Consider the following 72,089-nt stretch of genomic DNA (forward strand, 5'->3'; position numbering starts at 1 on the left):
ATCGATAACAAGAATCTTCAATATTCTTTATAGAGCTTCCTTCAACATTATGATTTGTGGGATTGTATGGTGGTTGAAATTTATAATTTTGTGGATTATTATTTCTTTGTCCACGACCACGACCACTGTAACCATTACGACCACGACCACCACCACGACCAGTACCATAAGGATGATTTCGAACATAGTTATGATTTTTATTATTGTTATGGTAATTTCCATGATGATGGTTTTGGCCAATATGACCACGACCTCGCCCACGTCCTCGTCCAGGTGCATTTCTTTTTATTATTATTATTATTATTGTTAATAGCATTAGCTTCAGGGAATGCTAGCGCACCCGTAGGACGAGATTCTTGATTCTTCATCAGTAATTCTTTATTCACTTCTGCAACTAAGAGATAAGTTTGAAGTTTGGAAAAAGTTTTGTAATTCTGCAATCTTAAATTTTCTTGTATAATAATGTTTGCAGAATGCATTGTGGAGAAAGTTTTCTCCATCATATCAGCATCACTTATTTCTTGACCACAGAATTGAAGCTTTGAACGGATCTTGAATATGGCCGAGCTGTATTCACTTACCTTTTTAAAGTCTTGGAACCTTAGATTTCTCCATTCTTCCCTCGCAGCTGGGAGTAATATTTCTTTTTGATTATCGAATCTACTCTTGATACTTTCCCATAAAACATGTGGATCTTTGATAGTGAGATACATATGTTTTAAGGTGATATCAATATGTTTGCGAATAAAAGCAATTGATTTTAATTTATCTTGATCAGAACAAGTATTGTTTTCTTTTAAAGTTTCTAGAATACCCAATGATCCAAGATTTATTTCTACATCCATGACCCATGATGTTTAGTTTGTTCCCGATACGTCTAGGGCATCAAACTCAAGCTTTGATAAGTTTGACATTTTCTTGATTAGTGACTTGTGCTTGCTTAGATAAACCTTGATTATACGGAGCACTTCGTGCTGATAACGTGTTATAATTCAGTAGACTTATAACTACCTTTAGTGGTTTAGTTCGTGTTATAATTAAGTAGGCTTATAACTACCTTTAGTGGTTTGGTTCGTGTTATAATTCTTTGTAGTATGAAGAATTAATAGTAGAGAGAAAAAGAATATATATTTCTTATTCTTGTAAGAAATTGGTGTGTATTCTTTCTTACATTCATCATCTATTTATACATAAGAATAATAACTGTATAGAATCAATCACGAGATATGAATTGTAAATTTGTCTCCTAAAATTGAATTATTGTGGATGGAGATATAAATTGTCAAATATCCGTTTTGGCTTTTTATAATTATAACAAAATACATTTTCAAACAATTATCACATTCTAAAAACTTAAAAAATTACTTAACAGACCCTTAGTTTGGTTAAAAACCAGGGTCTTGTATCCATCCACAACCTGCTGAAAAAATGACGATTCTACCCAACTGCCGGAGCTTCGTTGTCAACACTCCTGTTACAACGATACTACTCCATACATTATTCGCCACTAACATCCCCATCAACAAAACTACGTCGTTTTGCTTCTCTTCAATTTCGCATTCGGACTTCAAAATTCACCACAAAAAAAGCAGCAGAAACAGAGCTTTCGCATCTAATTCAACTGCCGTTGTTACATCATCAACTCCAAATCCTAATCATAATTCTAATCGGTACACTTCAAAATTCACACTAATAACACTAATAATTTTCATATATTAATATTATTATGTTAAATGTTACGTTATGTTATGTTATAAACTATTAGTAGGATTTTTTTAATTTAGAAGAATTTAGGGTTTACCTAAGATTTTACATCTTTATTGTCTATTGTTGATTGATTGGTAGATTTCAGAATTTAATGTATTTATTTTAGGTAAAATTAGGAAATTTGCATTTTGGATGATACTCAAATTATTGTTGTAACGAGTGATTGAGGTTGAGGATAATAAGAATGTAACTGGCACTTGATAAACCAATGTGATTTGTTAAATGGTCTTTTTTTTTTTAATTCTTTAAAGAAGAGTAAAATAAACCACGCATGCTTGCCTAAGTGGCCACTGAGTTGCCCAATGAAGCACACCACCCGGGTTCGATTCCTAGCTATGCCAAATCGTTCAGTAAGGGAGTAAGGTAGTGTGACCAGAGGGTGCGCATAACGCGCAATTCACCCGGTACCAGGTCTCGCGCTCGGGGGATTGATTACCCGAGGTTTGCCCTCTGTGGGGAAGCCAATGTGCTCGTTCCTAGGGGGTTTCCCCGTTAATAAAATAAGAAAAAGAGTAAAATAGAAAAGGGGGTCTTTAGTAAACCAGATTGATGTATTGCTATGTATGAATCTAAAAGGATGATATGCATGATGATCATAAATTCGAAAATTACACTATAGTAAGGTAAGATACCAAAAATGTGTACAATTCTGATATCATGGAAAAAGTGTACTGTTTTCACCCTTAGAGGCGTAGCAAAGTTAACGAACTTTTGTGTATCTTTTTTTCTATATGAAGCTAGTTTCCTGGAGTTGATATTTGTTATTATGAAGTATGAACCTTGACTTTTCATGATGCTTCATTCTGTTGTCACATTTTGTAATTAAAATGAAGTGATTTTTTATTACTCATATGGTCATGTTTTCTTATGAGTAGAAAGTTTGTATACCTGCATAATGGTTTTCTGATGCAGAAACTTTTTTTTATTTAGGTATTCGGAATACGGTCGCTTGCTTCCGTGCCCAGCTGAAAACCTTCAACCAAGAATCGAGCATTTAATTGTTAAAGAAGGAGGACCCATTCTTGATTTCATCACTAAATCTTTGGATCTTCCTCCTTTGTGAGTTGCTATGTACTTTTACCTTTTCACCTTTGTGCTAATTTATATTACTTAAATTCTAATCTTCTGTAAATATGAATTACAGCTTTTAAAAAACCAACAAAGCAAACATACATTGATACTTAAGTAGTAAAGTGTTCAGCATGCAACTCAAAACTCAACATGTGAAACAAATATCCAAAGATATATAAGTTCAAACATAAAATACTTGAATGCAATTAATAACAATCAAAATATTTTTTAAATCTTCATCTAGGTTCTCTCATTGATTGTCTTCTAATCTTGAAGTTGATCATTTTAAGTTTTCACTTTTAGAATTCAAGTCCCACTTTTTATACGACACCTCATTGTAAGATTCTTCAAATCGTGATTGTACTCGATATTTACAAGCAGAGACTTATTAGCGCTTTTAGTGACCTAATCTTTTTCATTAAAGTATACAGGTCATGCTCTTAAGGCACAAATAGTTAAACATCGTTTAAAAGATAGATAAAAAGATATAATTGACTACTTCGTACATTTAAACTGTTCGGATATTCGTTTAAAGTTAGATTTAGTTAAGAAGTCAAATTTTAGTTCTTAGGTATAGTGATTCCTAGAAAATATGAAACAACCCAACCCGTACTCCGTACGATAATTTTTTTTTATTTATATATATATACACATTTATGCGCCAATTAAATATGTAGACCAAATCACAAGTTCCATTAAAACGTACAACCATTTCCAATGTTTACAAAAGGCACAAAGGCCATTAATTAAGTTAATACAAGTTTGACCGAATACAATGATAGTTTATAAACCAAACGACCCAACGAGCATGGTTTGGGACTAAACTACCCAAAAGGTGGTCAACTTCCAAAAGCTCCTACAAGCACATCGTCAAGGACATCTAGTGTCCAACAATCCCCTTCCCTTTATCCTCACCTGCAACTAAAAAGATAAACAACGCGAGGGGTAAGCTAACGCTTAGTGAATGCAATAATTATACATGATCATATATAATCTACTTACTTGCATACAATTACACAATACCACATACAAGCTAGCAATTCAACAACATGCAATCGATCATGCATAAACTACTACCCACGTTCCACATTAAGCTAGCAACACTAATAGCATATAGTTCACAATATAATATGCTAAGCACAATTCGCACAACCATGGTTAACCAAGTATACAAGAGAACGGTACATGATAGTCCGTTGGAGTTCATAACATCCACTAGTGTTACTTACACACCGCGTAATCACTAGTCCCCCGGGTGATGTCTTAAACACCGCGACTAACTCACCCTTACAACAATGTGGCGTCTTAAACACCGCGACGGATCCACACTTCATTCAATACAATGAGTGGTGTCTTGAACACCGCGACACTTCCACTCTCATGACCTTGTGGTGTCTTAAACACCGCGACAATACCACAAGTCAATCACACAATGAGTAGTGTCTTAAACACCGCGACAATACTACTCGTTACCTAGAATGTGGTGTCTTGAACACCGCGACACTTCCACATTCACACCACACAAATAAATACATTATATACGTTCACGCATAATTATTCCACTCACCTTGACGCAAGGATGATGAATATTCGCTTCCAACTCAAAGCCAAGTACCTATTACATTAAGTACCAATTCAATACATAAACTAGTGGAATTAACCACATTACATTTACTTGGGCATTTAATGACTCAATTCGCATTGAATGACCCAACTACACCACAACCGCCCCCTTAAAGGCCAAGAGTCGACTTTAATTACCAACATTAGTGCATTAAAGTCTACTAGCCTCAAATGACATCCACCTAGGGTAATTTACACCCATTTTACCCAAACTAGGTCAACTAGTACATTCTTGACCCAATTGACATCTCTTTCAATTCTAACAAGTGTTTAATGCTTACAAAACCATTAACACTTTCAAACTCACAATTACAAGACCAAAATCCTAGATTATGGCCATTAGGGTTTCATTACAACAACCTAACCCAAATTCACCCATTTTACTCCCAAATGGGTCATACAAGTTTCTATTAACCAAAACCCTAGCCATAATCAATTAAAACGCGAAACTTAGAGTTAGAACTTACCGAGACTATCACCACGTAGCTAGAGTCACAAGGATCAACTTTAATACTAGCTCCAAAGATCAACCCTCACTTCTTCCTCTCTCAATCTCACTTTGAATTAAATTGGGTGTTAGAGTTTTGGGAGAGAAATTGAAGAAAAAGGAAAAAGGAAAATGAAATAAATGATCTAGTGGACCAGATTTAATGCACCCATCTGATCTATACGTCTATTTACCATTTTGCCCCTCAAAATCCCTTAATTTGAACTAAATCCGAAATCTGGCCAGCAGGCCTGCCGCGGCGCGGCATTAATCGTCGCGGCGCGACGATACACTAAAAAGGTTTATTCAGTTTAGGCTGGTTCCTGTTCTAAAATCCTTTGGTGGGCCGCGGCGCGGACCCCCTTGTCGCGGCGCGACAATTGACTGCAACAGACCCCTTCGACTATTTTACACAATTCCAAGGTTTCCTCGACTAATTACTTCATCCTCGTTTCCCCAATACGCGTCCAAGCCTCAATCTAAGTCTCACGAGACCGAACACTACCCAAACTCATCTACATACATATATATACATTTATATACACATTCACACACAACTAACAAGTTAGCTATTCTAGCCGCATATCGAGCAAGTTATAGACGTACAATTGATTAGGTGTGTACCTTTAAGCGTGTACGGAATAACGGGGTGTTACAACTCTCCCCCACTTAGATCGGAGCGCGTCCTCGCGATCCAAGCCGCGTGACAAGCCGGAAGGTAAACCAAAACAAACTCTTCGGATTCCCATGTAAACTCGGAACCCTTTCGATGCCGCCATTGTACCTTGAAGGTTCTAACTTCCTTGTTCCGCAACATCTTAACCTTTTCATCAAGGATTGCGACCGGTTCTTCCGCATACTCTAACTTGTTATTCAAGGTAATCTCATCCAACGGCACCCAAGACGAGTCATCCACAAGACACTTGCGAAGATGGGAAACATGGAACGTATTATGAATTCCCGCAAGTTCTTCGGGTAACTCTAATCGATAAGCAACCTCACCAACACGTGCCACTACCTTGAAAGGACCAATAAACCGAGGAGCTAACTTTCCTCGCTTTCGAAACCGAATCACACCCTTCCATGGAGAAACCTTAAGCATCACCATATCACCTTCTTGAAACTCAATCGTTCTTCTACCTTTATCGGCATAAGACTTTTGTCTATCTTGCGCCGCTTTAAGTCGAGCCCGAATCATTTCAATTTTACTATTCGTCTCCAATACCAAATCGGAACTTCCGATTTCTCGTTGACCCACTTCTCCCCAACAAATGGGAGTTCGACACCTTCGGCCATAAAGCATCTCGTAAGGTGGCATCCCGATACTAGTATGAAAACTATTATTGTATGAGAATTCCACCAAAGGTAAATGCTCATCCCAACTACCACCAAAATCAATGATGCACGCCCGTAGCATATCTTCCAAAGTTTGATTCGTACGCTCGGTTTGACCGTCCGTTTGAGGATGATACGCCGTGCTCAACTTTAATTGTGTACCCATATCTTCATGAAACTTTTCCCAAAATCGAGATGTAAAACGGGTATCTCGATCCGAAATAATAGATATAGGAACGCCATGTCGCGAGACCACTTCCTTGATAAACAACTTAGCCAAGGCCTCCGACGATATTGCTTCTTTAATGGGAAGAAACAAAGCGCTTTTCGTCAACCGGTCCACGATCACCCAAATCGAATCATATTGAGTTCTCGCCGTCTTAGGTAACTTAGTGATAAAATCCATGGTAATGTGCTCCCATTTCCACTTCGGGATTTCTAACGGTTGCAACTTACCATACGGCTTTTGATGCTCGGCTTTAACTTGCAAACAAGTAACACATCGTTCAACGTATTTTACAACATTGCGTTTCATGCCCGGCCACCAATAATCTTTCTTCAAGTCATGATACATTTTCGTCGCGCCCGGATGAATGGAATATTTCGACTTATGTGCTTCATCGAGTAGCACCCGTCGGTAATCACCCGTCTTAGGCACCCACACCCTTCCTTGAAAGGACAACAAACCCCGCGGACCCATAGTAATAAACTCCGATTGGCCCACAATTCGTTCCGCGTGCTTATCGTGAACATAAGCCTCTATTTGGTCTTCACCCATCTTTTCAAGAAAGTCGTTAGTGATAATCAAACGTAACGATGTTATACGTATCGCCGGATGTTGAGCCTTTCGACTTAACGCATCCGCGACCACATTCGCCTTACCCGGATGGTAAAGTATCTCACAATCATAATCTTTCACCACATCCATCCATCTACGTTGACGATAATTCAAATCCTTTTGAGTAAAAAGGTGTTTCAAATTCTTATGATCCGAATATATCGTACACTTGACACCATATAAGTAGTGGCGCCAAATTTTCAACGCATGCACAACCGCCGCCATTTCAAGATCATGAGTCGGGTACCTCGTTTCGTGTTCCTTTAATTGTCGAGAGGCATAAGCAATGACTTTACCCCTTTGCATAAGGACGCACCCGAGCCCATTTAAAGAAACATCACAATAAACCACCATGTCTTCGACACCTTCCGGTAACACTAACACCGGAGCTTGACACAACTTCTCTTTCAATAATTGAAAAGCAATTTCTTGCTCGTTTTCCCAATTGAACTTAGCACTCTTCCTTGTCAACTTCGTTAATGGAGAAGCAATCTTAGAAAAGTCTTGGATAAACCGACGATAATAACCGGCCAATCCGAGAAAACTTCGGATCTCCGTGGGCGTAGTCGGTCGTCCCCAACTCTTCACCGTCTCAATCTTCCCCGGATCCACTTGGATACCGCTTTCGTTCACAATGTGACCAAGGAATTGAACCTCCCTTAGCCAAAATTCACATTTAGAGAACTTTGCATACAACTTCTCTTTTCTTAGCGTCTTCAAAACTTCACGCAAGTGACGTTCATGTTCGTGCATACTTTTCGAGTAGACTAGTATGTCGTCAATGAACACAATAACCGACTTGTCCAACATAGGTTGGCACACCCGGTTCATAAGATCCATGAATGCCGCCGGTGCATTCGTAAGACCGAAGGGCATAACTACAAATTCATAATGCCCGTAACGCGTTCGGAAAGCCGTTTTCTCAATATCTTCCTCACGGACCCGCATTTGGTGATAGCCGGACCGTAGGTCGATCTTAGAGAAATACGTTGCGCCTTGAAGTTGATCAAACAAATCGTCGATCCTAGGTAGTGGATAACGATTCTTGATCGTCACTTTATTCAACTCACGGTAATCAATGCACATACGCATACTACCGTCTTTCTTCTTCACAAATAAGACCGGAGCGCCCCATGGCGAAGCACTCGGTCGGATAAAACCCTTCTCGAGCAATTCTTGAATTTGATTCAATAACTCTTGCATCTCCGTTGGTGCTAAACGATAAGGAGTTTTAGCAATGGCGGTAGCCCCCGGAACCAACTCGATGCGAAATTCTACTTGTCTTTCCGCCGGAACACCCGGTAACTCATCCGGAAAGACATCTTCAAACTCATTAACTACCGGAATTTCACGAATAGGTGGTGGCTCATTACGAGTGTCGACAACATGAGCAAGGAAAGCCATACCACCGGTAATAACGTGACGTCGTGCCCGAGCAAAAGTGCATATCGGCACCGATCTCCTTCGTTTGTCACCATGAATAATCATCTCTCCCCCACTTGGGGTCTTTACACGAATAAACTTGTCGTGGCATGCAATATCGGCTCTATAACGATCGAGCCAATCCATACCAACGACTACATCAAAATCACCCAAAGTCATCGGAATAAGATCAATTTCGAAACTTTCGGCGCCAAACACAACATTGCAATTTTTACACACGTCAACCACTAGCGCCGTCTTGCCATCCGCTATTTCAACTTCTACCGGACGACTCAACTTTACTAGCGGTTTATTTAACTTAGGCACAAATCTTGGAGCTACGAAAGACAAATTAGCACCACTATCAAAAAGTATCCGAGCCGGATTAGAATTAACCATGAAAGTACCTGAAACGACTTCATTGGATTGTTTAGCTTCTTCGTTAGACATCAAGTAGTTACGACCCCTAGCCGTACCCGCTGCCTTCTCTATCCGCTTAGCATTATCATTACGCAACTCGGGACACTCGGGTTTCTTGTGTCCCTCCTTCCCACAATTGTAGCAAGTGAATTTTGTAGTAGAAGATGGTTTGGTACAATCACGAGCCATATGCCCCCTTCGCCCACAATTATGACAAGTATAGGGGAAATCCCCCGAGGCACCTTTCTTCACACTCCCCACACTCTCGGTTGGGCCTTTCTTTGACTTCTTGCTTGAAAAATTTGAGTGACTCGAACCTTCATACTTTCTCTTCCTCAACACAATCGCTTCAAACCCTTTCGCCATATTAAACAACTCATCGAAGCTCTTCACCACGTTTACGCTAATCTTTTCTTGATAACTATCATTCAAGGTTCGATAGAAATCTTCTTTCAACATTTTATCATTCCCGACATACTCCGGGCAAAATTGCGTCTTGGACAAGAACACGGATTTGAGAGTGTTCAAGTCCATCGACCCTTGCCTCAAGGTACGTAGCTCATCCTTAAGTCTTGTAAGATCGGCCGAAGTTCGGTACTCATCGAAGAACTCCGCTTTAAATTCCTCCCAAGTGAAGTCCATACATTGTTCTTCACCATAGAGTTGGATCTTAGCATCCCACCACAATTTCGCGTCACCCCTTAACATGCTACAACCATACCTAGTCTTCTTGTCGGGTGGACACTCACAGGTACGGAAGGCCCCCTCCATATCGGAGATGAATCGGGCACTCTTGAGTGGGTCCCGATCGCCCTCAAAAGTAGGAGGTTGAGCATCCCTAAAGTTCTTGAAGAAAAAGTCACGCCTTCCCCCATTTTCTTCTTGAAGAGCAATCTTAATTTGCTCCTTAACCAAAGTGACGACTTGTTCGTCAATCGTCTCGAGAAACATCTTCTTAACATCTTCGCGAAACTCCGCCTTTTGGCGTTGAAAGATGGCCTCAACCTTGGCCGTGAACTCGGGGTCCTCGCTCGTGCCCCCAATATCGGTGTCGTGTCCGTTTCTCATCTTCATTCTATAAAACGGAAAAGATTAAACAACGAAACTAAAGACATGACACATATATACATATACACCATACCACTCCATCTCGCTCGACAATCGTCGTACATCGCTTGTTTGACACGATTTGCACCCGTAGTAAGGGTAGCTAATCATTACTACGCGAGCACGTCGCGTAACTTGCTAGTACAACGTCCGTTCTGCTTGATGATTGCTATATAATACAAACAATAACGCATGATTAGTTCATATAAACCTATGCGCTAACCAAGACCCGGTCCGACCCAAAGTCCTACAAGTCCCGCACAATACGCACACAAAAGTCTAAGTCTAGGCGCCTATCTCAAGTCACCTAAATCCCTTAGACCATGCTCTGATACCACTTGAAACAACCCAACCCGTACTCCGTACGATAAATTTTTTTTTTTTATATATATATACACATTTATGCGCCAATTAAATATGTAGACCAAATCACAAGTTCCATTAAAACGTACAACCATTTCCAATGTTTACAAAAGGCACAAAGGCCATTAATTAAGTTAATACAAGTTTGACCGAATACAATGATAGTTTATAAACCAAACGACCCAACGAGCATGGTTTGGGACTAAACTACCCAAAAGGTGGTCAACTTCCAAAAGCTCCTACAAGCACATCGTCAAGGACATCTAGTGTCCAACAATCCCCTTCCCTTTATCCTCACCTGCAACTAAAAAGATAAACAACGCGAGGGGTAAGCTAACGCTTAGTGAATGCAATAATTATACATGATCATATATAATCTACTTACTTGCATACAATTACACAATACCACATACAAGCTAGCAATTCAACAACATGCAATCGATCATGCATAAACTACTACCCACGTTCCACATTAAGCTAGCAACACTAATAGCATATAGTTCACAATATAATATGCTAAGCACAATTCGCACAACCATGGTTAACCAAGTATACAAGAGAACGGTACATGATAGTCCGTTGGAGTTCATAACATCCACTAGTGTTACTTACACACCGCGTAATCACTAGTCCCCCGGGTGATGTCTTAAACACCGCGACTAACTCACCCTTACAACAATGTGGCGTCTTAAACACCGCGACGGATCCACACTTCATTCAATACAATGAGTGGTGTCTTGAACACCGCGACACTTCCACTCTCATGACCTTGTGGTGTCTTAAACACCGCGACAATACCACAAGTCAATCACACAATGAGTAGTGTCTTAAACACCGCGACAATACTACTCGTTACCTAGAATGTGGTGTCTTGAACACCGCGACACTTCCACATTCACACCACACAAATAAATACATTATATACGTTCACGCATAATTATTCCACTCACCTTGACGCAAGGATGATGAATATTCGCTTCCAACTCAAAGCCAAGTACCTATTACATTAAGTACCAATTCAATACATAAACTAGTGGAATTAACCACATTACATTTACTTGGGCATTTAATGACTCAATTCGCATTGAATGACCCAACTACACCACAACCGCCCCCTTAAAGGCCAAGACTCGACTTTAATTACCAACATTAGTGCATTAAAGTCTACTAGCCTCAAATGACATCCACCTAGGGTAATTTACACCCATTTTACCCAAACTAGGTCAACTAGTACATTCTTGACCCAATTGACATCTCTTTCAATTCTAACAAGTGTTTAATGCTTACAAAACCATTAACACTTTCAAACTCACAATTACAAGACCAAAATCCTAGATTATGGCCATTAGGGTTTCATTACAACAACCTAACCCAAATTCACCCATTTTACTCCCAAATGGGTCATACAAGTTTCTATTAACCAAAACCCTAGCCATAATCAATTAAAACGCGAAACTTAGAGTTAGAACTTACCGAGACTATCACCACGTAGCTAGAGTCACAAGGATCAACTTTAATACTAGCTCCAAAGATCAACCCTCACTTCTTCCTCTCTCAATCTCACTTTGAATTAAATTGGGTGTTAGAGTTTTGGGAGAGAAATTGAAGAAAAAGGAAAAAGGAAAATGAAATAAATGATCTAGTGGACCAGATTTAATGCACCCATCTGATCTATACGTCTATTTACCATTTTGCCCCTCAAAATCCCTTAATTTGAACTAAATCCGAAATCTGGCCAGCAGGCCTGCCGCGGCGCGGCATTAATCGTCGCGGCGCGACGATACACTAAAAAGGTTTATTCAGTTTAGGCTGGTTCCTGTTCTAAAATCCTTTGGTGGGCCGCGGCGCGGACCCCCTTGTCGCGGCGCGACAATTGACTGCAACAGACCCCTTCGACTATTTTACACAATTCCAAGGTTTCCTCGACTAATTACTTCATCCTCGTTTCCCCAATACGCGTCCAAGCCTCAATCTAAGTCTCACGAGACCGAACACTACCCAAACTCATCTACATACATATATATACATTTATATACACATTCACACACAACTAACAAGTTAGCTATTCTAGCCGCATATCGAGCAAGTTATAGTCGTACAATTGATTAGGTGTGTACCTTTAAGCGTGTACGGAATAACGGGGTGTTACAAAATACATATATGCTCGGAATATAAAAAAGATTATGTTTGATGAATAATCAAATATACAAAATCTTGTAGACTCCTAGGCAGTGTTGGAAAAGTCGGCCGACTTGGCCGACGCGTCGTTTTTTAGGCATGGCCGATGCGTCGTTGCTAAAAAGTCGGTCAAAGGTAAAAAGTCGGTCAAACTCGGAAAAAGTCGTCGAAGTCGGAAAAAGTCGGTCAAATTCGGTCAAAGTAAGTCAAAGTCGGTCAATTTTTTTATTTTTATAAATATTGTAAATAATTGTTAATTGTTCATGTTTATTGTAAATAAAGTTTATATTTTAAGATTCGATATATATAATATTATATATAAATATATTTTTAAGAAAACTATTTTAAAAAGTCAACGTTAGTCAACGCCCGTTGCGTCCCCGTTGCGTCACCGTTGCGTCCGACGCGTCGTTTTTAGGCAAGGCCGATGCATCCCCGACTCGCGTCTTTTACGACCTTGCTCCTAGGTGAAGGAATAGTTATCATGAAAATCTCAAGGTGACTTAGGGTTCATTATTACGCAAAGGTATAAGTGATATATTACAACATTGTTTAGAAAAATCTAAATATGATGAACACATAAAAAATACACAAGTGTTTTAAGCAGTAGACGACTTTCCAATGCATAATCTCAACTAATTATCAGAATACTGTATGGTGTTTTGGAAAATATACTATCATGTTGATTAATGTTCTGTACTTTGAAGGTATGTTGCAGATCTTATTCATTTTGGTGCAGTGTTTTATGCCCTTGTATGCCCACAGCCTCCCTTGACTGCTACACCGGAGGAAATCAAATTGTTCAAAAAATTTACTGACCCATCAGTTCTAAAAAATAGACCTTCGATTATAGGAAAAACATTCAGAGAGGCACAAAAAACTTTTAGGATTACTCGTATCGATGAGTTCGTTGAAGAGGGTACATATGTGAGAGTGCATGTACGTCCAAAACGTTTCCCAAGGTACACTGACAAAATAACACCATACTCCGTATCCAAAATTGAGTTTCAAAATATGAAGTTATGATCTTTTAACTCCAAGTCCCAAAACTGATTTTTTAGTCAAACTATTATGACTTACAATGAAGCTATGTCGCCGTCGCTGTAAAGGGTTACTTGTCAAACAATCAGCCTATATTTTGTTAGTTGTCATCTTAGCAACGTAAATGCTTTATAATCGTTTTTAGAAGTTGGTAAATAATTGTTTGTCGTGCTGGCTATTGGAAAGTAGGTTTATTTTTTTGTGGTATCAACCGCGATGATAATTAAAGACTTAAAGTTATAATAAGATAAGAAATTGTTATTATTTTTTATTTTTATGGGGATGTAGGGTCAAACTCTTGAGCAAATTAGGACTCCATTTAGAAATATAATCATAATATCGATGTACTCCGTATCAATTTTTTACCAGATGCTATGATATCGACTGGAGATCGAGAATAATTGCTGTGACGGAATCCTACGTGGTTCTTAACAAGCCAGCTGGCACATCAGTATGTAAATTATTTCATCCCCTTCATCTTAATATATGACTGAATTTGTACCTTTTACTGCAAATGCGTATGGCTGACTTATACCAAGATACCCAAATATACAGTAATCTGAGGCAAGGTTGCAAATCTCGCTACTCACGGAGTACTCGGTCGGGACTTTTTAGGGAGTATTCGGAAACCCGGGGAGTACTCGGATGTTGACCAAATTTGACTTTGACCAACTGTGACCAAGTTTTGACCAATTTTGATGGATTTTGACCGGTTTTAAGAGTAATCTTGACTTTTGGTCGAGTTTTGACGGAGTTTTGACCGATTTTTCGTGTAATCCTGAGTTTTGGTCGAGTTTGATAGAGTTTTGACCGAGTTTGACCGCTTTTGATTACTCGACTCGGAGCTCTTCAAAAACCGAGTACTCATTGAGTGCTCGACCAGAATTGCGAGCTCTATCCGAGGCTAATTTTCTAGTAAAAGTGCAATATGTTAATGGATGATACTATCTATAGCTTCATTTGTGATACAATTTTCTATCATTTTCTGCATCTTATTTAGGTAGGTGGAACTACAGACAACATCGAAGAAACTTGTGTCAATTTTGCCACTCGTGCCTTGGAATTAGCTACCCCGTTAAAGACGACTCATCAGATTGATAATTGCACAGAAGGCTGGTATTATCTGAACTTCAAATCATATCGTTTTCTATTTGTATTGCTAACGAGAAGATGGCTAATCCTATCTTCTTTTGTAGTGTTGTGCTAGCTAGAACTAAGGACTACTGTTCAGTTTTTCATAGAAAGATCAGGGTAAGTTGGTAGATTATGTATTTTATCTGTGAGATTTATTTTGCATATGCTTTTCACATTTGTGAGGACTTTGTCTTTGTCTTCCCAATCAGGAGAAACGAGTGAAGAAGCTATATCTTGCACTTGCTGCTGCTTATGTTCCATGTGGAGTCATGACTCATTATATGCGACCATTTCGTATGGCTCCAAAAGTTGTTTCAGATGGTAAACATTGCTATTTCAGTCTACTTTCTTCTCTTTATTTCTCCAGTGTTGCAGAACTCGGAATTACTCGGTGAGTAATTGGTTTTTTCAACTCGGGGAGTACTCGGCGAGTACTCGGTCAAACTCGGAATTACTTGGTAAATCGGTAAAAAAGCAGTCAAAATTCGGGATTACATGGTAAATCGGTCAAAAATCAGACAAAATCTGTCCAAGTCAAATTTGGTCGACATCCAAGTACTCGGGGCCCCGAGCACTCTCCAAGTTGCCGGGAACTCCCTAAAAAGTCTTGACCGAATACTCCTCGAGTTGCTATTTATGCAACCTTGATTCTTCATGATATTTGTTAATATATGTAATTCAGATAGATTATGGTAATTTGTAGAGGTAATCATTCTAGACCAAATCTATTTGGAACATTGACTGACAATTGACTTTCCATTACAAAGTTGGTGTAAATTTGTTGCTAATCAGCATGGTAGATCCTTAAAAGAACTAACATATGAGAACAATGGTGTGCGTTGGATGTGTTAGGAATTTAGAGAGCCCTAACAAGAATCTCATAAACCAAATTATCACCAACCGACGAACAAACAAATAAATCACAAGAACACGCATAGATAACCATTAGATAAATTACCAGAAACGTAAAACACAGAAATATAACATGGTTATATCCAATATTTCTATTGTTATAATCCACGGCCAAACAGAGATAATTTTCTTAAGAATTTCGTAGGTGTTAGGTTTAGGCCAGGGTTTAATTTATAGAGAGTACAAAATTAAGAAACAAAAACTGTACACTTTCTGTCCATGCAACACGTCGCGTCCCGCACCTGACCTCGCCAAATGCAAGGTTCCTTGATTCTCAAATTTCAATTAGCTCGATCACTTGCGTATTCACACACTTGGTAGCGTCTGGTGACTAACCCTCGCCAGACGCGATGCAACATGCTTTTTCTTCGACTTTTTGTTCACAAATCTACAACCCTCAACAATCTCCCACTTCAAGAATTTTTGACAAGAAACACAACACGCGATCACCATCTTAAATTCATTGAACATATCCATCTATACTGCCAAGAAAGCTTCTTGGGACATGAACATTCCAACCCATTGAGCTCACAACTTTTGATAAAAGCACTTTAACTACACTCGCGAAAATGTAATTAACCATATCAATTGTAAACCTTAACTTCTAGGACTTCCCACATCTACAAAAGATTACCTGACCATACTCCCTTTGAAATACCACCGTACAAGCTACCTGGGACACATTCCGCACTTCCAAACCGTGGGGAGGAAGACTTTCGACATACCAAAAATGTTGAGCTATAATCCAATCACCGTTACTCGCTTGGGAACAATCCAACTCTCTTTGTTTCTGGATTGTGAGATACCGTGTCGGAGCCCGACCCGACTCTAACAACCCATCACCGAAGTGACCCATCTGTACACAATGCCATTTCATCGGTCCATCTCTCACACAAAGAATAGACAACCGGTAGATCAAACCCGTACCATCAAGGTACCGATGAGAGAACACCATCACATCTTTGATTTTCCACCTTATCGCTTTCCCTTTCACCGTTAGAACACCAACCACATACGTGCGCACGAATTCACACGAGCCTAATTTTTCAACCCGAGTCAACTCCGACGGTACGGATGCAATAATACTAGCGGCTCCCACAAGAATAACTTGTTTATTTTCACTAGCCAGATGCAACATATTTTCCATTGGAGGTGATTTAACTGAAGTCTCGAAAACTCTAGTGTTCCCGAATCAAAAAACTGTTTAGTGGCTTTAAAGCTCCCACTCAACTCCGATTCCCCACGAGTTTCGTGTCTTCTCGAGGCTCACTCAATGATCCCTCAGCAAAATTAGAAAGTTCAAGCACACTAGGATCAACACCTAACCTCCAACCTAGCCGTTCCTTAATAGGATCTCAACCATATACATGGTTTCCTTCTTCAACCCGCGAACAATAATCCGACCGCCCCCTAAACCCACCTTCCATTGTTGATCTCCAAACAAAACATGACACTTATCATCATCCAACTTCCCAATAGAGATCAATCTTCTCGTGAGCTTGGGATGAACCTCACGTTCCTCAAGATCCACAAATAATCCAAGTGTCTTATGGCAAGGTCACCAATTCCCGCAACATCAAGTGATTTCTTGTCCGCAACTCGAACACTACTAGCATACCACCTAAAATTTATCATCCCGTTCATGTACGAGGAGGCATGAAACGAGGCACCCGAATCCAAAACCCATGATTCGTCAAGAAACTCCTCATGGAACATCAGAGCAATTTCAATCACCGCCTGTGTTCTCACCCGCCTTCAAACCCGGCCACTGCGATCTAAAGTGACCGACATGCTGACAATTCCAACACAAAGTGTTTCTAACCTGTGATGGTTCTCTGTTAGATCCAAGGTTGTAAAACTCGCGATTCGGGGAGAACTCGGCTGGAGGTTTTTGAGGAGTTCTCGGCGACTCGGGGAGAACTCGGGGGAGAACTCGGATGTTGACTAACGTTGACTTTTAAATTTATACTATATATTTTAATAATATATGTGATAAATTTAATTTTTTTACTTATTTTTGATAAGTTTTCTATAATTTTTATGTAATATATTTTTGAACCAACTCTTTTTTATGTAATATATCTATCTATGGATCCACTCTTTTTATTCATCACAATTACATTTACAGGACCAGTTCTATATGACCCAATGGACTTATAAAACACAGCCCATCATTAAATATGTGCTTGCTTTAAGTAAAGTTCCTAGCTATAGGTACTGTATATGTATGTACTTAAAAGTTAAATAAGGTGTCAGTCTCATCTTTTAATGCTCGCAAGAACCCCACCATCTTTCTCTTTAACCATCATATCCTACCACATCTCTCTTTCTCGTCTTTTCATTCTCTCCATCCAACATCTAAAACACCAACCACCTAAACTTTAAATATTGACGACCACCTAAAACCTAACAAATCCAACAACCACTAGATGCCGCCACCAGGTAAATCCGAGAGTTTCCAAGCTACCACCACACTTCCGGCTACCAAGAAGATAAATAAGGTGTGGAAACAATAGAAAAACAAAAAAAAAGAAAACGAAAAAAATTCCAGATCTGTGTTTGACCGGCGTTGAACGACCTTTGACCGACGTTGACCGGCGTTGACCCGATAAATGAACGAGTTTGCCGCCGATTTCTCGTTGGGATCATTCTGGCGAGTTATCGCCGATTAATCGGCCGATAAGGCCGAGTTTTGCAACCATTTAGATCTTGTCCTGCTTCTACTCTTACCCATACCTCTGCCTGCATGCAGCACTCAAAATCGAACCGATGTCCCAGCCGAATCCTTTCTCCTGATTCCTTCACGGAGAATTAAATATCGGATTCCTTCAAAGGTCAACTTTGTAGTTGCAGATGAACCACTAACTGCTGTAACCGTGCTAGACCAACTCTTGAGCAATGAAGACAAAAGAAATTACTCCTCTAGCTCATCCTCAAACTTAAACCCCAACTGATTTTATCAAAATCAGGTTAAACTCGTTCAGACCTGTAGAAGCTTCTTCCTTCATCCTCGCGTTAACTAGCTGTCCGATCAAGAAGACTTTATTCAAAGCCGAGGGTTTATCTTACATGTTAGATAAAGTAGACAACACATCTTCGGTCGTGGTTTCCCCACGATTTTGTAGGCGACATTCTTGGCTAGAGAAAGAGAAAGCCTGACTACATGAAGTCTCTTCTTATCCAACAAATCCTTATCTTGTGCTTCATCTCTTTCGGTTTATATCAGTTAATGGTTGATACAAACCCTTTTGATAATGCACATATTCGATCTTCATCTTCCACAAGCAAAATCTGAACCATCAAACTTATCGATCTTAATAGTGTTATTATTTGCCATTGTTCCAGGTAAACGCTCGTAACGCAAGTCTGATACCATTTGTTAGGAATTTAGCGAGCCCTAACAAGAATCTGATAACGGTAGTTATCACCCACCGAGTAACAAACAAACAGATAAATTGCAAGAACGCGCAAAGATAACGATCAAATAAAGTGCAAGAAACTTAAAGAACACAAGAATATAACGTGGTTATATCCAATATTTCTATTGGTTTAATCCACGACCAGACAGAGAGAATTTTCTTATTAGTTTTGGAGGTGTTAGGGTTACAAGAGGCCGTTTAATTTATTGGGAGTACAAAATAAGGAAACAAAAATTGCCGACATTTTGTTCACACAACACGTTGCGTCCTGACCTCGCCAAATACGAGGTTTCTTGATCCTTAGATTTCAATCAGCTCTATCAACTTTCTCGCGTCTTGACACACTTGGTCGCGTCTGGTGACTGACCCTCGCTAGACGCGAGGGTCTTCCTGCAGCATGCTTTTCTTCGACTTTTTGTGCACAAAACTACAACCCTCAATAGGATGTATTCAACTTCATAAGTTCTTGACTTTCTTGCTTATATAAAACTTGAATAATTTTTTAAACATTTGTGCGTATCCTTCAAACCTGCAGAGTTTATCAAGGGGTGGAACTTGTGTGAACTTGAGGTCCTAGAATGCAGGAAAGTTCCCTGGCCGAGCGCTTTAGCCGAAGAGAAATATGGAATTGAGGATTCTAATTGGCCTAATAAAGAGTTTGCTTACGAGTGCAGAATTAACCTCTTGACTGGCCGCACTCACCAGGTAAATGTAAATGATACGTTGATAGATATCAGGGGCTTCTTTTGCCTTATTCTGATAATTAAGGATATAGTGGTAAAAACCTTTCTTTGTGAAATATTCTTTCATCAATCTATCATACGTCATTTTTACGATTCCGAGTGTTACATGATAGTCTTTGCACGGTTACTTGAATATTTATAAATTGTGTCAATCAAAAACTGAAATGCTACCGATAAGAATGTCCGTTTGGCTTCATTTTGGAAAACTATCAAGCTAAAGTTGCACGTCTTCTCTACTTTTTACTCCGTTAAACGGTATTGTAGACATTTTATTATGATCAAACACTGTGATTAAACTAAATGCCTAGTCAAAGGTTGCAATTATCGTTTGGTCTGGAAACAAATTGTTAATCTTCATTTTCCATTTGTTTTGGTAACATGCATCATAACCCACTTCCTGAAAAAGACACGGCTCTCTCCCTTTTAATGAATACAACTTTACTTTATGTAGGATTTTTCGTTGCCTATTAGCCTTTGTTTTCTAAGATATAAATATATCCCTCTATATTGTTCATTTACCCTAAGACGATCAATTAGGCGGCAGTTAGTTGAAATTAATAATCCAAATTCAGATAATTAAAACGGTATCTGTTTATCCATTCACTAAAACTAAATCTGATCATATAATCATTCCAAAACGCCAAGTCAAACACCCTGCTTGTTACCTTGTATTTGTCCTCTTCATTTTCTTCCAACAAAAATATTATTTATTTTGTTAATTATCACTCATCGAAAATATAACACAGTATCTTTTTACCATTTGCATGATATACAGATTCGAGCTCAACTGGCAGCATGTGGTGCACCGATAGTGGGTGACTCGATGTATATGCCAGCTGCAATCGAGGAGTTAGCAAATCCCGGGTCAAACCCTTTTGGTAGGTATAAGAAACAGTTTGAAAGTGAAGTTGATAGAGAAAATGACGCTGAAGAATGGGCCAAAAAACATGGGAAGGAACCTGGTGTGGCTATCGGCCTGCAAGCGTGTCAAATTTCATGGGATGAAGGCGAGCATTTCTATAAGGCGGGACCCCCTTGGTGGCGGACTCGGTAGCAACATCTAGGATTTGGGTCCTATTTTTTCTGGGATGATGGTTAGAGTAATGTTGGAAAGATACTTCTTCATGTGAAGTGCAAGGTTCGTCTTTATTCATATTTGTTGTTGTTCCATTTATAATCGTTAGAAGTAGTGAATAGGAGGTGTAGATGTTTAGATTTGATTGAATCCTTATGCAATGGTGAATTGATGACTCGCCGAATTGCAAGTAGGTTTAGAATCAGTCAAAATTGGTCAACATCCGAATTCTCTCTGTGTTTCCGAGTACCCCCTAAAATGTCTCAACTGAGTACTTTCGATTAGCGATTGAGTACTGTCAATTAGCGATTTTTGCAATCTTGGGTTTTAGATTTGAAGTCATCCTCATCTTCATGTTCATCCTCTTCGTTTGCAAATATAATTCATAAATAGTGATGAAAAAAAAATGAAAAAAGATTGATATCTATAAACTTATGAAAAGCTAAACGGATCATGTTTAAGCTATGCGGGGAGGGCGAGTACTTTTAATTAGATGTACACTACCTAACCAAGTTATCCCGTGACCGTTACCGACCCTTTCCCTAGCCACTTCAATATATGTTTCTAGTGAAGTTTGAAATTGCAATCAGGATACGAGGACCCCATCCACTAGGCTACCTTGAGATGGTACGGAATAACACATTCTATAAGCTTATGAGAAATACTTTACGTGAAGAACACATTCAACTACATTAATGGTACGGAATGTTAATGTATGTAGGCTTCTCAATGCTTAGCAGATAAGCTAAGTATACGGCTTGCATATTACTTGGTGACTAAGTTAGGGTTTGGCCAACCCTAATTAGTTTGGGCCGGTTTTTAGGGTTTTACTAAGACTAGGGGTTTATTTGATCCTTGTCTATAAATACTCTCTCATATGTATTTGTAATGTATCACCTCCAAATTAATAATATACTCTCTAGTTCCAAAGTGGATGTAGGTTTCACATCGAAACTGAACCACTATAATTCTCGTGTTGTTCTTTTATTCTTGTGTTTATATTCGGCTATCGTGTGTTAGGTTTATACTCTGATCAGGCAGCTCTAGCCTTAACAACTGGTATCTAGAGCTTAGGTTCTAACCCTAGCCGATTGCAGATGACAAAATCAAGTCTGCTGCTGCTGCTGTTACAGATCAGATCTTGCTGCTATTTTCAATCAAGGTTAAACCCTAGCCGTTAATTATAGCAGCCCTTTGCAGCTAATCCAGACGTGCTGATGTTTTTTCAAAGGTTCTAACAGCTGCTTCTCAGCAACCCTAGCTGATTACAGCTGTTTGCAGGTCAAACCCTAGCCGTCACCAACAGCTGTTGCTGTTACGATTAAGCCCCTGCAGCTGATCACAGCTGCTACCATTTTTTCTGATCATCACAGGCACAGCTGCTACTATTTCACATGTGTGTTTTGCTCCTGTCCATCAGATCTTATAAAGCTTTTACAATGGCAGAAGAAGGAAGAATCAAAATCGACAAGTTTGACGGGCAAGATTTCGGGTGGTGGAAGATGCAGGTTGAAGATTTGTTATGTCAGAAGGATCTGATCGATGCCTTGATTGAGAATAAGCCAGAAAGATTGAAATACGACGAATGGAAGACGCTTGATAGGAAACCCCTAGCTGTTGTCAGGCTCACGCTGACAAAAAGTGTTGCCTTTAACATTGTGAACGAAACCACGACACATGGTTTGATGAAGACCTTAGCAAATATGTATGAGAAGCCGTCTGCTTCTAACAAGGTGTTTTTGATCAGACAGTTGGTAAACACCAGGTTGAAAGAAGGTGCTTCAGTAACAAACCATGTTAATAACTTCAACAATATTATCTCTCGGTTACTGTCAGTTGATATCAAGTTCGATGACGAAGTTAAAGCTCTTCTAGTATTATCTTCGTTACTTGAAAGCTGGTCAGGTTCAGTCACAGCTATCAGTGGATCCACAGAGTCCTCAAAGCTCAAGTTTGAGGGCATTCGTGATTTTATTCTTGGAGAGGACATAAGAAGAAAGAGCTCAGGAGAACCATCAGGAAACTTGCTTAGCACAGAAGAGATGGGTAGGAGAAAAGACAGAAGTAACACCACCATGGGCAGGTCAAAGTCAAGAAGGAGTGTGTCGAGAACGAGGAATGATATTAAATGTTGGAATTGTCAGGAGACTGGGCATTTCCGAAACCAGTGTACTAAGCCAACAACATCATCAAAGGGAAAAGAAGTTTATGTAGCAGCTGCAACAGATGACTATGAGAATGTCCTTGTGTGTTGCATTGAGAACACAATTGATGCTTGGGTTATGGACTCAGGAGCATCGTTTCATGCTATTCCAAGCCCACACTTGATGAAGAATCTACGAACAGGTAATCTTGGTAAAGTCCGTTTGGCTAATGATCATTTGCTTGACATCACAGGGATTGGAGATTTAGAGCTGAAGACATCTTTGGGCACTAACTGTACCTTGGAAAACGTCCGAGTTATTCCTGGCCTAAAGAAGAAACTAATCTCTGTTGGACAGCTTGATGATCAAGGATATAGTGTGCTATTTGGTGAAGGTTGGTGGAAAGTAATAAAGGGGAACTTAGTAATAGCCAAGGGTAAGATGAAAGGCACTCTTTATATGGTAGAAGTTGCAGCTAATGATGTAAATGCAGTTTTCAATGATCGAAGCTTAACCAGAGTGGCACCAACGTTTAGGTCACATGAGTGACAAATGAATAAAAATGCTAGTGTCTAATGGTAAAATTCCTGGTCTAAAGAGAGTTGAATCGGACTTTTGCGAGTCATGTGTTCTAGGAAAGAAGAAGAAGGTCACCTTTGCAAAAGCAGGCAGAACTTTAAAGGCTCAGAAGTTGGAGCTAGTACACACAGATGTGTTCGGGCCTACTCCTGTTTCTTCATTGGGAGGAGCACGCTATTATGTGCTGATCATGATATTCGGATGATCAAGACGGTTCCAGGTACTCCACAACAAAATGGAGTTGTAGAAAGGATGAATCGTACTTTAAATGAGAGAGCACGTAGCATGAGACTTAATTGTGGCTACCAAAGACTCTAAGGCTGATGCAGTAAGCACTGCCGCTTATTTGATTAACCGTTCTCCATCAGATCCACTTGATTTCAAAATACTCGAAGAAGAATGGAGAGGAAAAACAGTTAGTTATGAGCATCTAAAAATCTTTAGGTACAGTGCATACGATATTAATAAAGATGGTGACAAACTCGATGCAAAAGCAAAGAAGTACGTGTTCATTGGTTATGGGGGAAGTGACATGGGTTACAGGTTATGGGATAATAAGGGAAAACATGTTATCAGAAGTAAACATGCCACCTTCAATGAAGCAGAATTGTACAAGGATTTCAACTCAACACCAAAAGAAAAAGAATCAGTTGAATTTGAGGTTGACACAGAGACAACAAGAGAGGATGAAAGAGAAACTCCATAGAATGAAACTGAAGTTCCAGTGGGAGTTCCTAACAGTGAAAGCTCGGATTCTGATCACGAGCAGATTTCTGATAGTGGGAGCTTCGATTCTGATGATGAGCAGCCCCCACCACAACCTGACCAGTCCAATTGGGTCAGGAGATCTATACGAGTCACAAGATAGCCAGATAAGTTTAGTCCAACAGTTAACTATCTTCTTTTAACAGAAAATGGGTAACCAGAAAGTTATTCTGAGGCAATGAAGGTGAAAGATTCGTTCCAGTGGGAGCAGGCTATGAAAAGCAAGATGGAATCTTTATTAAAGAATCAAACTTGGAAGTTAACCAAGTTACCACCAGGAAAGAAAGTCCTACAGAATAAATGGTTTTCAGAGTCAAAGATGAAGCGGATGGTTCTAAACGATACAAAGCAAGATTAGTTGTCAAAGGATTTCAACAAAAGAAAGGAGTCGACTATGCTGAAATCTTTTCTCCAGTAGTGAAGATGACGACTATCAGATTGGTTCTAAGTATGGTGGCAACCGAGAAGTTACACTTAGAACAGTTGGAAGTTAACACAGCCTTTCTACATGGCGACATTGAAGAAGACATTTATATGTCTCAACCAGAGGAGTTTTGTGTCAAAGGAAAGGAAAGTCTTGTGTGTAATCTAAAGAGAAGCTTGTATGGTTTGAAACAAGCTCCCAGACAGTGGTACTTGAAATTTGATGATTTCATAGAGAAGACGGGATTCGTGAGAAGTTCTACATATCATTGTTGTTATTTGAAGAAGTTCAAGAGCTCTTATATTTTATTGCTTCTTTATGTCAATGATATGTTAATTGCAGGTTCTGATATGGTTGAAATACGCAATTTGAAGAAGCAATTATCTAGAGAATTTGAAATGAAGGATCTCGGGCCAGCTAAGCAGATTCTTGGTATGAGTATATGCAAGAATAAAGATGGGTCAGTTTCTTTATCTCAAGAAAAGTATTTTCGCATGGTTCTTGAAAAGTTCAGAATGAATTGTGAGTCTACAAAGCCAAGAAACACACCGTTGGGAAGTCATCTAAAGCTTTCTAAACATTAGTCTCTTAAAACTGAAGTAGAAAAAGCAGAAATGGCTAAGGTTCCTTATGCATCCGCCATGGGTAGTCTAATGTACGCTATGGTGTGTACAAGACCTGATATAGCACATGCAGTTGGGATGGTTAGTCGCTTTATGTCAGCTACGGGGAAAGAACATTGGGAAGCAGTGAAGTGGATACTGCGGTATTTAAAGGGTACTTCCAAAGTTGGGTTATGTTTCAAGGGCTGGGATGCTACTCTCAGGGGTTATTCTGATGCAGATCTGGGTAGATGCAATAATACCTTCAAGAGCACCACCGGGTATGTATTCACTATAAGAGGAACGACAGTGAGTTAGATGTCTAGGCTTCAAAAGGGCGTGGCTCTATCTACTACTGAAGCAGAATACATGACCTTGACTGAAGCCAGTAAAGAACTAGTATGGTTGAAGACATTCATGAAAGAATTGGGTAGCAAACAGACAGAATATGTCTTATATTGTGATAATGAGAGCGCAGTTAAATTAGCGAAGAATCCAGTCTATCATGCTAAGACGAAGCACATTGCATGAATTACTTTATCATAGAACGGGTAAGCAATGGAACATTTAATCTGGAGAGCATTCCAGGTTCAAAGAATCCAACAGATATGTTCACCAAACCACTAACGCTGGATAAGTTAAAGCTGTGCATAGCTTCAACTGGCCTTCAGGAACATTGAAGAGAAGGCAGGAACTAGAGAGAGAAAAGACGAGCAAAGTCTTGCAAAGCAGAAGTACAAGAGTGCAGATCGATGATATTCGTAGCCTCCAAGTGGGAGATTGTTAATGTATGTAGGCTTCTCAATGCTTAGCAGATAAGCTAAGTATACGGCCTGCATATTACTTGGTGACTAAGTTAGGGTTTGGCCAACCCTAATTAGTTTGGGCCGGTTTTTAGGGTTTTACTTAGACTAGGGTTTATTTGATCCTTGTTTATAAATACTCTCTTATATGTACTTGTAATGTATCACCTCCAAATTAATAATATACTCTCTAGTTCCAAAGTGGACGTAGGTTTAACATCGAAACTGAACCACTATAATTCTCGTGTTGTTCTTTTATTCTTGTGTTTATATTCGGCTATCGTGTGTTAGGTTTATACTCTGATTAGGCAGCTCTAGCCTTAACACAGAATACATATTCTCTCTAATCATGATGACCTTGGGGATTTTACCTTGCCATAGAGGAATCAACATTCAACAATTTGCTAAATTGTTTATATAATAATATTTCGTGCAGGCAGCTAATAGTTAGGCTTGATCCAAAGATGAGCAGACCATATCTTTATCTGCTAAAGCATATTGGAGGAACAACTTGGATCATCACATGCCCACATGTGCTAATACGACAATGAATGTTTCAGTTCAAGAACATACAAGTTTCAACCGCATGGTAGGTTGTTAAACTAAGTAAACTGTGAAGTGTTATATTACTAGTACATGAGGATTTTGTTGTTACATGTAATCATTTTTGTTAAATGAATAGAAGACCACCTAGAAACTTAACAAGATTAGGGGTAGATATTTTTGCAATGTTACTCTTTTGGATAGTAATGTAATTCTATACAATGACTGCAATTTTTGAAGTTTTTTCTACACATGTTATTATTATTTTAGGAGTAAAAGTGTAATCTCAAACTATGAATACGCTACATATGCAGTTGATTCGTACAGTATATTTCTTTGGGTATACTTGAGTATCTGAATCGTTGCGAACAGACTAATCCCAGAGTGACTATCTACTTTACGGGTAGCTCGGAGTCATCGGGGGTGAACTTCCGTAGCCACGAGGGGATTAATTTTTCAAACTATATGGTTCGAATACATGTCCTCCACTTTGGAAGGTAGACCTAATTGTTAGAACAAAAGATGCACCTGCCTGTCGAAGTTTTATTAGAACGAGTCAAATGGGCTGAACGTGTTTTTTAATGCGTAAAGCATCTACACCATCTATTATAGAGTGTTATAACTGGAATAATCTAACTTTTGTTATGATATATGCCACTAGTTAAGTACCTATTTAAACAAGATCGCTCGAATCGCCTTAATCATCTCCTCTCCCGTTGGTCAAGTCACTTCGTCCCTTATCAACAAACACACACTCACATATTTGAGGTATGTGGAGGTAAGATGTAGACAAACATTCTTCTACATGAGGATAAAGAGCTCCGTTACTCAACTTTAAGCAGAGAAAGTCATCAAAGAGTCTACTTCGAGGAGATTTATGAATTACAGTATAATTTATAAATTATGATGACCATAAATCAAATACGGAGTATGAAATACAAATAAATGTGTTTGGGCGTACTCGAACATTTCTTTTGTTCTCCAAGTTTTTGTTGAACACTCATGTTCTACACTATACACTATGTTATTATGTTCTACATTCATTTTTTACATTTTAGTGTTTACAATTAGGATTTAAGGTTTAGATTTGGGGTATAGGGTTTAGATTTAGTGTTTAATACGAATGATTTAGAGTTTAGGATTTAGGGTTTAGGGTTTTGGATTTAGGGATCTAAACGCAAAACACTAAACCGTAAACCCTAAACTTTATATCGGGCCCAATTCAAAAATAAAAGGTGAATTCGAACAAAAATAAGCTGAATTGGAACAAAAATGGATGAATTCGAACAATTTGTCCATATTCGAACAAATTTCCGTTCTACAATTTGTTCTACATTTTTATGAATTCGAACAAAAAATGTTGTGGTCGAACAAAAAATGGCCAAAAAAAAAAATGTTTGTAGAACGAAATTTGATTTCTATGCTTCTAAACTTTTTTGTTCGACCAAGCATGAAATTGTTCTACCGTACTATGTTTTTGTTCGACTACGAGTTCCCAGAGTTCTTTCCAATTTGGAGTTTTCATGGGATCCTCACCCTATATATATAGTCGAGCTAGAGGCAAAGAGCTCGGCTCGAGATGTTACCGAAATGGGTTTAACAAAAACTGCTGGTTTAAGCGCCTAAGTTTGTTGATTAACTTGCCCAACGCCAATTTAAACGTGTCAAGTTGTTTAACTTCTAACACTAGCTACACCCATGTGTAACCACCCATTTCATTTACTTTAGAGCAGGGGCGGAGCTTTATAAGGACAGGAGGGGGCCCTCGCCCCTCCATAAGTTTCTCTAAGTAATGCTATTTCGTAGCCCTTTGAGTTACGGACGTATGAGCTTTTGAATCAACTAAATCGGAGTCTTTATGAAGAATATATGACGAAAATGGTGAAGGCTTACAGATTTTATTTTCATCAACAATTTACTTTATTCTTTCATATTTCATGGGCATTTTTAACTAGAAAACAATCTAAAACTAAAGTTTAAGAAGTTAAATTAAATTATGTACAATTATGATCGATATTGTCATCTTAAATGTATATAAAACTTACAAATTTTCCTCCAAACTTTGCGTTTTTTGTTGCTAAAAAACATATCACACATTTCGACAAAGTCTTACCCCTCCAACCATTAGGTTCAAGCTCCGCCACTGCTTTAGAGGATCTATTATTAATGCAACTAGAGAGTTATGAGCAATTAATTTAATGATTTGATAGAGATGGATGAAAGTCCATTTTTGGATGTAATAATTGACCTGTTCAACTCTCAACCAGCCTAACACATTTGACCCATTTAGATATTGGGTTCTATCATTATTAGTTAATACTCATGGCTGCATCAGGACATCTGGTTACATTCTAAATATACAGTTACATCTTTAGTACTCATTAGATTTTTACTTATAGACTTATAGTTCTCAAATATTTAGCATTTCCCTTCTGTTTAAACTTGTAGTATTAACATTTCAATTTTAAGTTCCAACACAATTTATTGATTCACTAAGAAGGGTGATATATAATTTCATGTTCAACTTAATTGTCAAAAATATAAAACAGTTTTTTCGGTTAGATATAATTTTGTAAGTTATTAAATCTACTGTAAACTATGAGCTCCTGAACCTTAAATCTTTGTTCATCCCTGACTCGAATGAATAAATAAACTTCGAGTAAATTATATTGTTGTCCATGTGTGATTTAAGCGAAATCATACCGATAGTTCTTATGGTTTTGAAATTACACAGATCATCCCTTACTTTTTAATAAATGCACGGCACTAGTCTTCAGGCTATCGTCACTTACAATTTCCAGTATAACTAATGAACCTAAAATCAAAGTTAACAGTCCATCTTTACTAAAGACTTTTGCTTTACGATAAGTCAATGAAAGTAAGTGTTTGATGCTACTAATTATGTAATAAGAAACACACTTGAAATGATCAATTATCAAAAGGAAATTGCATGAGATGAAAAGAGGCAAGTTATTTGTTAGGATCAAGTTTCTACATGGCCATCATTCTAACACTAAACTTCAAACTAAAACACATACAATTGCAATCACCTAAACCAAAACCATAAATTTGAAGAAAGTTTTCAAGAGTAAAACTAAAATTCACTCAATAAGGTTTTAGTTTACTCAAAAATCGTCAACAGAACTAGGCAAAGTCAATACCCGAACCTATAATAATAGCCTTCAGTGTATGGTGCAAATTGCATTCTTGATGACACCATACGCTAAAGGATTGTTGTAGGTTCGTTCTTGACTTCTTCCATTACATTCAAATCATACGAGTAAACATCGCCTGCTAGCTTACTTATCCTCCTTCATCTCATCTCATGGATTCGATCATGCTACAAAATACATAAACTAGTTACAACAACAAATTACATAATATGAAAGAAAAGAAAAAACTAAAATTGTCGCTGTAAATAGTTACACCAAGTGACACTTTTCAATTTGTTACTAATACTTGTGTACTAAAATGTGGTACTTCACTGTGGTACATCTTTTAGCCCTGGTTAGACCATTTGTATCGCACCCCTGCCAACCCCGTTGTTGCCGACGTGGAGTGCCCAAAACGCCAACTCGCCGCCGTATCCCGGCGTTGGCAACCGGTGTTTTGCCGGTGTTGGTGAGACTCCAACGGAGCTTCCAACGGATGTTTTGTCCACGTGTTTCGTTTTGGTTGGCCAGCAAAAATAGATCCGTTGAGTTGGGAGCCGTTGGGGATTAAAAAAAATAAAAAAATTTAATTATTTTTACTATTATATATATATATATATATATATATATATATATATATATATATATATATATATATATATATATATATATATATATATATCCCCATTTTACTCAACAAAAATACACACAATTTACTTCAACACTCCCAATTTCATCTTTATTTACAAAAAAATGGCTAACACTCCAAGCAATTCACAACTGCTAGAGCTCAGCATCAAGATGATTATCACGTGGATACTACGGGTGTTGGTGGAACTCAAGGAGACCCGATAAGCCCCAGTCAAGACTTTGATGAGGCCGAGTTGTTTGGGAAAGTTCCGATGCAACGTCCAATGGGACGTGATAGAGCAAAGAAAACCCAAAAACAGTCGGCTTCGTCGGACGCAAGAGCGTCATCTCGTGGTAAAAATAAAATAAAACAAATAAATAAAATAGAAAAATACAAAATTAAATGCCACATCAGCATTCCACTAACACAACACCAACTCACAAAACCACCACTACTCCACTCAACAACACAACACGTCCTAGTAATCAAAAAAGTGCAAAAAGTGCACAACACGAACCCACAACACGAACTACCACTACAAATGGTCTTAGTCACAGTGGGTAATGCTGATGTGGCGCTGATGTGTCTACTAGGAAGTTCAATTATGTTAATCTTGATAGAGAGTGGTCTAAGGAGGCTAACATGCCTTCTATTAACTGTTTTCACTTTTACTTGAGTGTTATATTAACTAATGCTTAATGATGCTTTTTAATGGCCCTTCTCCCCCCTTAATGGACATTCGATGAAAACAAGTGCGATAATAGTGATAGCGTCTTACCATTTAAAACGAAGACAACATAATTATGGATTTTCAGGAGCAACAGCGGCTTTGATCCTTTCAACGGTGCACTTGATAAGACTATTAACGGTTGCAACTGAGCCAAGTGATAGTTTTGCTGTAGGAACCGAATCCACCAGAATCTGAAACGCAACAGTTAGTAACGATCCACCATTTCCAACCTCTAAAATACTTCCTCCTTGATGTTTTCCTGCTCCATCAGGAAGTATAGCAAAACCAGACGGTAGTAACGCAACATAATCAGGATCACCACCACCTAACACCACGTTCATCGCGGCAATATCTACTGGAGCGTAAATAACATATGAACCCGTTGGGTCATTTGAACTCTCTTGAAGTATTAGCATGTTTCCTTGGCTCGAATTTGCACTCTACAATATATAAAAGATCAAAAGTCATTTAAATTAAGTTTTATATTTAGATTTTTCTAACGACTAACCCTAGGGACTGTATCGTTAAGGTGCATAAAGATATTGTACATTTGAATAACTGCCATCAAAAAGTCAATATTAACCGCCATGTACGATACATTTATGCATGTTAACGACAGTCTTAAGGCTTTCGTTAGAAAAAAATCTATATATTTATAATATTTAAATCTTACATTGACACGTAGAAGCGAGACGCAGTTTCCCGGATCACGACCATTAGCAATATGCGCCATTTCTTGAACTAGTCCACCATTCGAAAGAATGTCCCACTATATATATAGCAAAATAGCAATGAAAGATTAGCGAAAATGAAAACATTTGCAACGCTTTGTAAACTAAATAAATAGTACCTCGCTCCTTGAGTTTTCATCGCGGAGAAAGTCAAAAACTTGTTTTGGTGGAACCGGGATCCAAAACGATGTAGCAGCACTAAGGACGATACCAGGAGGCCTTCCTGGATCATCGACACTCTTTCTAGTCATGACACGAACATCATCTGCACCACTACCAGATAACGTCGTCCAAGTATGTGTCGTTGAAGCCCCAACACCACTACAAAAACTCAAAACCATTCTCTCCGAAAGCTTTAACATACTCTTTCTACCATCAAGTGTTGTTATAACTGTTCAAATATAAATGTGCATGGTTAGTTATAGTCACAATCAGGGCTCAATATATATAAGTTATTTTGGGTAGTGTTTGCATTGACCCAACCCAATTAGCCCCTTGCATGGAATGCAATCTGACCCATTACCCGAATCTCTTGACCCATCCAATTAGCCACATATAAACCTCTAACTATTACAAGTATTACCTCCAACATCGCCAGCAGGGATATTGTTTGCCATTGCGCTTGCAAGCCTTTCACACTGTCTCTCTAGCGTTGCTACCCATCGTCTTGCCCCAAATCCTAAACCAGAGTTTACTAGTAACCGGTATATATCATGAACTGATCTATCATCAATTTCAACATGTTCAACCCATGTTACCTAGAAAAAGCGAAATAGTTATTAGTTAATATAGGTTCTTGAAACTTTTATATACAACTATATTATAAGATCAAGATTAAATTAACTTATTGGATTTTTCTAGCGACAGCCCTTAGGTGCATAAATATATTTCACATTTGAATAAAAGTCATCAAAAAGGCAATTTTAACAGCTAATGTACAATACATTTATGCATGTTAAATACAATCCAGAGGGTTGTCGTTAGAAAAATCCTAACTTATATTAATGTAAACTGATAAATAAACTCTAGAAGTTGAACCACGATTGAGTTTCACCTTTGAGTAGCCATTAGGAAGTTCTTGAATTAAACAACCTGATGGCCTTCTTCTAGACCTTGACATCATAGTAGGACGTAAACTGTCCAACGATACATCGACCACAGCCCACATCCCGTCAACATGCTGTTTACAGTACCTAACGAAATAGTATTCTCGGGTTGGGACAAGTGGCGAAGGAACCTGATACTCAGCTGTCATCTGCACAGTACAAACCGATTATACCCTCAACTTGCAGCAATACTATTACTTTATACGTCAATGGCGATTGTAAAATTTTTTATACTTAATCATACATACATATATATATATATATATATATATATATATATATATATATATATATATATATATATATATATATATATATATATATATATATATATCAAAGAATAAAGCTTTTTCTGTCTTTCCATAGCCGAAAGTAATTTTTGCTCTTTTATTTAAATTATATAAACTTGTGATCATGAATGTTTTTCATTAATCTTACCACTTGCAGAGCCCCATTGTAGTTTCCAGCCACACCAGTTGAAAGCACTTCAAGAGTCATTGCTCTTGAAACAATGCCAGAAAACACATTTGACCATTGACCCTGCAATTTTTTTAGTAAAGTTTAGTGTTAATTTCTACCCAATTTCAAATCAATCAATATGTGAACACACAAAAACAAAATGTTTGTTTTGCATACCACATCCATTAGAATCTCAACAAGATTAACATGATTCATGATGACAACAGCAGATTCTCTAGAAGCTTCCGATAGTAATCCCAATTGTTTTGGTCCAATGCCTCTAGGAAACGTTTGCGCGTAGTCTTCTTCATTCAACATCTCAGATGAGTTATCAGGGTTTTGAACCCACAGAGGCTCACCAGACTGAGCCATCCTAACCAGTTCTTCCATGGCTGCAACCGCTAGTTCGATTATAACTGGCTTGTCTGCTTCACTAGGACCTGAAACTGATCGCATAAGGCCGCTGGTTCCAAACATGTCATCAACCATTGCAGGCTGTGAACTGAAACTTGCAATTGGTAGGTCAAGAGAGCGTTGCGGTCCATTGTGTGAGAGATTTGGGTATGTTAACAATGGCTTGCCAACATATTTTGCAGCTATGCCAGATATCCTATCAATCTGTTAAATGCACAAGATATGCTTAAATTAAAAGTTAGCGTAGTATCAACGAGATTGAAAGAAGATTATGTTTGTTTATAGTCCCAAAATGGAGAAAATGCATAAAATAGTTGCATTTTGCATCAAATTCATATCTTTGAAGCTTGTCTTGCATACACCTACACCACTTAAAGTGTTTCAATATAACTAATTATGTTAATTAGTACTAATGTACTACATAATTGTTATTGTTAATGAATGGTTTTAAATGTACCATTTGCGTCTAGCAATAATGTGTTCAAAACTGCTCATTTTTATTAGTTTGATCTATGTATAACAGTTTAATTTGTAGACAATTTATAAGAACCAAGAGTTTTTTTTCAAAAAAGTTGATTACTTGTTATTAAAGAACTAAAAAATAATAAACATATATAGGGATTTGATTGATTTACTTCTTCACGTAGGCGGGCATTTTCAATTCTGAGATGTTGTTCGTCGAACGACATCTCTCCAATGGCTGCAGGACCACCACAGTTGGGACAAGTAGCATTGGTAAGGGCTTCCTTGTATCGTATGTTCTCCATTCGTAGCTTTTCATTATCATTCCTCAATTGCGTGTTCTCACAACGTTCATGTTGGGCCTATAATTGCATGATAATGGTATAGCTTTAATTAGCAGCAATATATATTGTAAGTTCACTTCGTATCGTTTTTGTAGTTTAAAACTTTAAATTGACATATGTAGTTTTTCGAATAAGGTTTTCCCTGTTAAGGGGGCATTTTACTCAGATGTACGCGGGCTAACTAGGTTAACCCGTGACTGTTTATGACCCTTTCAATTCCCTGGCCACCTATAACCTCTTAGCTAGGCTATTTTGGGATGACATATATGGCCTAAAAGTAAACAACATTGCGATTTAACTTGCTTATTCAACTAAAGGGCAACGATCATAAGCAAATGCGGCCAAAGTTAAACCTAAATGTGATGGTACTAGACCTTTACATAAAGCTCAATAGTAAGCCTTCATTTCTCAAGGTTTGTTAGCATCTGGTACACTAATTATTCACTAAAATATTCTTTAACATTAACATCACACTATATTTATGTGTGTGTCTTGCTTGTGTAAAATACCTTCATTTGAGTTCTTTTGTTTTGGAACCAAAACTTGACTTGCAAAGGCTCTAAACTTAATCTTCTTCCAAGTTCTTTCCTTTGTTTATCATCTGGATGTGGGCATTCTTTAAAGAACCTACATTCAAACAATCTTTATATGTATATGTATTTACAAACTAGGAAACATTAAAATCATATGATGATATGATCTAACAAACTTACGACTCGAGTTCTTGAATTTGATGTTGTGTGTGACGATGATAACGCTTCTTTTTGTTGGGAAGTTGATTAGGGTCTTGATCATCACCAGATGGAGCTTCCATAATATCGGTTCCGGATTTGCTCTCATAGTCATCGTCTCTAAGCATATCGAGCTCGTTTTCGGGACTTTTGTTACTCATGTCAAGAAGATGATGGTGATGATGACTTTCAAACATGTTGGGTTGAAACATATTTCTTTATTTCTTCACACTCCTGATCAAAAATAAAGTGTTCTAGTTTATATAAGTATTCACATTCTTCAGAAATAAAGTTGTTTGACGACTAAATTAGAAAAATAAAGAATATGATGCTAAAATCATGAGGAAAAATAGTACAATATTACCCAAGAATTTGCAGTTTGGACTTTAAGTACATTAATAGTCAAAGACTAGCTCTAATTAAACAAACTATTTTAAACCATTTCTTTTACCAAAAATTCACAACTAACGCAATAAAAAGTAACTGAAAAGTTTTTAAATCGGATTGATACGGTTTGACTTTAATTTATTTTGTACTCCATATTATAAATTAGAAATTTATAAATAATTTATAATTATAATTTTGTTTAAAATTAAAAACTAACTAGTGAAAAAGAAGACATAGGAAATGAAGTTGGATTATCGATATTCACAAACATAATAGACATAAATGTATTTTTATTGGAGGTCAACAAATGTCAATCTTCTTTGAAAACAAAAGTCAACTAAAAAGCATGTAAGATTTAATATTATTATAAGAATATTTTTGTGCATTTCCTAATTATTTATTTTTGTATTTTTGTTGCAATATTATATGCAAAGTTTATGGTTAGTGGTTAAAAAAGATTCATAGAAAAACCCTTAAAATTTATAGTTCGCCCCTTGATATTCATGGAAATGAAGAAAATAAATGAAATTTAATTCATCAAATATTACAAACAGTTATATGGGAAGTATTACACTTAGTTTGTTGGAAACCGATCTGGGCTCATTAAAATTTATAATTTTAGACTTCTTTGATGATATTGAAACAACAAAAGAGCTTTATTTAACTTTTAGAAAGATCATAGTTAGCATAAATTTTTTCATTTCTTTCTCTATTTTGAAAGATTTGTTTCTTTCAATATTGTAATAAAATCAAGTTAAATAAGATATACACTTACCTGATCATCAATAAATTTCCACTTTTAAGAAAAATCAAATCAAATCTACATAATAAACATCATAATAGTATATATCCAGAAAGATATATACTCATTCAGAAACCCTAGTACATACATATAAAATTTAACCTCTACAGAAAGAGAGTTTTTTGGAATTTGGTAGTGGTTTCTTATTGGTAAAGAATACTCATCAATGACTCAACTTGAAAAATGAAAAAAAAGGAGTAATCTTTACAACTTTCTTGACTTTATAATTTATAAAATCAGAATAAATACTTAAAAAATTATTTTTTCTCAACCAAATGAAAAACTTGTTCAAGAAATCTTGAAAAGATTGAAACTTTAACTTGTTCAAGAAATCTTTATGGAATAAAACCATCAAGATTTTAGTATTCACATATATAAAAATCCAAACTTTATAAATAAAGCTTACTTACTGGTAATTATTTAGACCAAAAGATGTGTTGAAGCCAGTTTTAAGAGTGAAAGAGTGGTTTTCAGGCTGGTTTTTCAATTGAATTGAAGCAGCAAGTTGTTGTATGTTTCCTGTGAATAGAATTAAAGAAGAATGAAGGGAGAGAAAGAGAAAGGGAGAGAAGGGAAAGGAACAGGTGGGAGAATTGAAGAGATGAGAGGGAAGAGTAAATGCAATGTTTATAGAGAGGATGCAATTGCATTTATGTAGAGAGAGACTGGTTCTTGCAAGCTGGTGTGTATTTACTTCAAACTTTGCATACACACACTTACTGTGTGTAAATGTGTGTGATAAGTTGTATGGTGAAATATCAAAGTAGTGACATTTTTCTAGCAACTTTATGCAAATATATTTACTTTTGGATCGAGTATAGCTAGTAAATAATCGAGTTTCACAGGGACTATCTTTTTATGAGTTAAATATATATTCAATATCAACCAATGCCATAGAAATTCTACATTATTTCTTATTAACCTCGATTACTCTTTGGTGAAGATAATCGGTTTGGATGTCCTACATAAGAATTTGAATGAAACTTATGTATGCATATAAGCATTTAAAAATCTCCCTCATCAGTTAGTTTTAAAGTACTAGAGAATTCATAAGCTTATATGCATGACATGTTGGTGGATTAAAGTCGATCAAACAAGTTGTCTCCTGGGAACCTCCATCTATCACCAATTGGTTTTTGAGTACTTAAGAACCTCTATCACGTTGGTAGACTAAAAACGATCAAACACTCCTCTATGAAAACGGTCGTTCTGACTTTTCAAAATCCGTTTAATCAATCAATCAACATTGATTAATGAGTCAAAATGAGAATTGTTGGTCAAATTCGGTTAAAATCGGAATGGTCAACATTATATGTATGTTTTTAAACAATAATATCAAAGTTTATGTTTGTATATATACGTTTCTTTAATATTTACACATAGTATTGATATTTAATATTTGAATGTATAAAAAGTCCAATTCGATTAATCACGGATTGATCTCTGAATTGACGATTACTCCCTCCAAAATCTCAACTTATTACTCTCTAAATAGCGAGCTTTGCAATCTTGATATTAACTATTGATTTAGATTATGATGTTAAGTTTGTACCTCTCGGATCAACCACTAATTTGTAATTTCAACAATTGATAATTTTAATTTCAATCGTTAATTTGATAACAGATAATACAAATAAAATAAGTTTTTATGTTTATTATGTTATATTTAATATTTATACTTATCATTGTTTATTAATTATTAACTTTATAAAGTTACGGTCTATAAATAATAATCAATCAAATTAAATAACTTATTATCATTAGTGATAAAAGATATTATTAAAAGATATTAATGTATGTATTTTATAACATATGTATCACGTTGTTAACAATCAGTACATTTAAAGATGTGATTAATACTCTATCGTGTCATTAAAATGATGTCCTGTCACCAAATTAAAATCATTTTAGTCTCTCATATACAATCTTTGATATTTTCTATTCTTAATTATTGTTATATATACACGATATAATTGATATTTGTTAAGGAGAGGATATAATTGAAAGTATTTGTTATTGTGTGAAGTGTTTGGAGATAGTTGCATTGTGAGATATGTGTAATTGTGGACAATGTTGTGAAAAGGAATTTTGTTACGGTAGTACTATTTTAAGTGAATGTTGTAGAATGTGATAAATGATATAATAAAATATAATTATTATTAACCACGCAGGCTTGCGTGAGTGGCCACCGAGTTGCCCAATAAAGCACACCATTCGGGTTCAATTCTTGGCTATTCCAAATTGTTCAAAAAGAGAGTGTGACTAGAGGGTGCGCATGATGCGCAATTCACACGGTACCAGGTCTCGCGCTCGGGAGGCTTGATTACCGGAGGTTTTACCTTCAATGGGGGAGCCAATGTGCTCGTTCATAGGAGAGTTTCTTCGCTTACCTAAAAAAAAAATATGATTATTTTTTGATAATAAATAGATAAATATCAACTAATCAAGCATAGTCCACTAATTGTCATTTTGACGCTCATGAGTTTATACCCAGACTTCAAAACAACGCCACAACAAGCACTGTAAGCGTTGTTGAGATAGCATATATGTCACACAAATAGCTGAACTAGACTAGTGTCAATAATAAAATAAGATCTTGTAAATATATGAGGAAATTTAAAAGAAAAATACATTGTTAGCTGTTTTAGTACTAGCTCTGACCTCTCTTCAGTAGTCGGAGTAGAATTCTTTAATTCATCTCTTGCCATAAGAATTGAACGAACCAAGTTCGATCTTGAGGAAGAAATATCAACAAGAAACTTTTCATTTTTGATGTCCTACGATTCTTCTAGAAAAGAACTAACGAGAAGGACATGGGGTGTTAGGCCACGAAAACAAAAACTCTAAATTCTATGTACGTCTTATCAAATGATCTTTTATACAATAGAAGTTAACACACATTGCAATAATTATTTTTTCGAAAAGCAAAGATTTATTAGATTTACTCGAAAGGATCAAACCAATAAAGGAGCTCGATCCTACGGAATACAACATGAATAGGTAACTCGATGTAGGTACAAGAATTATAAACAAGTAGGCATTTAGTTGCAAAGATAGCAACTACAACCTAAAAACCTAATCGAAACTTAAGGACTACGAAGTGAATACAAGCTACATCCTGCTATATCATCGAAGGCAAGTTATACGACTAAGATACTTGGATTAGAAAGTCATTGAGACCACTCGATCTTCACATTTTTCAATCTAGAAGAGATCCATTCGAACGATTTTACTTGAATTTCCATTAGCGCTGTAGGACCATTCTAACACTTATTTATAGATACTTTAAGGTTACGGTTTCTCCAAATTAGATACGCACAAATCCACTCCAATGCTTGCCAAATTGTAGAGCCTTGGGGTGTCATCGTTTGGTTGCTTCTTCCTCGGAGTGCTTCATTTATACTTAGGTACTTAGGTTTGATACCGCGCCGAAGCCCCACCATTTGAAAACTCTATCCCAAACTCCGTAAGAATGCCGCCAAAGAAAAAATGAGTGGTCAATTGATTCTACATCATCGTCGCAAAGCGGGAATCTTACGGAGTTCAGGTCAATTCCACGCTTGTCGAGTTCGATCATTGTTGGTAATCTTCTACGTAGAACTCTCCAAACAAAAATCTTGATCTTCAATGGAACCAAGTTGTTTTTTAGAGTTTCCTCTCTCGATCTATCATCCAAAAGAATAGTGTCGTCGATTAGCCTCGATAGCTTCTTGGTTGTGAATATGCCATTTGTTGATAGATTCCGGTACCAAGCATCCAATGGTCTATCCTGTTTAACATACGAAAAAATTAAATCGGTTAGTGATTGAAGTTCATCTCGAGCTCGTCCAGTAAATTCTCGCGTCCAATTGCACGAACAATACGACATGTTATTTATCCATCGAATCGTGTTTCCAACCGCAACATCTTGATCCGCTTCTAGGTGGTATAAACGATTGAATTTTAATGAACTTAATCTTTTCTATTTAACTTACTATATTAACTTATACTGAAAGGATATAATGAGAACTAAATTATGGATGAGAACTCTGAGAATCATGATGTCGAACAAAAATATACACATGCGAATATTTTTATAGTATGACCGAACAATTTTGAGATGCATATGAAATCACGTTTTCGTTCTACAAAGTTTTGAATTCGAACAATTTTGTGTATGTTTCTACAAGTTATGTTCTACACAATCATGAATTCGAACAATTTTGTGTTCTACACTTTGTTCCACATCTCTTGATTTTGAACAAAAAAAGCTAAGTCGAACAAAAAAATATTCTAGTCGAACAAAATAATCCTTGTTCAACAATTCTTGAAGTCTAACGATTTTGGTTGAATTCGAACAATAAATCAAAATTTTTGTGCACTCTTAGTTTTCAGGGTTTCCTGATATGTTTGGTTCTTATGGGATCTTCATCCTATATATATATATATATATATATATATATATATATATATATATATATATATATATATATATATATATATATTGTTGATTTTGGAATTTAGGTTTTGTATAGTAGTAAAAGAGTTTAGCTCTATTTTATATTTCTACTTACCATATTAATTGGTTGTGTTGTACATATATATGCATATATGTGTCAACCACTTTTACAACCAAGCGTGAGGACGTATTTAATTATTTTTTTTTCATTTTAGAATTTGATAAGCTTTATTTGAAGAATGAAAAATAAAATCAAAGGTCATTGACATGATAGTATGGAAAAACCCTTTTTTTTAAAAAGTTGTGAGCTCAATGAACATTTTTAAAAAATCGTACATGTTTGTAAGTATGGCTTAACAAAAAAAAAAAGTAAAGTGGGAAAATAAATTAGAATGATTTAAGTAATTACCACCAAATCGTTGATTGATATAGAAGGCTGAACTTTGAGGACACTGTCCCATCTTCGAATTCTAGAGGAGGTAAATTTTGAGAATATTATTTCCCGGGTTCAAATTGTTGAAGTACGAAACGAGTTAAACAAAGATTCGAAAAAGAATTCGGTTCAAGAGACAAGGCGCGCCGCGGCCTCTCCTAGGCGCGACGCGGCCTAGAGTGTGAATAGGGGTCAAGACGAAGAAAGTTACTGTTTTGGATTTTGCCTTGGAGGCGCTGCGCTGCCATCCCTGGCGCGGCGCGGCTTCGGTCTGACGTGGAAGTTTCCAAAAACGTGTTTTCTTGTTCCCAAAGCTATTTCCTTGTTGAGTTTTGCCTATTTAAGCATCTTATTTGTGACGACCCGGAAAATTTCGACTAATTTTAAACCAAACTCTCGATACGATTTAATATTTTTGACACGATAAACAAAGTCTGTAATGTGGAGTCTCAAAATTTTTGAACTGTTTACATAAATTCATTTAACCTTTGACTATTCTCGACGATTCACGAACAATTAATTGTAAATAAATATGTATATATGTGTATATAAAGTATATAAGTAATAATTAGAAACACTATATAAAGTATTATATGAACTAATAATTTGAACTAATTTATGATTTACGAAATAATTAAATTATTATTGAAACATAATAAATATAATGTAATTCAAATATAAATGGTTTCGAATTCATTTAGTAAACGATTGTAGCATCCGTTTATCATTCGATGACTACTGTTTCATTTTGATTGTAAAATGTGATGTTAATATAACATTATAATATATACTACTGTTAAACCTAAAACATATATCGACATATTAAACTGTGGCTAATTGAATGATATTAAAACTGTGCCAAATTGATTGGACACTAATTGATTGGATGTTACTGTTTTTAAAGTTTCATTCTATTCTTCCACATGTGATTAAAGATTCGTTAAGTTATTACATTATCAATAAAAATCGTTATTTTAGTTATCATAAAAATAAATACAAGTTATTATCATTAATAATAATAATAATATTATTATTATTATTATTATTATTATTATTATTATTATTATTATTATTATTATTATTATTATTATTATTATTATTATTATGTTATTAGTATTTTTATTAATAATATTAACATTATTATTATTAATATATATATATTTTTAATTATACACATTTAATAAGAAATATAAATAGATATATAACCCGTGAAACCTTCTATCCCTATCATCTTTAATTTTTTTTTCCTCTTTTCCGTTCTTTCCCCCATTAGTGTCCCCAATCATCGCTAGCAAACAACTCAGATATGACCCTAGGAAGCGATTAATAACACTGACGATTTAACTCGATCCATCATAACCACAATATCTCAGACTCATCTTCATACAGTGGCCATTTTTTTTTTTTTGAAGATGAAGATAAAATTTGATTTTGCAATCTGGTTAGTTTTATTGCTCGATTTCTTCATGAAATACTTGTTAAATCTTCCATAGAACCTTCGTCAATTATCAATTTCATCAGAAACATCGAATTAATTGCGAATTTGATTCTTGAACAGACATTTGACTTTTTGTTTTGAAGCTTTGACTCCGAAATTCATCATCAATTCTTCGATTCAGCCTTTCAAAATTTGTGGATAGTTTCACGAATATATTTAGAACACATTTACATTACCAGTTTTCAGTTTTGATTAAACACCACACGCTGCTATAACTGCGGCTCATCTTCTGTTCTATTTTGTTCGTTCCTACTGCAGCTTTACTGTTTGTTTTCTATATACAACCACCGCAAACCACCACACCCGCAGCTTCTGTTTTCTGTTACGATGACCAACTGCTACTTGCTTCTGTCTCTTATTGTTTCTGCCTAAAACATGCGAAGACCCCACCCATTTCTTTTTCCTGTCCAAACTATTTAATTCGCAAATTCTGTTAATTAAACTGACGAGGGACTGAGTAAAAGGTTTGGGCCTGCTATTGGGCTGGGTGCCTTACTACTATTGGACTGCTACATTTCAGTTTTCTAGTCGAGCCGCCGGTTTCTTCTATTGGGTCCATGTCCCAAATTTTATTGGGCCAAAGCCCATCACACACACTTGTTTTAATTTTGATAATGATGAGGAGAATAAATTCGAATCGCGTATGATACAAGATGGGAGTGATGATGCGTGAATCATGATTATGATAATTATGACTCACGATTTATTATGATGATGATATTGGTCACAATGATGATGATTATGTTAGAATGATAAAGGTGATTTCATGGTGATGAACGAGTACGTTTGATAATGTATATTGATAATGATACATGGTGATGAAACAGAAAAGAAGTTATGGTGATAGGATGATTAGGGTATGATGATTCACAGACAAGGGTTAATAGAATTTAAGTACCATTTAAATCAGAAAAACAATAAGCAGATCATTGGTTTAGGTTGTTATCGGGTTAGCGGGAGGTCGCGGGTTCAAACCTGGACTTAGGCATTTTTAAGGGCTACTTCTTTAAGGTAGTATTACTGTAACCATTACTATTATTATTATCATATCATTATTAGTATTAATATAAGTATTATTATTATTCATATTATCAGTTTATGAATTAATAAAACAAGTATCATTATTATTATTATCATTTTTATTATTAGTATTATTATTATTATTAGTATTATTATTACTAGGTATTATGAATATTATTGTTATTATTATTATTATTATTATTATTGTTATTATTATTATTATTATTATTATTATTATTATTATTATTATTATTATTATTATTATTATTATCATCATCATCATCATCATCATTGTTACTTTTAAAATTAAAATTATTATTTTTAACATTATTATTATTATTATTATCATTATTTGTGTTACTAATATTACCATTAGTATTATTATTACTACTATAACAAATATTATTTATGTAAAATATAATTATTACATATAACATAACTATATTAATATTTCTTTTTATTATTTATCTAAACTATATAAAATAAATATAGTTAATTAAATTATTAATGAAACACATAATTAAAATAACAATTAAATCAATAATAATATATAAATTTGTTCGATTACCATTATATGTGTTAATATATATATATATATATATATATATATATATATATATATATATATATATATATATATATATATATATATATATATATATATATATATATATATATATGATATAGGTTCGTGAATCCGAGGCCAACCTTGCATTGTTCAGTTCCGTCGTATGCATATTTTTACTACAAAATATCATATTGTGAGTTTCATTTGCTCCCTTTTTAAATGCTTTTGCAATATATATTTTTGGGACTGAGAATACATGCGCTGTTTTATAAATGTTTGACGAAATAGACACAAGTACTCGAAAATTACATTCTATGGTTGGATTATCGAAATCGAATATCACCCCTTTTAGCTTGGTAGCCTAAGAATTAGGGAACAGACACTCTAATTGACGCGAACCCTAAAGGTAGATCTACGGGCACTAACACCCCTCATACTAGAAAATGGTATGCTTTAGTACTTCGAGTTTATATTACAAATGAGTTTCTGTTTGGGGATATTCTATATACATCCTGTTAGTTCGGTTATCAAGCGTTCACCATATGAATGATTTTTATACACTTGCGAGTGTAAGGTTATTTATAAAAATGAAATCTTGTGGTCTATTAAAATTATGAAAATGATCGATTATGATAAACTAATGAACTCACCAATCTTTTGTTTGACACTTTTAAGCATATTTATTCTCAGGTATTAAAGAAATCTCCCACTGTACATTTGCTCATTTTAAAGATATTACTTGGAGTCATTCATGGCATATTTCAAAAGACGTTGCATTCGAGTCATTGAGTTCAGTAAGATTAGTATTAAGTCATTTATAGTTTGGATATATTATGAAATGGTTTGCATACATATCAACTTTCATTGTAATTAAAGTTTGTCTTTTAAAAATGAATGCATTGTTTGTAAAACTTATCATATAGAGGTCAAATACCTCGCAATGAAACCAATTATTATGTAACGTTTATAATCGATATGAACGGGGCATTGATAATGCTAAAAACAAACATATATTTCATAGCATTATCCCTCAAGAAAGACAAGCTTTTAGTTGCAACTGTTCTATTTACAAGTGATATTCGTTTAAATAATAAAAGGTGAAGACAAAAGACAGATTCGACAAATTGAAGACGCAAACGACCAAAAAGCTCAAAAGTATAAAGTACAATCAAAGTGGTTCCAATTATTGATGAGAAACGTCTCAAAATTACAAGAGTACAAGATTCGAAACGCAAAATACAAGATATTAAATTGTACGCAAGGACGTTCGAAAATCCGGAACCTGGACCAGAGTCAACTCTCAACGCTCGACGCAACGGACTAAAAATTACAAGTCAACTATGCACATGAATATAATATAATATATAATTAATTATTAAAATTAATATATATATTATATTATATTATAAAAACCGTCGGCAGAAAAAACAAAGACATGTGAGCCTCTACAGCTGGCCATGCGATCGCATGGCCTAGAGGGGCAAAGCTCACGCGATCGCATGAGCCCCTGTAGCAGCTGACATGCCTATAAAAATCGCGTTTTTGGTGAACATCAAACACATCTTTTTCTTCTTCCTTCATACGTAAACATATATATATATATATATATATATATATATATATATATATATATATATATATTATAATTTTAATTTTAATTTTAATTTTAATTCTAATAATAAGGGTATGTTAGCGAATGTTGTAAGGGTGTAAGTCGAAATTCTGTCCGTGTAACGCTATGCTATTTTTAATCATTGTAAGTTATGTTCAACCTTTTTAATTTAATGTCTCGTAGCTAAGTTATTATTATGCTTATTTAAAACAAAGTAATCATGATGTTGGGCTAATTACTAAAATTGGATAACTGGGCTTTGTACCATAATTGGGGTTTGGACAAAAGAACGACACTTGTGGAAATTAGACTATGGGCTATTAATGGGCTTTATATTTGTTTAACTAAATGATAGTTTGTTAATTTTAATATAAAGATTTACAATTGGACGTCCCTATAAATAACCATATACACTCGATCGGACACGATGGGCGGGATATTTATATGTACGAATAATCGTTCATTTAACCGGACACGGGAATAGATTAATAGTCTATGGAATTATTAAAACAGGGGTGAAATTATGTACAAGGACACTTGGCATAATTGATAACAAAGTATTAAAACCTTGGGTTACACGCAGTCGATATCCTGGTGTAATTATTAAACAAAGTATTAAGACCTTGTTACAGTTTAAGTCCCCAATTAGTTGGAATATTTGACTTCGGATATAAGAATAATTTGACGAGGACACTCGCACTTTATATTTATGACTGATGGACTGTTATGGACAAAAACCAGATGGACATATTAAATAATCCAGGACAAAGGACAATTAACCCATGGAATAAACTAAAATCAACACGTCAAACATCATGATTATGGAAGTTTAAATAAGCATAATTCCTTTATTTTCATATTTAATTGCACTTCTAATTATCGCACTTTTATTTATTGTCATTGTATTTAATTGCACTTTTAATTATCGTACTATTTAATTAACACAAGTTTATTTTATCGCACTTTTATTTATCGCAATTTCATTATCGTTATTTACTTTACGCTTTAAATTAAGTCTTTTATTTATTTAATATTTTACATTAGGTTTTAACTGCGACTAAAAGTTTTAAAAATCGACAAACCGGTCATTAAACGGTAAAAACCCCCATTTTTATAATAATAATATTACTTATATATATTTGTATTTTTATAAATTAAAACTAATATAGCGTTAAGCTTGTTTAAGTGTATCCCTGTGGAACGAACCGGACTTACTAAAAACTACACTACTGTACAATTAGGTACACTGCCTATAAGTGTTGTAGCAAGGTTTAGGTATGTCCATTCTATAAATAAATAAATATCTTGTGTAAAATTGTATCATATTTAATAGTATTTCATTATAAAATATAAGCTATTTCATATACACCTCTACACACATCAAGTATTTTTGGCGCCGCTGCCGGAGAACAATTCTGCTTAAACGCCGGAAGCGCAACACTATAAAAAAAAAGATTTTTATAAATTTTTAGTGTACTTTTATAAAAAATACGCTTTTATAAAATACGTTTTATATATATTCGAAAATATAAAAAGAAAAACAAAAATTATATATTTTTAATAGTTTGTTATATATATATATATATATATATATATATATATATATATATATATATATATATATATATATATATATATATATATAAGTTTTATAAAGTTTCTTTATTTTTTTTTTAGTTTGTAAAAATATAAGTTTTATTTAATTTATATAAATATATTATAAATATATAATTCAGCAAAACAGAAAAAAAAATATAAAAACTCTCGGCCTGGTACTGTAGTAGCCCAACTCTGGCCCGAAACCCTAGCCCATGCGATCGCATGGCTGGGTAACTTAGAACTCATGCGATCGCATGACCCTGACAGACAGGCCACAGTTGACTTCCCAACAGCAATAATTATGTAATAATTATAATTATTATTAATTCTAAACCCTAATTAGGGTTAATTATAATATTATTTAGTTTAGTTTTTAGATTTAATTTGTATTATTTAGTTTAATTAGTTTAATTAAATTATAAAATTAATAGTTTTATAAAATAAATAATATAAAAATAATATTTTTATAAAAAATTGTACTTTTTACAACTTTAAGATTATTTTTATATTTTATACCCTTTTTAATTGTTTTAGTGTAATATTTGTATTTTTCGCTCGTATTTAGTTTTAAGTTATAGTTTCTGCCATAGTATTTTTATTTCTAGATTTTTAGGTTTTGCCGTAAAATCCCTTAAGTGCTTTTTCTTTAGACTAAGATTTAGATGCTTTAGAATTTTGCGACGCTGTTTTATTAAATATAGTACCTTTTTAAGTTAATGCCGTTTTGAATATAGTTTTTCTTTTAAGCTTTAATATTTTTAGACTCAACTTTTAATTTTTAGTTTTTAGTTCCTTTTTAAGTTTCGACGCGCTACTTTCTTATTTTTATTTTTCGACGCCTATTATTTTTCAATCTTTTATTTTTCGACGTTTTTCGACGCGCTCTTTTTCTTTCTTATTTCTCGCTATTATAGTTTTAGGACTTAGATTTTATTTTCTACTTCTTCTCTAAATTTCTTTAAATTACGAAAATTTATTTTAAGCGGTTAAATTGATAGACATCAAAATTTTCTGGTTCGTAGTAATAGTTGGATTTGTACGTGGACCGGGTTATTGGAGCCAAACAGTACTCAATTATATTGAGACCAAACGAATCCTGCCCCTCTGCTGCATCTTTTGGCTATTCGAAACGTGGGCAAAATCAGAAAAGTCTATTAATTTGATAACTTATATAATTTTCTTCTTTTTTTTTTATAACTAATAGGATATTCAGTGAATGCACCGAGCAAAACGTTCACCACCCTTTGTACGTTCACCACCTGTAACCAGATCAAGACATCTAGCAAATATTGTCGTCGTTGATTTTTCTTTAGAATCGTCATCCAGTCAACCAAGTACTCCAATTCAAATTTCCGATAATCCATTTTTTGAACCCGACCTCACAATTGAGAATCCGAGGAATATTCAGGGACAATTCATAGATCCTGAACCACTAATCTTTCCTCCAGAACCACCAATCATTCAAACAGAGATTGTCGAGGAACGAACCATTAAATCAGAATCCTATAGTGATTCAGATTCAACAAATTCAATTATGGAGAATCTGGAACCTCTAAGTATGGAAGACCGAATGCGAGCTAAACGCACTGGCCAAGGTCACGCAATTACTCAACCTGACATTAATGCGCCAGATTATGAAATCAAAGGACAAATCCTATACATGGTGACTAATCAATGCCAATTTAGTGGTGCACCGAAGGAAGATCCAAATGAACATCTTCGTACCTTTAATAGGATCTGCACTTTATTTAAAATAAGAGAAGTGGAGGATGAACAGATATATCTCATGTTATTTCCCTAGACTTTAAAGGGAGAAGCCAAAGATTGGTTAGAATCGTTACCTGAAGGGACGATTGATACATGGGACGTTTTAGTTGAAAAATTTCTTAAACAATTCTTTCCGGCATCTAAAGCCGTGAGACTTCAAGGAGAAATTGTTACGTTCACACAGAAGCCAAATGAAACTCTATATGAGGGTTGGACAAGATTTGGAAAGTTATTGAGAGGATGTCCGCAACATGGTTTAGACACCTGTCAAATAGTACAAATATTCTACCAAGGATGCGACATCACAACAAGAAAAGACATCAATATAGCAGCTGGTGATTCTATTATGAAGAAAACAGAAACTGATGCTTACAAAATTATTGATAACACTGCTTCCCACTCACATGAGTGGCACCAAGAAAAAGATATCGTTAGATCATCTAAAGCGGCTAGAGCCGATTCTAGCCATGACTTAGATTCCATTTCTGCAAAGATAGATACTGTCGAGAGACGAATGCAAAAGATGACTAAAGATATTCACTCAATACGAATTAGTTGTGAGCAGTGTGGAGGACCACATTTGACAAAAGATTGTCTCAGTATTGAATTAACAATGGAACAAAGAGAGAATGTTTCATACATAAACTAAAGGCCTGGAAATAATTATCAGAATAATTATCAACTTCCAAGACCGATCTACAATCAAAATCAGAACTATAACCGAAATGTTCCATACAACAACCAACAAGGTCCTAGTAATCAACAAGTATCCAATAATACTTACAATCAGTAAAGACCTAATTTTCAAAACAAACCACCACAAACCGATGATAAAAAGCCAAATTTAGAAGACATGATGACGAAGCTAGTTGAATCTCAAACTCAATTTTTCACATCTCAGAAGCAAACCAATGAACAAAATGCTTAAGCATTTAGAAATCAACAAGCTTCTATTCAAAATTTAGAACAAGAAGTGAGCAACCTAGCAAGGTTAATAGGTGAAAGAAAACCTGAAAGTCTACCTAGTGATACAAATGCTAACCCCCGGAATGAAACAGCTAAAGCCATTACCACAAGAAGTGGTATTACACTTAAACCACCTGAAATACCTGTAATTTCTGATGAAGCTATTCCTACTCCACAAGAACCACAACCTGAACAAGATAAGGAAAAAGAACCGGTAGTTTAAAAGGTTAATGAAGATAACACAGTTAAGGCTAAACCTTATGTTAAACCATACCAACCACCACTTCCTTACCCGAGTAAAATGAGAAAAGAGAGACTTGAAACCGAGCAATCCAAATTCTTGGATATGTTTAAACAGATAAATGTAAATCTTCCTTTCATTGATGTAATTTCAGGAATGCCTAGATATGCTAAATTTCTGAAAGAACTAATCACCAATAGAAAGAAAATGGAAGAACTCTCGGCTGTTACTATGAATGCTAATTGTTCTGCAGTGCTGTTGAATAAGATACCAGAAAAACTATCTGATCCAGGAAGTTTCACAATTCCATGTTTTCTGGGTAGTCTTAGTTCTATAGAAGCATTGGCAGACTTAGGTGCTAGTATAAATTTAATGCCGTATTCATTATACGCTAAACTAGACCTTGGAGAATTGAAACCAACACGAATAAGTATACAACTAGCCAATAGATCAGTAAAATATCCTAGAGGGATAATGGAGAACATGCTAGTTAAAGTTGGTACTTTAGTATTCCAGTAGATTTTGTTATTCTGGATATGGAAGAAGATTCTCGAGTACCTCTCATATTAGGAAGACCATTCTTAAACACGGCTAAAGCAGTAATAGACGTGTTTGGTAAGAAACTGACCCTAAGTATAGAGGACGAGAGTGTTACATTTTCAGTTGATAGAGCCATGCAACAACCGCAATCTGCAGATGATACATGTTATTATATTCAAACTATAGAATCACATGCAGAATTGTTAGAAGAATTTCCAGAATTACAAGAAACAGGAGAATGTTCTTTAGGAGAAGGAACTGAACCAATTGATGAAACTGAAATGTTAGCTACACTTATGGCTAATGGATATGAACCGACAACAGAAGAAATTCAAATGCTAAAAGAAGAAGACAGATATCGATATAAATCATCGATAGAAGAACCACCGACATTAGAGTTAAAGCCACTTCCAAACCATTTGGAATATGCTTATTAACATGGTGAATCTGAATTACCTGTAATAATATCGTCTTCTCTTACTGAAAATGAAAAATCTAAACTCATTTCTGTGCTAAAAGCTCATAAACCAGCCATTGCATGGAAGATTCATGACATTAAAGGAATAAGTCCTTCGTATTGCACACATAAAATCCTTATGGAAGAAGGTCATAAAACGTATGTGCAACGCCAACGAAGACTAAATCCTAATATGCAAGATGTTGTTAAGAAAGAAATTATTAAACTGCTAGATACAGGTTTAATTTATCCAATTTCTGATAGTCCATGGATAAGCCCAGTTCAATGCGTGCCTAAGAAGGGTGGCATGACTGTCATCACAAATGAGAAAAATGAGCTTATTCCTACTAGGATTGTAACAGGATGGCGTGTTTGTATTGATTATAGAAAATTAAATGAAGCCACCAGAAAAGATCACTTTCCCTTACCTTTCATTGATCAAATGTTGGAAAGATTAGCCGAAAATAGTTACTATTATTTTCTTGATGGTTTTTTCGGATATTTTCAAATTCTAATAGCACCCGAGGACCAAGAGAAAACCACATTCACGTGCCCTTATGGTACTTTTGCTTACAAACGCATGCCATTTGGACTTTGCAACGCCCCTGCAACCTTTCAAAGGTGCATGATGACGATTTTTCACGACATGATAGAAGAATGCATGGAAGTTTTCATGGATGACTTTTCAGTCTTCGGTGATACATTTGAATCATGTTTAGTTATTCATGGATGACTTTTCAGTCTTCGGTGATACATTTGAATCATGTTTAGTTAATCTTGAACGAATGCTTATTAGATGCGAACAATCAAATCTAGTTCTTAATTGGGAGAAATGCCATTTCATGGTTAAAGAAGGCATCGTTCTTGGTCATAAAATTTCAAAGGAAGGAATTGAAGTGGATAGAGCTAAAGTAGATGTAATTGCTAAACTTCCACATCCCACCAATGTTAGAGGAGTTAGGAGTTTTCTAGGGCATGCCGGTTTTTACCGACGTTTCATAAAAGATTTTTCTAAAATTGCCACTCCTATGAATAAACTCCTAGAAAAGGATGCTCCATTCATCTTTTCAGATGAATGTATCAAATCTTTTAATATTCTTAAAGAAAAACTTACTAATGCGCCGATCATGATAACTCTAAATTGGAATCTACCGTTTGAACTAATGTGCGATGCAAGTGATTTTGCAATGGGAGCCGTTTTAGGACAAAGGATTGAAAAACGATTTCAACCTATTTATTATGCTAGTAAGACATTACAGGGAGCACAAACGAATTACACAACTACTAAAAAAGAACTCCTTGCTATTGTCTTTGCTTTTGACAAATTTCGTTCATATCTAGTTCTAGCTAAAACGGTGGTCTATACCGACCATTCTGCTCTTAGATACCTATTTTCAAAACAAGATGCCAAACCAAGATTAATCCGTTGGATCTTATTCTTACAAGAGTTTGATATTGAAATCCGAGATAAAAAGGGAGTAGAAAATCTCGCCGCTGATCATCTTTCTCGTCTTGAAAATTCCGAATTAGAAGTTCTAAATGAATCAGCCATACAAGACAACTTTCCTGATGAATGTCTAATGAAGATAGATTATAATGAAATTCCATGGTTTGCAGACTATGCAAACTACTTAGTATGTGGATTCCTTGAAAAAGGATTATCGTACCAAAAAACGAAAGAAATTCTTTAGTGATATAAAACACTATTTCTGGGAAGATCCACATTTGTTTAAAAGTTGTCCCGATGGAATAATACACTGATGTGTATTCGGAGATGAAGCTAGTAAAATTTTAAACCATTGTCACACAGGACCAACAGGAGGGCATTATGGGCCTCAACTAACAGCAAGAAAAGTTTACGATACTGGATTCTATTGGCCTACAATTTTTAAAGACGCATACCTTCTTTGCAAATCCTGTGATGCTTGTCAAAGGGCCAGAAAAATAAGTCAACGTGATGAAATGCCACAAAATGTCATTCAATTATGTGAAGTATTTGACATTTGGGGTATTGACTTTATGGATCCATTTCCAAAATCTCATAATAATCTATATATTCTCGTAGCCATTGATTATGTATCTAAATGGGCGGAAGCACAAGCTCTCCCAACTAACGATGCACGAGTTGTAGTCAATTTTTTAAAACGTCTTTTTGCAAGGTTTGGAACACCGAAAGCTTTAATAAGTGATCGGGGTACTCATTTTTGTAATAATCAACTTGAGAAAGTTCTCAAAAGATATGGAGTAACTCATAAAATCTCCACCGCATATCATCCACAAACAAGTGGACAAGTTGAAAGTACCAACCGAGCTTTAAAACGTATTCTAGAGAAAACCGTAGGATCAAATTCGAAGGAATGGTCCATGAAATTGGAGGATGCACTCTGGGCTTTTAGAACAGCCTACAAAACTCCAATTAGAACCACACCTTTTAGACTCATCTACGAAAAAGCATGTCATCTTCCAGTAGAAATTGAACACAAAGCATTTTGGGCTTTGAAGACATGTAATCTTGATTTACATGAAGCTGGACGTCTACGGTTAAGTCAACTAAATGAATTAGAAGAATTAAGACATGAAGCATACGAAAATTCGTTGATCTACAAAGAAAGGACGAAGAAATGGCATGATAAAAGAATCAGAAGTTCAAAAGAATTTAAAGAAGGAGACAGAGTTCTTCTTTTCAATTCACGATTCAAGCTATTTCCTGGAAAATTAAAATCAAGATGGTCTGGACCATTCATAGTCAAAAGAGTTTTCCCATACGGAACAATAGAGTTAATAAATTCAAATGGAATTGAATTTAAGGTTAATGGTCACAGAGTTAAACATTACATAGATAGTCCGATGGAAGTTGACAACGAAGTTAATCACAATTTCAACACCACAGCTAACTAAGTGTGGGGAGGTTCGAATCTTTTTAGGGTAATATGTATTTCTGTTAGAGTTAGATGTTCTGTTTTCGTGTAGTTTCCGAGAATGGAACCCGAATGGTCTTTTCCTAGCAGACCCTAAAGAACTAGTCTTCTCCCCCCATTCTGAATTTTTATTTTTTTTAGGTTTTACGAGATGAAGACTTCCTGTGAATTAAACCATGGTCTAATGCTACACGCTTTGATCACTAAACGTAATAATGACACCCTTCCAAGTGAAATAGTATCATTAATCAGAGGTAAATTGGACGGAGTAAGAAAAGAATCCAGATGCGAAAATAATAAGTTACAATTTGGTAAAGGAAAATCAAAATCCGCAGCGAAAAGAAGAGTACGACACCTTGAAAGATGTCACAAATGCGGAAAATGGTCACACGAAGGAAAATGCTCGACGAATCAGACATATTCCAATACCGAATTTGTTACTCTATGCAGAGATGGACCGTTCATATGTTTAGAAGAAAAAACGTTGAATGCTCGAGGTTACGCCTATGTAGCCATGAAAAACCAATTAGTCCAACTATCTTATGAGTGGGCTAGAGCATATCACTAAGAAATCTATCTCACAGGTAAGTATGTACAGTTTTCATTTTTATTTTTATTTTTATTTTTAACCTTTTGATAATAAACGCTAATTTGTTCGCTATAAAGTATTAAATTGGTATTCGATAAAATTAGGTCTTGCGACCGAAATTATTGATATCATACAAAAATTTATTACATCACTGCAAAATTTACCGTTTATTCTTAAGGTATAAATATCTTTAATCAATCAACCCAAAATATTTCAAAAATTCATCATGAGTTAAATTAGGTCGTTGAACCGAAATTACTTTACCGAAAAGAGGGGCGTATATTTTTGATAATATTTGATTGATTAAAGTGGGATAAAAGACCAAAAAGATTTTTAATTTTATTTTTTACTTTGTTTTTAAAATTAATATATAAATATTAAAATAATATTGTAAACTTTTTAAATCAATATATTTAAAATTGTGAATATTTGAAAAATTAATATTTTTAATATAAGTTTGTATGTATAAAAACAAAAATATAATATAAGTTTGATGTGAATTTTTAATAATAATATGAATTTTTAATTTTATGCATTTTAAATTTAAGTTTGGTGTGAATTTAAAAACAAAAATTTACTTTATTTCGTTAAGTTAAAAATTTGATTTTTAAAATTCGTTGTGAATTGAAGACTAGGTTGTTGAACCGAAATTGCTCTACCCAAGGGAGGGACGAGAACTTTTATTATCATTATTTTTAATCTTATTGAACTAAAGTATGCCAAAAACATTTAAAAAAATCAAAAATCTTTATTTTTAAAACCGCGCTTAAAAAATTGACAAATTTTAAAATTTTGTCGAGGGACGGACTAGGACATCTATCCGAAATGCCCTCATCCTAAAAAGAAACAAAATTTTAAAGTTTTATTAATTATATGTTTTATAAGTTATAAGGTTTTATATATAAAAAAAAGAGCCAAAACACTGTACCCGGACCCCCATGCGATCGTATGGGGTTTACACTCCAACCTCATGCGATTGCATGAGGTTGGAAATCAGGCCTGATACAAGATCAGTCGACTGGTCTGTCTTTCTCCACAATACACACACACATATACAAAATTCTCTCAAAATCTCACCAAATTTCACCAAATTTTCACCGTAATTCGTCAAATTTTTCGCTCTAATCATGAAATTGTTCAGAAGCTTTTCAAAGAAGGTAAAAATTACACCCCTAAACTCATAAATTTTCTAGTTTTTGTGATAATTACTAATATTTTACCTAATGCAATTTTGTTAATTTCTAGTATAATTAGTGTTAAATTATTAGTATTTTATGCATGTATAACCTAGATTGATGCTAATTAACATGATTTGAAGCCAAACACTTCAAAATTTTTAGAAATCTAGGGTTTGTGTTCTTGAGCAATTTGGGGCTTTTTGATATAAACAGGTTATGGCGGATTTTTGTCATGAATTATTGCTAAATTGAGTAGTGTATCATGTTTAGGTAGTTAAATGATCCAAACTTTGATCCTAAACATGATTTTTGGAGATTAAAGTAGACTTTTTAAGTCTAAAATTCATGAACTTGATTAATTTAATATAATTGCCATTTGAGACTTGTTTAATTGCTAGTAATGACTATTTTGACATGTTATTTGAGTTAAATGCTTATGAACTTTGTCTACATTTTCATATGTGCTTATTTGAAAAAGTGTAGAATTGTAAAAATTGTGAAAATGCGTATAAGTTTAAGTTTGATTTAACATGTTATTGTGGTTAATTTAAGTTGTTATTTTGCCAACACTAATGCATATTTGGATGCACAAATTTTGTGTTTAATGTGTTTTGCAGAGAGTCGATACTGGAGGTTCAGGATCATCATCATCTAGACGACCTGCTCCAGCTCCAGAACCAGAACCAGAATATATACATATATATATATATATATATATATATATATATATATATATATATATATATACAATAAGTTGGAATATTAATTATTAAAATTAATTATAAATTTATTAATAATAATGATAACTATAAATATAATAAGGATTTTAATAAATATAATAATAATTTCTAATGATAATGGTAACTATAAAAATAATAATAATAATAATAATAATAATACAAAAATAATGGTAGTTGTATTAATATCCAATAATAATATAACAATTTACATGTACTTAATTTCTTATTTTTGTATATTAATAATACTGATTTTAATATTAATATTAATAATAATAATAAAAATAATAATAATAATTAAGGTAATAATAATATTACCAATACGTCTATATTTACAATTTATAATTTACATTTAATATATTAACATTATATATTATAACTATACAATATATATTATATGATAACATTTGTTGAATATTTAATATTTATACATTTAGATATAAACACATTATATAATATGTGTTTGAGTATTAAGTATGAAAATATAGTCATCTTATATTAAATATCAAGAAAAATTCGCGAAATTCTGAAAACTGGTCAAAGTTTTATTTTTCGATCAAAATGGGACACAAAATTTGAAATCAACACAAAGAAACTGATTAAAAATCGACTTGGACCTTCACTGATGTTGGACATGCAAATGATGTGGTCCAAATTAATTTGGGCCTTGACAGATAGACAGATGGGCTGCTACAGCAGTTATCAACAAAATAATCAAAAAAAAAATGCTGGAAGCAAGAATTGAACTCGTGACTATCTGTTTACACTCCTGAGACTTAACCACCTGACCAATTTAATTTTCTGTTATAACCTGAAACAAAGTATGATGATGATTGAAGAGCACAAGGCCAGGAACCACAACATCAGCCTGATCAACATGTACCTTATTATGATCCGCTACAGCTTGTTAATGAATTCATAGTATTTCCGATGAATCCACTTGTAGAATACCCAACGATTCCTGAACACACGTTGCATCCTAATCTGAGATTCGATAGACGATGGAGAGATTACCCGGCATATCAAAGTAATAAATTTAAATTGGTAACAAAAGAGGTAGAGGTGCCGAGGGTAATTGATTGGAATCCTTTGGAAACGGTCCATCTAGCTGACCGTGTTAGACAACATTTGATTCAAAGGTATGGCAGTTCTTCTTTTACAGATTGGGAACGTCTTTTCACCATTCGTAGACATGTATATAAGGAATGGTGTGTTGAGCTGATGAGTACTATAGCGTTAAATGTAGATGTAGATAGGTTAGATGATAGAAGTTTTCTTAGATTTATCCTTGGCGGTAGGATGTACAGAATGTCCATGATGGACATGGTCAGGGCATTACAGATTTACACTCCTAGTGAATTGCTACTACCCGATTGTATGAATTTGATTTATCGTGGTGAAAGGGTAGATAGGAATTTTGACTGGAACGCCGTTTGGAGGCGTATGTCAAACTATAATGTTTTTACACTGGGAGGAAAACACTCCTACTTACATATTAACAAAGCCGAGCTTCGTGTAATTCATAGATTTTTGGCTAACTCGATTACACAGAGAGGTCACAATAAGAAGAAAATGACCTTACATGATTTATTTTACCTAAAGTGTATTCGAGACCCGAGAAGCTTTGTTAATATCCCTTACTGTGTTGGTTTTTATTTATCTAAAATGGTAGAAGGAATGCAGGACGGGAGTATAATAGGAGGAGGTATTTTTGTTACTCTCATTGGAGAGTATTTAGGTGTTGATAGGAACCAAGGGGGTCCATTACAGGTTTGTAGAGAACAGGATGAGACCATAGGATTGCGGGTTTATGCGGGAGCTAAGGTATTGAAGAGTAGACGCAACCAGGAAGTTCCCTATGAAGGTAATCATCCTCAGGTAGAGAGAGGCTCAGACGAGGAAATAGAGGAAGCGGAAGACATTAGGGATGTCTTTCGAGATGCTATTCTTGACGTCCACGTTCGTATAGATGAGGAAGCAATGACGAACGTGGCCAGACATAGTATGTATGAGCAGTGGAACTCCGAGCGAGTATACGAGGATTATAGGCGACGCCAACACGATAGCTGGTTAGTTCATCAGCACCAAATCATGAGCCAGCTATCATATCAGGTACCAAATAATTACGTGCCTACTCGACCTGCACATTTTCCGCCACACAACCCCGACATCCGACCACCCTTTAACCGGTATGACTATAACCAAGCCTATCAGAACACCTATAACCAACAATGGAACCCACCTGACGAGATGAACTGGAACCCCTATCCAGACTGATTTGGTTCCATTGGTTATTTTTATAATTTTTATGTTTTTATCTTTTTACTTATTCATGTTTAAACTTATGTTATTGGATATATTTGTGTAATTTTTATCATTTTTATTAATATTGTGTACTAATATTTCCCATTTAGGATTTGAAAGTTTAAAAGTGGGATTTTAAGTCCCATTTCAAATTGCCATGCATGTTTATATTTGTATTTTATGTATATTGTCGATTGTACAAAACATGGTAAAACAGCGCATTTTCAAAGACTGGCATTAAGTTCAGCAAAAGCTAGTACTTTTGACGACAAAACGAAAAACAAATGTGATGTAACAACAAGACGGAATGAACAAATGATGGGCACCATTTATCATTCAGCAAACAAACGCCAATATGTTTGGAAACTTTGGTAAAATTTAATTATTTTTCTACGCTAATCACCCTCAATAATTTAAATTGTTACTGATTTCTTGCAAATGAGGGCATTGCAAGATCTTAAGTCTGGGAAGGGGTTAAATTCTTTAAGATTTTTAAAATTTTTAACTTATACACTTGGTTACCATTAAAAATACTAGTAATGCAGTAGTTGTATTAGAATCTAGTGCTCTCTGATAATAAAGAACAGCCCTAGTCGTATATATTGACTACCCAATTCTAGTAAAATTTTTCAAAATTTTCAATTAAATGAACTCAAAATCATGTTTATACATATTTATGAACGATAAAACTAGGTGTTAACACCGAAATTATTGTTACCTCGGAAAGGACATAAATTGAGAAACAAACCAAAATGTTAGAATTCATTTAAAATGGAATAGAGGACAATAAAAAGGCAAAAAAAGAAAATAAAAGCCAAGTGTGGGAAAAATTTACCAAGATATTTTAAACATATATCACATATTTCTGTAACAAATAATTGAAGATACTTTTGCTTTGGACTAAACTAAATAGTTTTACCCAATTTACTATAAGAAAGATGGATCTACACGATGAATCAATTCCATCATTAAAAGGAAGTAAAGTCTTCCGAAAAAGACACGCGCTTCTTGATTTAGGTCATGAAGTTGTCGTCCAGACCAGCTGTAGGTTGACGAAAAATCTAGAAAAGTCATCATTAAAATCAGCAGAATAATCCACGGACCTCAGCATCAAACAGGGTCGCCAAGTGGTCAGACTTATCCTAACCATTAGAGGATGTGTCTCGTAAAATGGGGAGGACGCCGTGCAAATTAGCTGGATAAGACTAATGAATCAGATCCCTAGAAAGGATAATCTCCTTAAAGATCAAAAATCAGCTTTTAAGACTGATATTACTCAATCCTAGAGATTGATCTTAAAGATTGAGAATTACAAACTCATGGAATTCGATGATATCTAAACTCGAGCTTGAACGAGAAAATATTTTGATCAAAATTACAAACCGATTTATTTTCTGAAAACCCATTTTTAATACGTTCATTACCATTGAACGTAAAATCCTAGGAATTCACCTGGAATTCATTAGGTCACCTGAACCAAATCGGGTGTCAACCGTAAGAACGGTGGTTGCATAGCATGGTCAAAGACAGGACCTTGTGCCAGATCGGAAAATTATGAGGGTGAGCTTTACTATTGCTCCTACCAAGGATAGTAATTGCATCCGACACATTATAGACCATAATTAAAAGCATGTCAGGGAACATTGCCTTAACAGTTGCTTGTTCAACGCTTTTCTTTACAACCGGACGGTAGTTTACCAAAAGGTAATATACGGAGCAAGTATACTGGACGTGTTGCTTTCCCAATACAAGGTTAGCAAGTGGGGACACAAAACCATAAGTTTTGAGCTAAAATTTTCAAATATGAAACTCACCAAACCCACAAAAACAATTTGCAAACACCGGTGAAGGGTTATTCCGGAAAACTTATCTAGGGTAAAAGCTAGATTTAATTTTCAAAAGATCAAATGTTTTCATAAAGATCCAATTTCCTTAAAGGATCTAAATTTTTATAGTCATGTGGGACTGTAAACCACATCGTTACTACCATTGTTTATACCGCCGTAAAGAAATCACTGATGTACAAAGTGTGAAGAATAAAGAAGTGATTCTAGTATATTTCAAGACTATATTGCTTGAGGACAAGAAACGCTCAAGTGTGGGAATATTTAATAATGCTAAAAACAAACATATATTTCATAGCATTATCCCTCAAGAAAGACAAGCTTTTAGTTGCAACTGTTCTATTTACAAGTGATATTCGTTTAAATAATAAAAGGTGAAGACAAAAGATAGATTCGACAAATTGAAGACGCAAACGACCAAAAAGCTCAAAAGTACAAAGTACAATCAAAGTGGTTCCAATTATTGATGAGAAACGTCTCAGAATTATAAGAGTACAAGATTCAAAACGCAAAATACAAGATATTAAATTGTACGCAAGGACGTTCGAAAATCCGGAACCGGGACCAGAGTCAACTCTCAACGCTCGACGCAATGGACTAAAAATTACAAGTCAACTATGCACATGAATATAATATAATATATAATTAATTCTTAAAATTAATATATATATTATATTATATTATAAAAACCGTCGGCAGAAAAAACAAAGACATGTGAGCCTCTCCAGCTGGCCATGCGATCGCATGGCCTAGAGGAGCAAAGCTCATGCGATCGCATGAGCCCCTGTAGCAGCTGACATGCCTATAAAAATCGCGTTTTTGGTGAACATCAAACACATCTTTTTCTTCTTCATTCATACGTAAACATATATATATATATATATATATATATATATATATATATATATTATAATTTTAATTGTAATTTTAATTTTAATTCTAATAATAAGGGTATGTTAGCGGATATTGTAAGGGTGTAAGTCGAAATTCTGTCCGTGTAACGCTACGCTATTTTTAATCATTGTAAGTTATGTTCAACCTTTTTAATTTAATGTCTCGTAGCTAAATTATTATTATGCTTATTTAAAATAAAGTAATCATGATGTTGGGCTAATTACTAAAATTGGGTAATTGGGCTTTGTACCATAATTGGGGTTTGGACAAAAGAACGACACTTGTGGAAATTAGACTATGGGCTATTAATGGGCTTTATATTTGTTTAACTAAATGATAGTTTGTTAATTTTAATATAAATATTTACAATGTTGTAAGGGTGTAAGTCGAAATTCTGTCCGTGTAACGCTACGCTATTTTTAATCATTGTAAGTTATGTTCAACCTTTTTAATTTAATGTCTCGTAGCTAAGTTATTATTATGCTTATTTAAAACAAAGTAATCATGATATTGGGCTAATTACTAAAATTGGGTAATTGGGCTTTGTACCATAATTGGGGTTTGGACAAAAGAACGACACTTGTGGAAATTAGACTATGGGCTATTAATGGGCTTTATATTTGTTTAACTAAATGATAGTTTGTTAATTTTAATATAAAGATTTACAATTGGACGTCCTATAAATAACCATATACACTCGATTGGACACGATGGGCGGGATATTTATATGTACGAATAATCGTTCATTTAACGGGACACGGGAATGGATTAATAGTCTATGGAATTATTAAAACAGGGGTGAAATTATGTACAAGGGCACTTGGCATAATTGATAACAAAGTATTAAAACCTTGGGTTACACACAGTTGATATCCTGGTGTAATTATTAAACAAAGTATTAAGACCTTGTTACAGTTTAAGTCCCCAATTAGTTGGAATATTTGACTTCGGATATAAGGATAATTTGACGAGGACACTCGCACTTTATATTTATGACTGATGGACTGTTATGGACAAAAACCAGACGGACATATTAAATAATCTAGGACAAAGGACAATTAACCCATGGGAATAAACTAAAATCAACACGTCAAACATCATGATTATGGAAGTTTAAATAAGCATAATTCCTTTATTTTCATATTTAATTGCACTTCTAATTATCGTACTTTTATTTATTGTCATTGTATTTAATTGCACTTTTAATTATCGTACTATTTAATTATCGCAAGTTTATTTTATCGCACTTTTATTTATCGCAATTTCATTATCGTTATTTACTTTACGCTTTAAATTAAGTCTTTTATTTATTTAATATTTTACATTAGGTTTTAACTGCGACTAAAAGTTTTAAAAATCGACAAACCGATCATTAAACGGTAAAAACCCCCTTTTTATAATAATAATATTACTTATATATATTTGTATTTTTATAAATTAAAACTAATATAGCGTTAAGCTTGTTTAAGTGTATCCCTGTGGAACGAACCAGACTTACTAAAAATTACACTACTGTACGATTAGGTACACTGCCTATAAGTGTTGTAGCAAGGTTTAGGTATATCCATTCTATAAATAAATAAATATCTTGTGTAAAATTTTATCATATTTAATAGTATTTCGTTATAAAATATAAGCTATTTCATATACACCTCTACGCACATCAGGCATTTTAGTTGGTATCAGAGCGGTGGTCTTAGCGAACCTGGTCTTGCATTAGTGTGTCTAACTGATAGTTGATAAGATGCATTAGTAAGTCTGGACTTCGACCTTAGCTGCATGTCAAAAAGTTTTGCTTATCATTTCTTGTCGGAAATTACCTGCTTATCATTTTTAGTCTAGACACGTCTTACTGCATTGATTGCATGAATAGTGTATAGACAAAATTCATATCATAGCGTATCTGCTAATTCATATCTTAGCGTATCTGTTACTGTAAATTTTGCTTGACATATTCTGTAAATTCCTCCGTAATCTACGAAATATTTTGTTCTATATATTAGAATACCATCCGATAGCCAAAAATCATTTTATATCAAAAAATCCTTTATTCAATCGTACGAAATGGAACTCGCCACTAGTTCAAGTCCCTCGGATTCCGATATGGAGTTTCACTCGAGCTCCGAAAGCAGTGTGACCGAAATGGATCAACCAATTAGCCATCATCTATTCTGAATGAATTAGGAATGGGTACGTAGCCTACTTAATCATTGGAGATAAGAAGAAGGTGATCCCTTCCATCCACCACATTTCCCTCTTGGCGAAGAACCTGAAGCACTTATCGGCAAACCTGTTCGTAATGCCATTTTCTCTCTCATTTCCAGAGTAGCTCGTCATGATTATATACTATCTCAAATTCTAGATCTTATTCACCCGCTCGTTCGAACCAACAATCATCCTGGTGTACTAAAAGAAGTCAACGAGCTTCGCGCTCGAGTAGTGACTTTGGAGAATAAGGTGCAAAGATTACAAGCACCATCAACAACACCAGTAGCACCAACAACATCCACATCGCAAGCCTCAATACCATAAGCACCAGCAGCATCATTGGCATCAACGGTACCACCATCATCAACCTCAACGGTACCATTACCACCACTAACAACAACATCCACATCACAAATTGTCCCACGAGCATCAACGTCATAAGCACCATAGATACCAAGGAGTACCAACAACAACAAATGATGAAGTATTGATTCATAACTTCATTGGAGAAATATTCGGCAGAGAATATATAGCTTCTAAAATTTTTAGAGATTATTTATTCTAATCAAAACCGTAAATCAAGATAGAGAGGATAGAGGGGAGAATAGAAACCTTGACAGGAATGGTACGTGTGTTACAAAATAGAATTGTTATACAAGCAGCACCAGTAGTACTTTCAGCATCACCAGCACCAGCAGTACTGTCAGCATCACCAGCACCAGCAACACCTACAACATCACAAGTTCCGCCAGTTCCATAATCATAGACATCATTACAAATCAACAACGAGCATATTGTATCAACGAGTTATGAAGTATTAACTCATTTCCTCGAAAAAATTTATATGTATATCTTATATATATAAATTTTGAAACCATAATAAATCTTTTCGTACTAAGCTATTACGTGTGAATCTTAACTGATAGATACTACTCGGTTAATTCATGTTACTAATATGCTATGATGTACATCCTTCGTTAATAACTTAACAACCGTTAACTATAATCTCTGCTTTAACTCAATAGATTCCATTTCATAATAAACCAAGTGTATTGTGCGAGTACCTGCTTGATTTTACACTTTTATTTTCGATATACTCGAAACTTTATAGAAATCATCATTTGTGTTTTGCGAAGTTCACAAGAATTATACGAACACCAACCTCATTCATCGACAAATAATGAAGTATTGATTTAAAATTTCATTTACGTTGAAGAATTACTCAGCAAAGATTACGTAATTTCTAAAGTTTTAGGAATTATTTAAATCTAGTTCCAACCAAATGAGTTTAATTTAACTCATTAAATCTATATTACATCTGAAGAAAATATGCATATATATATTTTCATAAAGACTGTAATAAAATTCATTTGTACAAAATATTACTTGTGAAACTTTTAACAGATAGGTAATACCCGAGAGATAAATTCACAATTAATATGTTACATTCTTCGATTCTAATTCAGCAAATCATCAACTATACTCACTACTTTCACAGTAATATACATTCTTTCATAGAAATCAAAACAACCATTCGCATCCAAATTTGATTACATATTCTGATTTTGACAAATCAGAATCCAAGTCAAGATTTAACAGAAAACATCACTCTTAGATTCTTACATCTTGATAATGCTAAAAACGAACATATATTTCATAGCATTATCCCTCAAGAAAGACAAGATTTTAGTTGCAATTGTTCTATTTACAAGTGATATTCGTTTAAATAATAAAAGGTGAAGACAAAAGATAGATTCGATGAATTGAAGACGTAAACGACCAAAAAGCTCAAAAGTACAAAGTACAATCCAAGAGGTTCAAATTATTGATGAGAAACGTCTAAAAGTTACAAGAGTACAAGTCGCAAAACGTAAAGTACAAGATATTAAATAGTACGAAAGGACGTTCAAAAATCCGGAACCGGGACCAGAGTCAACTCTCAACGCTCGACGCAACGGACTAAAAATTACAAGTCAACTATGCACATAAATATAATATAATATATAAATAATTCTTAAAATTATATATATATATATATATATATATATATACATATATATATATATATATATTATATTATATATATTAACTGTCGGCAAATAAACAAACAAAAGCGTGTGAGCTGTAAAAGAAGGCCATGCGATCGCATGATCAGAAGGCACAAATGCCATGCGATCGCATGGTGAATAGTATCAGGCCACATCCTATAAAAAGCAACGAATTCAGTCGAATGTGATATACCTTTTCTCTCTATCTCTCACGTAATATATATATATATATATATATATATATATATATATACACATATATATATATATATATATATTATAATTTTAATTTTAATTTTAATTTTAATTTAATAATAAGGGTATGTTAGCGAATGTTGTAAGTGTGTAAGTCGAAATTCTGTCCGTGTAACGCTACGCTATTATTAATCATTGTAAGTTATGTTCAACCTTTTTAAATTAATGTCTCGTAGCTAAGTTATTATTATGCTTATTTAAATTGAAGTAATCGTGATGTTGGGCTAAAATATTAAAGACGGTGTAATTGAGCTTTGTACCATAATTGTGGTTTGGACAAAAGAACGACACTTTTGGAAATTAGACTATGGGCTATTAATGGGCTTTATATTTGTTTAATTGAATGATAGTTCATTAATTTAATATAAAGATTTAAAATTGGACGTACCTATAAATAACCACATACACTCGATCGGACACGATGGGCGGGATATTTATAAGTACTAATAATAGTTCATTTAACCGGACACGGGAATGGATTAATAGTTAATGGACTTATTAAAACAAGGGTGAATTACATACAAGGAAAATTGGTGTAATTATAGTTTAAGTCCCCAATTAGTTGGAATATTTGACTTCGGATATAAGGATAATTTGACGAGGATACTCGAACTTTATATTTATGACTGATGGACTGTTATGGACAAAAACTAGATGGACATATCGAATAATCCAGGACAAAGGACAATTAACCCATGGTAATAAACTAAAATCAACACGTCGAACATCATGATTACGGAAGTTTAAATGAGTATAATTCCTTTATTTCATATTTCATCGCACTTTTATTTTCTGTCTTTTTATTTAATTGCACTTTTAATTATCGCAATTTTATTTATTGTCATTTTATTTATCGCACTTTAATTTATCGCACTTTAATTATTGTCATTTACTTTACGCTTTAAATTAAGTATTTTTTTAATATTTTACATTAGGTTTTAACTACGACTAAAGTTTTAAAATCGACAAACCGGTCATTAAACGGTAAAACCCCCTTTTATAATAATAATACTACTTATATATTTATATTTATTTATTAAAATATAGTTTTAAAAATATAGCGTTAAACTTGGCTAGCTCCCTGTGGAACGAACCGGACTTACTAAAAACTACACTACTGTACGATTAGGTACACTGCCTATAAGTGTTGTAGCAAGGTTTAGGTATATCCACTCTATAAATAAATAAATAACTTGTGTAATATTGTATCGTTTTTAATAGTATTTCGTAACAAAAATATAACTATTTCGTATACATCTCTACGCACATCAAGTATTTTTGGCGCCGCTGCCGGGGACTGCTTAAACGCCTGAAGCGAAACGCTATATATAAAAAAAAGATTTTTATTAAGTTTTAATTTCTTTTTGTAAAAATACGTTTTAAATATTAAAAATACAAAAATATAGAAAAAAAAAACAAAATATATATATTTTTAAGAGTTTGTTAAATATATATATATATAAAATTATAAAGTTTCTTTATTTTTATTTTAGTTTTTAAAATATAAGTTTTTATTTGTTTATATAAATATTTTATAAAAACAGAAAAAAAAATATAAAAATCACTCGGCCTGGTACTGTAGCAGCCCATAATCTGGCCTGGAACCCTAACCCATGCGATCGCATGAAAATATAACAGGATATCCATGCGATCGCATGGCCTGATCTGACACGTCAGGTTTGACCTACTTCTGCATTAATTACGGTGTATTATTATTAATTATTAATTAACCCTAATTAGGGTATAGATATTTTATTATTTAGTTCTATTTTGTATTTTTAGTTTTAAATTAAGTTTATTAATTATAAATTGATATTTTTATAAAATAAATAATATAAAAATAATATTTTTATAAAATTTGTATTTTTATAAATTTAAGTTTCTTTTTATATTTATATCTTTTTAATCATTTATTCGTAATATTTATATTTATCGTTCGTAATTAGTTTTTAAAATAGTATTTTGCCGTAGTTATTTTTATTTCTAGATTTTTAGGCTTTGCCGTAAAATCCCTTAAGTACTTTTTCTTTAGACTAAGATTTAGGTGCTTTAGAATTTTACGACATTGTTTATCGCTTTAGTTTTTAAGATTTTAGTAATTTTTAAGTTATTGTCGTTTTGGATATAGAATTCCGTTTAAGCTTTAATATCTTTAGACGTAACTTTTAATTCTTAGTTTTTAGACTTTTAAGTTTCGACGCGCTACATTCTTCTTATTATTTTTCGACCTTTTATTTTTCGACGTTTTTCGACGCACTCTTTTTCTTTCTTATTTCTCGACGCTCTAGTTTTTAGGACATAGATTTTTTTTCTTCAAAACTTCGACAAAAAATTATTTTAAGTGGTTAAATTAATAGACATCCAAAATTTTCTGGTTCGTAGTAATAGTTGAATTTGTTAGTGGCGAGTTGTGGGCTTCCGATTTAAAGGGTCCTGGCTACCTGCTGCATCTATTGGCTATTCGAAACGTGGGCAAAATCAGAAAAGTCTATTAATTTGATAACTTATATAATTTTTATTTTTATAACTAATAGGATATTCAGTGAATGCACCGAGCAAAACGTTCACCACCTTTTATACGTTCACCACCTGTAACTCGATCAAGACATCTAGCCAATATTATCGCCATTGATTTTTCTTTAGAATCGTCATCTAGTCGACCAAGTACTCCAATTCAAATTTCCGATAATCTATTTTTTGAACCCGACCTCACAATTGAGAATCCGGAGGATATTCAGGGACAATTCAGAGATCCTGAACCACTAATCATTCCACCACAAATCATTCAAACAGAGATTGTCGAGGAACAAACTATTAAATCAGAATCCTCTAGTGATTCAGATTCAACAAATTCAATCATGGAAAATCTGGAACCTCTAAGTATGGAAGACCGAATGAGAGCTAAACGCACTGGCCAAGGTCACGCAATTACTCAACCAGACATTAATGCGCCAGATTATGAAATCAAAGGACAAATCCTACACATGGTAACTAATCAATTCCAATTTAGTGGTGCGCCGAAGGAAGATCCAAATGAACATCTTCGTACCTTTAATAGGATCTGTACACTATTTAAAATAAGAGAAGTTGAGGATGAATAGATATATCTCATGTTATTTCCATGAACTTTAAAGGGAGAAGCCAAAGATTGGTTAGAATCGTTACCTGAAGGGGCGATTGATACATGGGACGTTTTAGTTGAAAATTTTCTTAAACAATTCTTTCCGGCATCTAAAGCCGTGAGACTTCAAGGAGAAATTGTTACGTTTACACAAAAGTCAAATGAAACTCTATATGAGGCGTGGACAAGATTTGGAAAGTTATTTAGAGGATGTCCGCAACATGGTTTAGACACTTATCAAATAGTACAAATATTCTACCAAGGATGCGACATCACTACAAGAAAAGACATCGATATAGCAGCTGGTGGTTCCATTATGAAGAAAACCGCAACTGAAGCTTACAAAATTATTGATAACACTGCTTCCCACTCACATGAGTGGCACCAAGAAAAAGATATCGTTAGATCATCTAAAGCGGCTAGAGCAGATTCTAGCCATGACTTTGATTCCATTTCCGCAAAGATAGATGCTGTCGAGAGACGAATGGAAAAGATGACTAAGGATATTCACTCAATACGAATTAGTTGTGAGCAATGTGGAGGACCACATTTGACAAAAGATTGTCTCAGTATTGAACAAACAATGGAACAAAGAGAGAATATTTCATATATAAACCAAATGCCTGGAAATAATTATCAGAATAATTATCAACCGCCAAGACCAATCTACAATCAAAACCAGAATTATAACCGAAATGTTCCATACAACAACCAATAAGGTCCTAGCAACCAACAAGTATCTAACAATACTTACAATCAGCAAAGACCTATTTTTCAAAATAAACCACCACAAACTGATGATAAAAAGCCAAATTTAGAAGATATGATGTCAAAGCTAGTTGAATTTCAAACTCAATTTTTCACATCTCAGAAACAAACGAATGAACAAAATGTTCAAGCATTTAGAAATCAACAAGCTTCTATTCAAAATCTGGAACAAGAAGTGAGCAACCTAGCACGGTTGATAGGTGAAAGAAAATCGGGAAGTCTACCGAGTGATACAAATGCTAACCCACGGAATGAAATAGCTAAAGTCATTACCACGAGAAGTGGTATTACACTTAAACCACCTGAAATACCTGTAATTTCTGATGACTCTATTCCTACTCCACAAGAACAACAACCTGAGCAAGAGAAGGAAACAGAACCGGTAGTTGAAAAGGTTAATGAAGTTAACAAAGTTAAGACAAAGCCTTATGTTAAACCATACCAACCACCGCTTCCTTACCCGAGTAAAATGAGAAAAGAAAGACTTGAAGACGAGCAATCCAAATTTTTGGATATGTTTAAACAAATAAATGTAAATCTTCCTTTCATTGATGTAATTTCAGGAATGCTAAGATATGCTAAATTTCTGAAAGATCTAATCACAAATAGAAAGAAAATGGAAGAACTCTCAGCTGTTACAATGAATGCTAATTGTTCTGCAGTACTGTTGAATAAGATACCAGAAAAATTATCAGATCCTGGAAGTTTCACCATTCCATGTTTTCTGGGTAGTCTTAGTTCAATAGAAGCATTGGCAGACTTAGGTGCTAGTATAAATCTAATGCCGTATTCACTATACGCTAAACTAGAACTTGGAGAATTGAAACCAACACGAATAAGCATACAACTAGCAGATCGATCAGTAAAATATCCTAGAGGGATAATGGAGAACTTGCTAGTTAAAGTTGGTACTTTAGTATTTCCATTAGATTTTGTTATTCTGGACATGGAAGAAGATTCTCGAGTTCCTCTCATATTAGTAAGACCATTCTTAAACATTGCTAAAGCAATAATAGACGTGTTCGGTAAGAAACTGACCCTAAGTATAGAGGACGAGAGTGTTACCTTTTCTGTTGATAGAGCCATGCAACAACCGCAATCTGCAGATGATACATGTTATTATATTCAAACTATAGATTCACATGCATAATTGTTAGAAGAATTTCCAGAATTACAAGGAACAGGAGAATGTTCTTTAGGAGAAGGAACTGAACCAATTGATTAAGCTGAAATGTTAGCCGTACTCATGGCTATGAACCAACAACAGAAGAAATTCAAATGCTAAAAGAAGAAGACAGATATCGATATAAATCATCGATAGAAGAACCACCAACATTAGAGT

The 72,089-nt window shown here is 34.8% G+C and overlaps 2 protein-coding genes across 3 annotated transcripts; one reads left to right on the plus strand and one right to left on the minus strand.

Annotated features, from left to right (window-relative positions):
- Positions 1-1,428: 1,428 nt before the first annotated feature.
- LOC139876704 (RNA pseudouridine synthase 6, chloroplastic-like) lies at positions 1,429-27,017 on the plus strand. The gene is made up of 10 exons (XM_071864080.1): positions 1,429-1,670; positions 2,698-2,826; positions 13,319-13,573; positions 14,022-14,103; positions 14,653-14,768; positions 14,849-14,903; positions 14,996-15,107; positions 19,653-19,822; positions 20,636-20,998; positions 26,689-27,017. Exons 1-9 carry the CDS (start codon positions 1,429-1,431, stop codon positions 20,912-20,914), a joined length of 1,440 nt encoding a protein of 479 aa, XP_071720181.1. The 3' UTR covers positions 20,915-20,998; positions 26,689-27,017.
- A 2,746-nt stretch (positions 27,018-29,763) lies between these two features.
- Positions 29,764-37,334, minus strand: LOC139877364 (homeobox-leucine zipper protein MERISTEM L1-like). Of its 2 annotated transcripts, none has more exons than XM_071864787.1 (12): positions 37,155-37,334; positions 35,538-35,789; positions 35,334-35,451; positions 34,654-34,842; positions 33,782-34,222; positions 33,584-33,685; positions 33,094-33,294; positions 32,623-32,797; positions 32,159-32,430; positions 31,982-32,077; positions 31,357-31,748; positions 29,764-30,135 (listed from the first exon to the last, which is right to left on the minus strand). In XM_071864787.1, exons 2-11 carry the CDS (start codon positions 35,765-35,767, stop codon positions 31,380-31,382), a joined length of 2,193 nt encoding a protein of 730 aa, XP_071720888.1. In that variant the 5' UTR covers positions 35,768-35,789; positions 37,155-37,334; the 3' UTR covers positions 29,764-30,135; positions 31,357-31,379. The 2 variants fall into 2 exon arrangements, with proteins under 2 accessions (XP_071720888.1, XP_071720889.1); XM_071864788.1 differs by having other exon boundaries at positions 37,151-37,334.
- Positions 37,335-72,089: the final 34,755 nt, after the last annotated feature.

This window comes from Rutidosis leptorrhynchoides, chromosome 11, assembly GCF_046630445.1.
Source record: "Rutidosis leptorrhynchoides isolate AG116_Rl617_1_P2 chromosome 11, CSIRO_AGI_Rlap_v1, whole genome shotgun sequence".
In the NCBI taxonomy this organism is placed as follows: Eukaryota; Viridiplantae; Streptophyta; class Magnoliopsida; order Asterales; family Asteraceae; genus Rutidosis; species Rutidosis leptorrhynchoides.

Excerpts from the sequence above, each read along its gene's own strand:
- LOC139877364 (XM_071864787.1), bottom strand. The coding sequence starts at position 35,767 with ATGTTTCAACCCAACATGTTTGAAAGTCATCATCACCATCATCTTCTT. Across the intron at positions 35,452-35,537 it reads CAAATTCAAGAACTCGAGTC|GTTCTTTAAAGAATGCCCAC; the intron begins GTAAGTTTGTTA and ends GTTTGAATGTAG. Across the intron at positions 33,686-33,781 it reads TTGAGATTCTAATGGATGTG|GGTCAATGGTCAAATGTGTT; the intron begins GTATGCAAAACA and ends AAAAAATTGCAG.
- LOC139876704 (XM_071864080.1), top strand. The coding sequence starts at position 1,429 with ATGACGATTCTACCCAACTGCCGGAGCTTCGTTGTCAACACTCCTGTT. Across the intron at positions 2,827-13,318 it reads TCTTTGGATCTTCCTCCTTT|GTATGTTGCAGATCTTATTC; the intron begins GTGAGTTGCTAT and ends TGTACTTTGAAG. Across the intron at positions 14,769-14,848 it reads GATAATTGCACAGAAGGCTG|TGTTGTGCTAGCTAGAACTA; the intron begins GTATTATCTGAA and ends CTTCTTTTGTAG.